This window comes from Stylophora pistillata, chromosome 4, assembly GCF_964205215.1.
Source record: "Stylophora pistillata chromosome 4, jaStyPist1.2, whole genome shotgun sequence".
In the NCBI taxonomy this organism is placed as follows: Eukaryota; Metazoa; Cnidaria; class Anthozoa; order Scleractinia; family Pocilloporidae; genus Stylophora; species Stylophora pistillata.
The window spans coordinates 6514514-6584607 of record NC_142522.1 but is presented as its reverse complement, the minus strand read 5'-3'; the positions used below and the strand labels follow the sequence as shown (position 1 = coordinate 6584607).

The 70094-nt window shown below is 39.0% G+C and overlaps 9 protein-coding genes and 1 pseudogene across 10 annotated transcripts in view; 5 read left to right on the top strand and 5 right to left on the bottom strand.

Annotated features, from left to right (window-relative positions):
* Positions 1-7811, top strand: part of LOC148732159 (uncharacterized) — a 10776-nt gene extending 2965 nt beyond the window's left edge. Inside the window, exons 1-2 of one of the 2 annotated variants that reach the window (XM_088759205.1) lie at positions 879-1035; positions 3451-7811. In XM_088759205.1, coding sequence (XP_088615331.1) covers positions 879-1035; positions 3451-6632 — 3339 coding nt within the window. In that variant the 3' untranslated portion in view covers positions 6633-7811. Of the gene's footprint in view, positions 1-878; positions 1036-3450 lie in introns of those variants that run through there. The other variant, XR_016000855.1, reaches the window with a different exon arrangement.
* LOC148732160 (uncharacterized) lies at positions 2242-2917 on the top strand (the record flags this gene model as incomplete). The annotated part of the gene is made up of 1 exon (XM_088756046.1): positions 2242-2917. A coding segment is annotated over one exon (489 nt), but the record flags the coding sequence as incomplete, so codon positions are not given.
* An 8537-nt stretch (positions 7812-16348) lies between the features above and the next one.
* LOC148732158 (uncharacterized) lies at positions 16349-17855 on the bottom strand. Its single transcript, XM_088756683.1, has 2 exons — positions 16771-17855; positions 16349-16721 (listed from the first exon to the last, which is right to left on the bottom strand). Exons 1-2 carry the CDS (start codon positions 17853-17855, stop codon positions 16349-16351), a joined length of 1458 nt encoding a protein of 485 aa, XP_088612809.1.
* A 33-nt stretch (positions 17856-17888) lies between these two features.
* Positions 17889-20956, top strand: LOC148732157 (uncharacterized; annotated as a pseudogene).
* A 4947-nt stretch (positions 20957-25903) lies between these two features.
* LOC148732156 (putative leucine-rich repeat-containing protein DDB_G0281931) lies at positions 25904-28554 on the top strand. The gene has a single exon (XM_088756650.1). It carries the CDS (start codon positions 25904-25906, stop codon positions 27854-27856), a length of 1953 nt encoding a protein of 650 aa, XP_088612776.1. The 3' UTR covers positions 27857-28554.
* A 667-nt stretch (positions 28555-29221) lies between these two features.
* LOC111343655 (coatomer subunit epsilon) lies at positions 29222-37916 on the bottom strand. The gene is made up of 12 exons (XM_088759190.1): positions 37757-37916; positions 37586-37648; positions 35718-35818; positions 32875-32971; positions 32197-32246; positions 31894-31947; positions 31756-31777; positions 31528-31587; positions 31224-31379; positions 30694-30762; positions 30465-30539; positions 29222-29596 (listed from the first exon to the last, which is right to left on the bottom strand). Exons 1-12 carry the CDS (start codon positions 37904-37906, stop codon positions 29543-29545), a joined length of 951 nt encoding a protein of 316 aa, XP_088615316.1. The 5' UTR covers positions 37907-37916; the 3' UTR covers positions 29222-29542.
* A 2402-nt stretch (positions 37917-40318) lies between these two features.
* On the top strand, positions 40319-42857 carry LOC111343656 (histamine H2 receptor-like). Its single transcript, XM_022950841.2, has one exon. It carries the CDS (start codon positions 40614-40616, stop codon positions 41823-41825), a length of 1212 nt encoding a protein of 403 aa, XP_022806576.2. The 5' UTR covers positions 40319-40613; the 3' UTR covers positions 41826-42857.
* A 1065-nt stretch (positions 42858-43922) lies between these two features.
* LOC111343652 (uncharacterized) lies at positions 43923-58527 on the bottom strand. The gene is made up of 15 exons (XM_022950836.2): positions 57761-58527; positions 55655-56062; positions 54870-55052; positions 54058-54349; positions 52789-52907; positions 51415-52256; positions 50027-50814; positions 48925-49051; positions 48189-48301; positions 47620-47821; positions 46918-47159; positions 46297-46460; positions 45616-45731; positions 45000-45130; positions 43923-44800 (listed from the first exon to the last, which is right to left on the bottom strand). The coding sequence occupies exons 1-15, from the start codon at positions 58212-58214 to the stop codon at positions 44386-44388; spliced, it is 4596 nt and encodes a 1531-aa protein (XP_022806571.2). The 5' UTR covers positions 58215-58527; the 3' UTR covers positions 43923-44385.
* Positions 58528-59171: 644 nt separating this feature from the next.
* On the bottom strand, positions 59172-61650 carry LOC111343660 (uncharacterized). The gene is made up of 4 exons (XM_022950844.2): positions 61541-61650; positions 61380-61457; positions 60969-61148; positions 59172-59553 (listed from the first exon to the last, which is right to left on the bottom strand). The coding sequence occupies exons 1-4, from the start codon at positions 61630-61632 to the stop codon at positions 59349-59351; spliced, it is 555 nt and encodes a 184-aa protein (XP_022806579.2). The 5' UTR covers positions 61633-61650; the 3' UTR covers positions 59172-59348.
* Positions 61651-65707: 4057 nt separating this feature from the next.
* The window catches only part of LOC111343658 (uncharacterized), a 17129-nt gene continuing 12742 nt past the window's right edge, over positions 65708-70094 (bottom strand). The window contains exons 14-18 of the mRNA XM_022950843.2: positions 68797-69192; positions 68590-68649; positions 67313-67396; positions 66821-66883; positions 65708-66520 (exon numbers count right to left, since the gene is read on the bottom strand). Of these exons, the coding sequence (XP_022806578.2) occupies positions 66201-66520; positions 66821-66883; positions 67313-67396; positions 68590-68649; positions 68797-69192 (923 nt within the window). The 3' untranslated portion in view covers positions 65708-66200. The remainder of the gene's footprint in view (positions 66521-66820; positions 66884-67312; positions 67397-68589; positions 68650-68796; positions 69193-70094) is intronic.

The following is a 70094-nucleotide window of genomic DNA, read 5'->3' as shown; positions in this document are numbered from 1 at the left end:
GAATTTGCATGACAACGATACGAAAGGATCCCAGAAACAAAACAAGAAACTGTTTTGAAATCTTTGAACTGGCGACAAGGAAATAGGAATTCAACGTATTAACTCTCTAATATTAAAACCAGTGTGGGTTGAAGTCCAAACGGTGTTATTTCGCGGAATTATTAGTCATTGGCAGCTTTAGTTCAAATTTAAATGGAAATTTTAGTTTTTTCTTTATCAATTGATTGATCAGAATATTTTTTGTTAGTATTTTTTGGTTTGCATTATTTTCATCTGCCATTCGCCATCCACCGGTATCTGGTCTGGTTTTACAAACACTAGCATTATAGCAAAGAAACAAAAAGGTCTGAAAGTTTTGATTGTGTCAATGAAACTCGGTGTTTTCTTTTTCCCAAGCACCTAATGACCCCTTTGCTATAAGAAGCTCCCCAAGGCTGATTTTTAACACGCTTTAATGTAGTATCGAAAGTGCATAAACTTCACAGGTAACGACAACACAATCATGCCGAAATGTCAATATCTTTTAAAACTAGTGTAATTTTCTCAGCGATGGAGTGTTTCTTAGATCTTGCTTTCCCTGTCTGGGACATAAAAGTCAGGCCGATCAACACAGGAAGTACAGAACAAAACAAATGTTCAGAAAAAGACCACTTTATTAACCCAGACAATTATGAACTTCTTTCACCATTCTTTCTGCATCAGTTCTTTCCTCATTTAGAGTATGATACAAAGCATCGAAAAAAGTAAAAAACAAAAAACCATAATAAAGCAAAGACAAAACCTGTAGATTGACCAATAACCACATGTTACTCCGGAAATAAAAGCGCCTTGCAAGTGCAGTTCCTTTAGAGTGCCTTTCCCTGGCTCACAGCATAACCATGTTTGGAACACATCAGGGAACTGTTCTTACCAATATCATCAACTTTTCACATCGGTTTGGCAAATGCAAGTTAATTCTCCTCAGCATCGTTTTTTACCGAGCAGTTATTTTGCAGGATGGAAGAGCAGAGGCACTGCAGCTGAGGGATACTTACGGTGAGCGAAAGAGACGTTGTATAGTTTCTTTAGTGGCACGAGAATCTTACACCTGGCCATCTCGTCTGATCATACAAACAATATAAGCACTTCGCCAGACTATCAGCAAGATGAACCTTTCTTAGACAAAGCTTTAGACTTAAAGGTAGTGTATCATCATTATCTTCGTTTGCTTTTATCTTGGAATGATCCGCGCAAGTGAGCTGCAACTAAAGAAAATGCAAAAATAAAGTCTAAAAAATCCAGAATTCCCAGAATCCTAGCTAGGGCCTATGCCTCCCAAATACAAGTTGGGTGTCACTCCGAACTGAGCTTTGTCGTGAAGAAACTTTGGGAGCAGAGCCTGTGTTTTTATTTTCCCAATTAAAGAATATTTGCATAATTAAGTATAGCGTTGTAGGGGAAATTTGCTGCAAGCAATTAATGATCTGGGTCAATAAACAACCAGGCTCGATAATTTACGTTACGTGCCAAGTTTTGTTTTAATGCAGCAGCAAGATTATCTGACAAATGCTGTGGGTTTCAGTTGTTAGCTTGCTAGCCTTCAGTTTAAATTTGCGTTGAAACGCTTATGTAGCCGCTGCGATGATTCTTTCGGTTGTCTTCCTTGGGATCACTTTTCTTAGCTTGAGTACAGGCATGATAATTTATTATATGTATAACATTTTGTCTTTTTTGCCATCAAATTTATTTTGGAGAACTAGGAAAACGGAGCAAAACTGACTTTTATTTCGCTAAATAGCTCCGTCTCCTTGGCTTGCAAACTTCAGAAACATTCCGTACAGATTATCAGATCACAATCGCAGTGGTAGACCAATTCTGGCCATAAAGTTCGCGTTTTCTCCGTTGAGATTGAATTGTTACTCGGTGGCACTTTGTAGTCTGTGCCTTCATGTTTCAGTTTTTTTTGATAATTTCTGCTCGGGTTTTCGCTGCCATTGCGTTCATTCATTGGGGAATTAATTTTAGTCGCCGCTCTTCTGGCAGGTAGTTCATTCAGTTTCCAGCGCTTTGACTGCATGGTTTCTTGTACTTTTCATAGTTTCATGAGAATCAGGGACTTGATCATAAAATAAGGATAGATTTATCTTTCTTTCTGACGGACTTTACCCATGCTGTCATGAAAACAATCAACAATCAACTCTTCTCCTGATTTTATAACATCATGCATGGTTTATCATGCCGGTAGACCGTTATAGAATGTGATTTACTGCTCAATTCAACGAAAATGCTGTTCACCGAGTAGTTTTGCCTTCTAAAGATCAAAAGTCTGCTGACGCAGTGAGAAGGCAATTATCAGATCTAAGCAACAAAATCGATCACATCCTTCAACCCGTGTTCAAGAGTCGCAAAATCTGTGAAGATCTCAGAATGAGTGAACCTAAACTTCCTATAGTTAGCCAACAATGCGTTGTATATAATTATAAATGTGATCTGTGCGATGCAGAGTACGTCGGGTACACCAGCCGGCATTTACATCAACGTATTGATGAGCACCGTAATTCGGCCATCGGCAAAAATCTAAAGAACGACCACGGCCTACAAACCATCGGCGACCTGACCAAGCATTTCAACGTACTTAAAAAGTGCACCGGAAAACTGGACTGTTTAGCTCATGAAATGCTTTTCATAAAGAAGATGAAGCCCTCTTTGAACAAACAATTGGATTCCAAACGCGCGAAACTATTTATTTAATAGTTTACATTTATGAACTCAACACGCGCAATTATTTATTTAAATTTTTATAAAACAAAAATTTTAACTTTTTACGTTTGTCACCTTCGTACGGTATAAATTAACTATTCATTTTTATTCTCTTCTCACTTGAGAATGATGACATGGAGTCATCGAAACGTTGTGTGTTTTTCTCGCTAATATTTATTCTTAATTCACCTGTACTCTGATTAAATTTCCCTTGAGCACTACAACCGTTTCCCATGTGTTATCTAATTGTTTAAGTGCGATAAAAGTTCAGTACTCTTTTTACACTAAAAGTAATGGTACAAAACTATTTCTCGTGTCAAACTCTCTTCAAAATTTGCTTTTCGTAACCGTTCTTTTGCGTAACAAAATTTGTATACGCATCCAGTTTACGGATTGGGGTAGATTGAATTGAACCTCTGAGGGAGAGGTTATTTTATCGTCGGGGTTGGGAGTGGTGGATTTTGGTTGATAAGACTTTCACTCTCCCCTAACTTTCTACACTTCTTCATAATGCCGTTCCTCGTTGGAAAGTACTTGGTAGTCAATTTTCCTCAATTCACGCCTTTTGAACCGCCCCTCCCCCCCTCCTTACCCCTTCCCATTCACACGTTCGCCTCAGGCTATAAGAAACAAATAGTCCTCAAGAATCCCTCCCTCACCTTTTCGTTCCTGAAATAACTAAAATACTCAGTACTTGACCTTTGCCAACAGACTTGCAGTTCTTCCTGCGTTACGAAGGAGAAGACTGTTTGGGACGTATATTCAACCACGGAACTTTTCCAATCTACACTTATGACACCTCTTTCACGCCTGAGCAAGAAAGTAAAGTTCTTTTAGACATTTACGCCTTTACAAATGGCAAGCAATGGTATAACAACAGTGGATGGAACGGTTCAACAGAACACTGTTCCTGGTATGGAATCACGTGCCACGGCAATTCATACATCAAGTCCATTGTGCTGCCCTTTAACAACTTAGATGGCCATCTCCCTTCCAATTTGTGGAAAATAAGAAACCTATTTTCTTTGTGCACGCCTGGTAACCCAAACCTTCAAGGACGACTCGGGGACTTCTTGTTTGGAAATATGAGTTCACTGCTGGCCTTTGTCATATGTGCTTCCTCAGTCTCTGGCCAGATCCCTGAGGATATTGCCAACCTGACAAATCTTCAGACCTTTATAGCCCTTCCTATGCACGGGGGTGGCCTCACAGGACAACTGCCACGAGAATTGGGAAATATGAGAGAATTACGGATGCTCCAGCTTGGCGGAAATAACTTGACTGGACAAATACCAAGAAGTATTTCCAAACTGAAAAAGCTTTATGATCTTAACTTACGAAACACCCATGGGATGATATCAGGAAACCTTTCCGACATATTTGCAATCTCTTCGTTGGCATCTGTCTACATTTCTGGGGTAAATTTAATAGGAGAGATCCCCCGAAAGTTTCCTCCATACTTAGCCTTTCTCGTATTGCCAGGAAATAATGTATCCGGTAAGCTCCCAGAAACTTTTTCAAACAACAGTGCGCTGCAAGAAGTTAATCTAGCAAACAATCATCTAACGGGAGATATTCCAGGCCATCTGCTTTTAAAATCACTTGATATTTTAGATCTATCGCAAAACCGGTTTACGTCAATCAATGAAGGCAAGCCATGGCCAAAAGATGACAAAGGAAGCATTAACTTATACCTTTCGTTGGCCGAGAATAGAGACTTGGCAATTGATTTTCAAAGTTTCCTAGGACTTTTTGAGGACACAGAGACCCTATCTTTCATAAATGTAAGCTACTGTGGTATAGAAAGTCCTATTTTGCCAAACCTGTTCTACCTCCAAAGATTGTCTACTATCGATTTAAGTGGCAATAAACTTTATGGAGAAATGCCAGATTTTTTCGAAGATAGATCAGTGCTATCCTACCTTGATATCTCTCTCAATAACTTATCAGGTTCTCTACCAGGAGGGGCACAAAGTTTCATGGCTCTTCAATACTTGGATATTTCTGGAAATCCTTACATGAAGAAAGGAACAAGCATATCGGCCGATGTCTTCCAGCCAGACTTCTCAAGAATGATCAAGCAACATCAAGAAGACAACTTTACTTGTCCCGAAGGGCGCTTTACGTTCAATAATGGCCGTATTCGGTTAGATCCTACATTTTACGAATACAAGTATTGTATCTGTGACGCTCGTTTTTACGGAGACACTGGACTTTGCAAATTATGTTTGGACGGAGGGACGTGCAACAAAGCTGTCGTCAGTACCCTGGAAGATATCCGCCCAAACATCATGAGGATAGCTCCTGGCTACTGGCCCTCACCTAGCACTAAGAACGTAACTCATTTCGTCAGGTGTCCAGTACCAGCTTCCTGCAATCCAATGGCCTCTTGCACTTGTCACCTTGATAAAATAGATAACGACCCGCTTTCAACTCACGCTAAACGTTTATTGCCAACTTTAATCACGACATGCAATCAATCCTGCATCTGTCATCCAGGAAACACTGACAGGTTCTGCTCCCGATGTAAAAAAGGATTCTATAAAATTGGTGGATTGTGCTACCAGTGTGTGAAAGGGGATCTCACCTACTACTATGTGTTCATTCCTATCTTTGCCTTTTCTTTCATTGTTCTGCTTTGGTCATTTTTTTATTTCAGCGTGCGACCTATCAAATGGTTTGTTGTAACAGCATTACATTTTCTATTAATGTTAATCTTTATGCTTTTAGAATTTTTACCCACTTGGGTTTTCAAGTTGAATTTAGTGGTTTTCGTGTTGTGCATGAGTAGTCGAGGAAAAGGCACAAAGTCTCTGATTAGCATTGCCGTGTTTTACATTCAAACCCTGGACTTCATGGTATCGAGCTCCAACGTTTGGCCTCCAAAACTCGTTGCAGCTCAAAGCTACTTGAGCAGCTACTGGAATTTGTATTTCCCTTCACTTTCATGCGATTTACCTTCCCTTTTCAATCCGGTTGGCAAGTTTGCGTTTATTCTTCTTCTTCCAATTGGTTGCTTGGCTATGGTCGGTGTCTATTTTATAATTATGCAAGGCTATGACAAGATTCGTCCTCAGGAACGACGCATGGAAGACGTTCACTTTAAATGTCGTCAAAGCGCCTTTTTCTGCTTAAATTTCACTTATTTTCCAGTTGTTAAGCAAACCCTTTCCATCTTACGCCCATGCCAGGATGACCGTAATATTCTCTATATGCCAGCTTCTCCTTGGATTGAATGCGCATCCGATACTTACAGAATACTTTCAGCTCTTGGTTTCGTCTCTTTGGCGGTCTACGTCATTGGGTTTCCCTTGCTTCTGGCCTCGCTCTTATTTTTCTTCTTTAGGAAAAGAATTGATATGAGCCCTGAGGATCGTAAAAAACTTGACACGTGGCTTGGTCCTGTATATTTACCTTACAAACCAAGGTATCAGCAGTATTTTGAGCTCGTCATGCTTCTCCGTCGCTTATTACTCGCCATTGCGTTGTCCATGATTTCGTCTTCCTCTTCTTTACAAACCTTCGTTGTCTGGGTAATTCTGGTTAGCTTTGCAATTATTCATCTGTGTTTGCATCCATATGATGATCTTTCTCATTACAGGTTTGCCTCTGAAAACTTTTTTGAGCCTCTGGTTTTGTTGGCTCTGTCCATGTCTTTCATGCTGTTGAGGTTCTCGGCCTTGGAAAGCTCAATAAGTCATACAATAGCTTATGTTTGGATCGTAATCATTGTCAATTCTTGCATCCTGTTTTCATTAATTATCACTATTTTCTACCGGCTTTTTTTAACTAGGCAGATTAGTGGAGAGTTACGCATGTGCCCTTTTGTCGACGGAAGAAATAGTAGAGGCCGTGAGTGTATGGAAAGAGACAATTTGCTTTCTGTTAATTAGACACGGCGGAGATACGTTGAAGTAGGGTACTTTTGCGTATGGTCTTATTTTAGAAAAACCTGATTATTCCATAACATAGGTGTAGTTTATATTTATGAAAAATCAACTCCTAAATGTCTTTCCCTACTTGGCCCAGAGCAAGGTAGCTTAGTACCACGCAAGGATGTTACGCAACTTAAGAACTTATCAAATGCACAGCGGTTGAGCATTTTGATATTTTGACCACTATGATGACTAATATCGTTGTTGATAAGAGTATAGACTATGCTTCGCCACTGTCGATTTGTTTTTTTGACACAATATCGACGTCACGTAAACGATTCTCAGTGATTGACTATTACCTGACACATTGATACAGCAGCGTTGTTCGTACTCTCATCGAGAAACGGCAAATTGGCTGAGCGGATTGTGACGTCGCTGCAGCCAATTGCGGTAAAAGATCTGACAGACTACTGTTTAGAACGGACTAATTAGGTAGCTCAGGATTCTTTAAAATCGTTCTGTACAAGTACTTGTATGCGTGGTCTGTTTAGTAAGAATACAGCTTACCTTCGTGTTTCACGGCCTATGTTTTGCATAATGCACATATTTTACATATTTTTGACGTAAAAGTTGGGACTTTGTAAAAGGATTAATAAATACCTGTTAAAAGGCACGCGTCTTACGTAACACACATATATAAATAGGTACGTGCCTTGCTTCAAAAGGTCAGAAGAGAAGGCAACCAGAATTGTAAGTAGTTTTAGTGATTTTCTTGCAACTTTCGTAATTCCTGTAGTTAGCTGTATCTGTAAAATATTGTAACGTATATATTTTCTTTCCTTAGCAGCTTGACAACGTAAAACAGAAAAATTAACCGTTATTAAACTTAAATTGTTCAAAAATCTGCTTGGTCGACGTCTCTTCAGAAAGCCCATCCAAGAGGTTTCACGTGTTTACGTTTGTAGTTGAGAGATTGAAATCGGCCATGGTAACTTTAAATCTAATTTCATCTTAGCTATTCTGATTTCATTCGAAACTCTGTGTTTTTTTATCTTAAGCGACGTCTTGTCGAAGGAATCTAAGCAGTCATATGATTCTTGAATAGATCGATCATGCTAAGAAATGCCATCTGATTTAGGTTGAAACGACTGAGTAACCTGATCAAATCCAAAAGATGTATTAAATTTTGATATCCATTTTATTCAGTCTTATATTGTCTGAGTTCGAAAAACCCTGATTGCTGTTATTGAGCCAATTATTCATGTAGCTTTTTCCCTTGTATCTTTGAGGCATAGGTAAGCGCGGACAGAAGGGGAAGGGGAAGGGATACAAAGGTTTATTTATGTTATCAACGAAAAGTGACTTCCCCTGTAGCTCGATAGATTTAACGTTTTTGATGTGCAAGTGTGAAGGAAAATCGTTTTCCTCTAACGTTTTATGTCCTTATTCTTGAAGAATTATGTATCATCCTTAGAAAACTAATGACAACCAGTATTTTTTTTTGCAGGGTTTCATTCCAATGTGAAGGTGGCGAATAAGCTAATTTGCATTTCTTTACTGAACTTTCTTGAGCTTTGAAAAGGCAATTGAGACACGTGAAATGAGCATGTTGTTATCTTTTTGGGTGTGTTACGTTCAGTTTTCTTTCACCAGATGTATTGTTCGCATAACCGTTATAGAAAACTTTGATTTAGATCAAGTTACATTCGAGAGTATTATCAGGCATTAAAGACAAGTTAAAGGAAGTGCTCTAAAGTTAGGTCCGAGTCCAGTTGCCGCCAGCAGACTCCTATAGACGGAATTTAGTGACAATCTTTTTCCTTCCTGTTAGTCAAGCGACTGTTCCGAGTTTATTTTACTCAGATGGTTCATTCAGGCAAGCAGTTAACTGTCCCAACCGAAAAATTATCGTCACGTAAGTTCTCCTCCTTAGCGTAGCACGGGAAAGCTGCCTTGGGTTCAAAATATGGATTATTGCCGTCCATGTTTCCGCTCTGCGAGTCTGCAAACTTTAGCTTTTAACTGAGCAATACTGAAAAGCTGTTACACACCTTATTCTTTTGTGCTTTAAGGAGGCGTGTTGTAAGCTTTTCTGAAGGAGTGGCTTGTATCAATACTGAAAGGACGATCTGAAAGGATAAGAACCGAACTGAAACGCATCTTTTAACTTCTGGCAAAATAGAAGTGGGTGAGCCAGAGTATTTCAGTCGAAAAGCTCTACAGAATCTGTACGTTGGAACGCTGTCTCTCAAAGCTGTAAAGCCAAATAACAAAAGTAGATATTTGCAAACAATCAGATCCGTCCTTCAGTTTCGTTTTATGAACAATAAATATCGTGAAACTTTGTTCTTCGATCGCAAATTATTGCACCATAAAATTACTCTTGCCTAAATCCGTTCAGCCACACATTTTCTTGTTTCTGAAGAGCGTTTAACTCTCTATGATTATAGTCGACAAGAATGTTTTCCGTTGAAATCATTTTTTTTTTCAACGTTTCCAGGGACTGCGCAGAAAAAGAGAGACTATTCGATGAGGTATATCCCCGTCCTCTGCTTTTTTGGCTGAAGCTTATGCGTTGGTGCATTAACAAAAGAGATCATCAATTGTTAGTAAGACGCTTCTGCAAGAATTCATTACTTGAAATAGCTTCCCAACTATACCACATGGGTACAAAAGAAGTCTTTCATCGTTGTCTCATGTTTAACTCAGCATTTATTTAAAAGACTTGTCTAGACGCTTGTTCTTTAGAGAAAATGTTATGCTACCCGTTTGTATTTGAAAACTCTGTTGTATTGAAATTGTTTCTGCGACGTGGAAGTTATCATTTACGACACACGAATGATTATTATATTCCGAGGTGAGGTATTACATTGCGAAATTAGTGAAAGGGGAAGCATTCAAGGCGAAGCTCGTATCTTTATCCAAATTCTCCGAAGTGTCCTATTCTCAGTTTGTTTCGACAAGCGAACCTCTGAAGGTCTGGCGCGCTAATAAAAAATTTCCTTTATCTTATTAGAATGATCCAAGGTTATCTTGCCCAACTAATTCCCTGGTTGCTCGGTTGACAAAATGGCTTTGGAACGTCATAATTTTATTTTTCGAAATTGTATAGAGAAACGTTGTCTTATTTCGGTGTAAAGGATGTATGTTGACGACTTTATTTTATATGAACGTGCGGAAATACGAGATTGCAATTCATATTTAACTTCTGTGCAATTAAAGATATACCTGTTGTTAAGTGACGCCATCTGTACGAAAATTCCCCGCGCGGGTCATTTTTTTAAGCTTGATTTCCGCCGCTCTCTCGAGTCCCGTCTTTTTCGTTCCTCCCTGAGAAGAGAAGGCTGGACGCACGAGCGGCTATCCATGTCTGTGACGTAATTTGAAAATATTAATTGATGCGTTCTCAGATGTCACCGAAAGTGAAATAGGACTCCAACATTCGAATGGATGGTGTACATATAATCGCTAATACGCCGACTAAATTCAACTTTAAAACTAGATATGTCCTCTGTGGCTGCGAAAAAAAAGATTCTAGGAAGAAATCCAAGGTGTCTGATTAGCGGAAAAGGATTTGCAGTATGCCAGAGTATTTCAGTTGAAGCACTCAACAGAATCTGTACTTTGAATCGCTGTCTCTTAAGTTCCACATGTTTACGCTCCTAGTGAGAGATTGCATTTACGTAACTTTGAGTCTGATTTCATCCTAGCTATTCTGATTTCTTTCGAAAATCTCAGAGGTTATATGATCCTTGTGCCGGTCATCTGATTTGGTTTGAATAGACTGGGCCACAGGTGTAGCCTTGATCAAATCCACAAGATGTATTCAATTTTGATATCCACTTTACTCAGTATGATATTGTCTGAGTTAAGAAATGCATGTCTGCTGTTATTTAGCTATTTCTTTGTATAATATTTTAGTTTGCATCTTTGAGGCAAAGGTAAGGCTAGACTGAATGGGGAGGGGGAATATGAAGGTGTTTTCATGTTATCAATGAGTTCCCCAGTAGCTTGATAGATATAATGTTTTTGATGGTACAAGTTTGAAGGAAATTCGTTTTCTTCACAACGTTTTATGTTACTATTCTTACTGTCAAACTAAGTGAAGCGTACCCCTCAAGATTACATTAATGAATTGATCATTTGAATATTGAACCCGCCAGTCGTTTCAAGAATGCAATAATAAATTGATTATTTGATTATTGAACCCGCTAGCCGTTTCACGAATGCAATAATGGATTGATTATTTGAATATTGAACCCGATAGCCGTATCTGTTTTGAATAGGCGCGGATCATTGTTCAAATTAGAAGTCCATTTCTGAGGTCCAATAAGATTGTTCTATTTGACGAGGAATCCTGAAAATGAACAAACTGCACTGTAAAAACACTGCGAAAACAGTCGATCTCAAATATTAACGAAATAAAAAAAGTCTTATGATGACTTCGCCCGTAAACTATTTTTTTCGACCATGAATACACAAAAGAATTTCTACAAGTTCGTCAAGATGTAAATAGGTGAAAAATGCTCTCGATAACATTCCATCTACAACATTTACATGAAGTTCTACACAACACTCGAACTCACCCTTCCCCCATGTGTAACGCCATGTTGAAATAGTTCCGATCCATCATCACGTGTTCGCATAATCCAATCAGAAATGGACTTCAAATTTGAACAATGATCCGCGCCTTTTCAAAACGAATACGGCTATCGGGTTCAATATTCGAATGATCAATCCATTATTGCATTCTTGAAACGGTTAGCGGGTTCCATTTTCAAATATTAAATTCGTTATTGCGCTACTGAAACGATTACCAATAGGGTAATCAATATTCGAGTAATCAAATCATTAATGTAATCCTGAGGGGTACGCTTCACTTAGTTTGACAGTAAAGAATTATGTATCATCCTTAGCAATTTATGAAAACTAGTAGTTTTTCTAGGTTTACTTTATTATTAAGGTGGCGATTAATCTAATGTACATTTCTATAGTGAACTTTCTCGAGCTTTGAAAAGGAAATCGAGACACGCGTAATTAGCATGTTTCTATCTGTTCTAGTGTGTTACATCATTTTTCTTCACTAGATGTATTGTTCGCATACTCACTCTATGAAACTTTGATTTACTTTGAGATACATTGGAGAGTATTCAGGAGGCATTAAAGACAAATGAAAGTGAATCCTTTAAACTCGAAACTTGGGCCAAGTCCAGTTGCCGTCAGCAGACTCCCGTAAACGGAATTTAGTGTCTTTTTCCCTCCTGCTGGTCAAGCGACTGCTTCAAGTTTAATTTACCCAGATGGTTCATTCAGGCAAGCAGTTTATTGTCCCAACCGAAAAATTATCGTCACAAACGTTCTCCTCCTCGGCTTTGCTCGTGAATGCCGCCTTGGGTTCACAATATAGATTATTACCGTCCATGTTTCCGTTCTGCGTGTAGGCTTAGCCACAAGTTGCTCGGCAACTTTTCGACAACTTTTGAGATTTTCGGCAACTTTTTAGAATTTTGGCAACTTTAGAATTTTCGGCAACTTTGGGCTTTTTGAGGTTCTTTGAAGCCACTTTCTTCACGTTTTGAGCCACATTGGTCAGTTTTCGATAGACATTTATTCAATTTATTCTAAAATACAATAATTAGCCCACCCCCCCCCCCATGGGTTGATTTTGTGATGCCTTATCACTAGGTCAGCAGTATCACCTTGCACGTTTTTCAAGGTGGCGGACAATTACAGTGATTCCAATTCATCCAACTCAGATGAATCTTGTCATTCTGATAGACTATTTGTTGATCAAGTGAAATGGAAAGAACCTCTGATATTATCATTGGACTTTGACAAATAAAGTTTTGATAAGAGGCAATGTGCGAATTTTTAATCTTTAACACCATAAAAAGGTACGAAAAGCGTAAAAATTTTGGCAACTTTTCGGCTACTTTTTGGAAATTCAGCAACTTTTCGGTAACTTTTTGAAAAAAATAGCAACTTTTTTGCAACTTTTAGACACTTTTACTGGCAACTTTTTTGGGATTCATCGGCAACTTGTGGCTAGGCCTATCTGCGAGTAGGCTAATTTTTAGCTTTTGATTGAGCTAGACTGAAATGCTGTTTATTCTATTCTACTTCAAGGTAGCGCGTAGTAAGCTGTTTCAAAAGAGTGGATCGTATTAATATTGAAAGGGCGACCTGAAAGGGTGTAAACTCAATTCTTAGGTTTCACCTACGTGACCAATTAGCTTAGCAACGGTTACTATCCGCCATCTTGGTGTCCCTCGAGCGCAAGCAAACTGTATCCAAAGAAGAGTTCAAGTGAGAAATGAGGGATTGTTTTATGCATTGTTGTTGGATGTTCGAGCAAAAGTGGAAAACATAAAGGCTTAGGATTTTTTCGTCTACCTAAGATTATTACAAATGAACGGGAAAAATAGGAGGAACTCTCGACTAGGATAAGAAACGAGTGGATTTCTGCGCTGAATCGAAGCGACGCTACAAACAAGAGAGTGCTAGAGAGTGAACGAGTTTGTAGCAAACACTTCATCTTCTGAGAGCGAGCGCTAGATTGGGATCAATTTCATGTCGATCGGGTTCCAACTGTCGCCCTTGGAAAAAAGTAATATGTAGAAAAAGACCATGAAAATGCAGCCGAAAGAGCTGTGAGAGCCAATAAAAGAATAAAACAAGCGATCGAGAGCCGAGCTCGAAGCCGCCGAGAAGAAACGAGTGCACGAAAGCGGTGTTCCAATCGCAAAAATAGATTTCAGCGAGCCAACTTTTTCAGCTTTTGATGTCGAACAGCATTCAGAGGGATTAGAAACGGCGGGTGTAGCCATAGAATTGGACGATTTTGACGAATGGGACGAAAACACAACACCAGAAAACTTTGGTTCGAACGCTGATTACGTAGAAGCAAGACAACACACAGCTAGTCCAGTTTGCAAAGAAGCTACAACCAGCGATTCTAACTGTTAAACCAATGAGTTTGAATATATGTTCTTCAGAAAAGGATATCAAGCGCCAACAAGAGGTTTCTTTGACTCTGACAATAAAGTGCTGTTTTATACGGGAATGTCATCCCTCAAACTTCTGATGGTTGTCTTTGAGCATGTCTCACCATACGTCACTCGCAAGACCCTATCGTAAGATAGTTTCCACGAATTTGCGATTGTTTTAATGAAACTTCGATTGAACATGCCACTGCTGGACCTTGTTTACTGCTTGAAAGTTGCCCATTCTACTGTAACACAGATTTTTTCTTCCTGGCTAGTGGTCATGGACACAAGGCTATTTCCCTTAATTTCATGGCCTAAGAGGGAGCAATTGTGGAGGATAATGCCACAATGTTTTATGTATTTCTATGGAAAAAAAGGTCACATGGTAATTGATTGCCTCGAGGTGTTTATTGAGAAGCCAACTAACCTTTCAGCCAGGGCACAGACATTTTCCAGTCATAAAAATCATAACACCATCAAGCTACTTATTGGTATAACACCTCAGGGGACTGGCACGGTGTCTTATGTATCAGAAGCCTGGGGGGCAGAACTTCTTATAAGTTCCTGACAGAGAACTGTGGCTTTCTCGAGAAGTTGCTTCCAGGTGATATGGTTATAGCTAACCGCGGATTTACGATTTCTTAAGGGATTGAAGCAAGCAAAATTGGAGATACCAGTACTTACAAAGGGGAAGAGACAGCTGGACCCATTAGATGTGGAAAATACAAGGGGTATAGCCAATTTACGAATCCACGTGGAAAGGGTAATTTGGACTTTTTAGAACGAAATATACAATCTTAGAAGGTACATTGCCAACAGAATATTTAGCTTGTAACCCAGATGGGCTGGTGGAGCGCCAGATCTCACTTATTGACCGTATTGTGAGAATCCGCGCAGCATTAGTTAATTTCTGTCCACCTATTCTTAGTTTTCACCTGAAGACAGAGCCCTTTCCAAATATGGGCATCCGCCATAGTTGTATCCTCCAGTGTGCTAAAGTTATGTTAATCGCAAGTCATCTTTGTCGACCTTCTCTTGGTTTTTGTGGAATGTTTCGCTTCCATCATGGATTTAGCGGAAGGTGAAACTGAAGACGACTTGAAGACCCTTCTTTTAATATTCCTGTGTTGTCAGATGACACTAAGGCTTTGGACAAGCAAGTAATGGGACGATATCTCGAAAAGATATCAGTCGTAAGAGTTGACCCTGTCAGTATTACTTATGAGCAGTTTGACTCCAAGTGTTTGCCCCAAATAGAAGCGACTGATTTGCTTGGATATTTCGTCTTAGAGACAAGCTTTTAGACAAGACAGCAGTTTAAAGCCTACAAGATGGTGGCGATTATCAAACAATTCTTAGCCCATCTGGGTGGCTTACTGGTGATATGATACAACAGGCACAAGTGCTGCTACAGAAAGAAAATTCAGCAATCGAAGGATTGCAGCTGCCCACTCTAGGCCCAGCACATAACTTTGATGTTGTTTCTGGGGAATTTTTGCAACTTCTGCATACCGGAAGTAATCACTGGGTTTGTGTAAGCTCGATCAGATGTTTGCCTGGCCATGTAAATCTCTATGGATGCCATTTCCCAAGAAGTAGAAGACCAGACAAATGACTTGCTCGGTGGGACACTGGCTAGTCTACAGTTTGTTTCTGTGCAACAGCAAATAAATGGAAGTGACTGTGGCGTTTTTGCCATTGCCTTTACCACATGCCTTACTTTGGCAATAAATCCAAGCCATATGACATTTGACATTCAAGGAATGCGTTCACATTTAGTTGCATGTTTTAAGACAGAGAAAATGAGCATTTTTCCATGTTTTTGAGTCTTACCAATTCTGTTTAATGAAGGACTGAGATATTTTTCTTTGGCATAACAATAAAACTATAAGTTTTTATAAGTTTTCCAAATTAATATTGTGTGGCTCTAGAAAATGTCCATACTCAACCTATGGAAGGTCAATGGAAATTCAAAGGGGGAGGGTTTTACAAAATCCAAAATTTATAAGTCAAGGTATGAAACTTAATTGGGAATTTCAGGGAGGGAGAGAGGGTTCAAAATGGTAAAACCTTCCATGTTGGAGGTATGGATATTATCTGTAACCACATGCACATTTTACTTCAGGGCTAATGTATGTGAACATCGCATAATTTCTAGGAATTACTACTCAACAAGGGTTAAATGGGTCTCACCAGGTGAAAAGTTCAGGTCAACAATATTTGTTTATTTTGGTCATTATTTCAAAATGCTAAATGTTCCAAACAAAGGTCTCTTCATTTCAGTCTACTAGTTTTAGTTGAGAGACATTGATGGGCTCCTGACTGTAAAGATTAGTTAAAAGTCAAAAGACAATACATATTTACTGATTATTCCCTTTGTTAATATGAACTGTCTGTTTTATTGTGATGTGCATGTAACAATGAATTATCATGTTGCAGGGCTTGGAAAAACTTGAATACCAGCTTTCCCGGCAAACAAGCAGCTCTCAAATTTCAAAAACTTTATCATCATTTAATGAGCTATAAATACCCTTTTCTTGTTGAAGAATGATATGCTAAGTATAGTAAACAGGTGTTTCAAAGAGCTTGCGACTGAAAAGATTAATCAAAACGAATTATTGGAGGGCATAAATTAACAAGGGCAGAACAAACCCTTACAATTTGGTCTATCATGGGGATCTTAGTATCTGGAGTTCTTCTGCGGTTGGAAGAGAGAAAATCTGTAGGCATTGTTCCTTCTAGAATGGTTTACTTTCGTTTCAACAAACCAATAACTCTCTCCACAGGGATTCTCACATTTGCAATGCCCCTTGTTCGCTCCACATCTACAGGATCAAACTGTGACTTTCCCTTAGTAAATGCTGGCATTATTAACTTGGCTTGTTTCAGCCCAACGCTATCACAAATAGTAAATCCCCGATCAGCCCGGACCATGTCACCGGCAAGTAGATTTTCTAAAAATCCACAATTCTCAGTCAAGTACTTGTCAGAGGTGCGGCCACCCCAAGCCTCAGACACCAAACATACAGTTCCTTGTGGAGTAATTCCAATAAGAATAATTACTATGTTATGGTGCTTATAATTGGAAAAAGTCTGTGCCCTTGCAAGTAAGTTTGTTGGCCTATCAATAAACACCTCAAAGCAGTCATTTATTACTGTGACCTGCTTACCAAAGGCATACTGAAAGGACATGGGCCTTGTCCTTCAGAGTCTTTCCCTGTCTGGCCGAAAAAACCAGGGGAGACAGTCGGGCATCCATCACCATTATCCACGATGAAAAGATCCTTGAAACTGTGGATATTGAAACCACAAACCAGCAAGCTAGGTCTTGAAAGGAAACGTTTAGCCGCAGCTTGATGAGCACCACGATAAATTCCTGAAATCTGTTCGGGGATTGTGTGCTGCGGGTAATGTACTTGGCAACATGCTCAAACGCCACCTTGAGCATTTCCCAAGAAGGCATTCCGGTGTAAAATCGAACTTTTTCGTCCGTATCAAAAAATTCTTTATCCGGTGCCTTGTACCCACTTTGCCTAGCATTCAGAAGGTAGTCAAATTCTTCGGTTTGTGTTTTGGCGTCCAGTTTTGTCACTACTGACACACAAGAAGCGGTGCTCGTTTCACTCTGTTCTTCTGTTTGTGTTTCGACATTCACTGTTATCGCAGTTGACACGAGGGAAGCAGTGTCTGTCACACTTTGTTCGCCACTCGCACAAGGCTTATCTAGCATCATTGCTTTGCTCTTTTCTTCGCTCTCTGAAGTTGACGTCCTTGATGGAGCGGTAAAGTCTGTGTCAGTTATACGCTCTCCGCTTCCATCGATAAATTTTCTCTTCTTGGCTGCCTCTTGTTCTTGCCGCTCGATCGCACTCTTCCTTCGGGCCTTCGCTCGCTCACTCCTCTGAGCAGCGGCGTCTGCATCTTTTTTCTTGTACTCTTTCTTGGTTGAATGACGTGTTGGAATCCAATCTTTACTGAACCTGTCCCAGTTTTCTGCAGGCCTGCCAGAAACGAAGTGACGATTACAAACACGCTCGTTCTGCAAAACATTCTTTGTTTTCAGGTCAGCACGACCTATCGCGGAGATCCAAAGATTTCTCTTCTCTCGGGTTAACTCTTCGCCCTCTTCGCCTTGATTAGTGATAATAGCAGGTACAGAATAAAAACCAATGCTATCTCGACCACTTTTGCCTACACAATTGCCAATAATTAATACAAAGAACCAGGAAGCTTTCTCGCATTCACTCTTTCTCATGCTACTTTTTGTTTGCACTTGAGGGACACAATCATGGCGGATAGCAACGGCTGTCAAATTAGGGGTCACGTGGGTGAGAACCAAGAATTGTACCCTTTGATTAAGGAGACCATTAAGTTATAATTACCTTTAAAGCTCGTAGATATAACGGACCGACCATTATATATGGGGAGTGCTGGGCAGGAGAAGGTACTCTCACTTTTCAGAATTTTTTTCCGCGCCCCACTTGCTGATTTTCCTATAGATTTTGGCTCAATCTTTTCATACCCCGGACGTTATTCTTTGTAATATTTTTGAGAGGTTTGAGGCATAAAACAGCATGAGGAAATCAACATTTTAGAAAATGCTCTCGAGTTTTTGCACCCCTGCATAGTTGAGCTTTCAAAAATCCTATAGTCTAAAATATTTTTCTGAAAAAGAATTTAAACCTCATGAGGTTTTTCTCCAACACAGTCATTTATTTAATCGCTTCGCCGGCCGGCAGGGACACCGCAACAGCTTGCGCCAATCACTGCGGGCCCAGTAAACCCACCCATCCTACCCCAGGGGAGGACATCCGTCACACAGTAATTTCGTGCGTGGGAAATTAACGTCTCCTGCCCCTAACCCTACAGGAGACGGGACCTCCATTTATTCGTCCCTATCCGAGAAGACTAGAATATCTAACCATTTCTTGATGTTATAGAAAGGTAACAAATTCTTCTCAATTATTTTAAGACCCTGAGTGTTGGTCCGGCCGGGGCTCGTACCCTCGACCTCCCGCACAACAGTCCAGCGCTCTATCCATTGAGCTAACCGGAAGGCTTTAATTGACCCCGGCAGGTAGTAGACCCTGTAGTTAATGACTGGTCCCTATTGGCTGGTTTTTGATAGGCCTGAGCAAGCAAATTTTGACCTAAGGACCATAAGGAGGTTCTAAATGATAGGAGTCACAATTTTTGCTTTCTATAATATGAACAATATATAATACTTTATATTTTTTGTAACAAAAGGAACTTACTGTGTGCAGATGTTAGAGGCTCATTTCTCTCTATAATTTTCTACTTGTGGCTTGAATGTGTACATTATGATACTATTGCAAAAACACAGGCAAAATGGTTAGCCTTTCATTGCAAGAAACCATTTAGCACTAACAGTTTTGACTTCCAGTAATATTTGTCAACCATTATATTTAGGATAAAAAAAAAGTGTCATCAAAGCACATTCTCCAAAAATATGTCTGATTTACTCCCACTTTTATGAATTTCAAATTATAACTAAAGGCGGTCATGTGAAATTGTTCTAAGTTGAAGGAAACAAACTGATTCTTTTATTCCTGAGACAAGTTGCCAGGTGAGGTCTCAGGGTTGAAACATCAAACCCTACATGAATTGGATCAATTCCAAAGACTAGACAAGCAGCAAAGGCGATAGCAAAAATATCACAATCACTACCGTTACTTTGCTGCTGAACTGAAGCAGGGACTGGGGACAATAATCTACCTCATGCTATCATCAGCATATAATGCAATTGAGCTGATGGTGGAACGTGTGACCAAGTTAATGTCACTACCTTACAGCAGCTTCGTTCAAACATCATAAAGATAGCACCTGGCTATTGGCCATCTCCTGGTCCTAGGAATGTTACCCATCTCGTCAAGTGTCCAGTACCTACTGCTTGCAATCCACTAGCTTCCTGCATCTGTCGCCTCAACACATCACCAAGCGAAGACTCGTACTCCTCCAATAACAAGGGTCTAGTCTCAGCACTGATCACAAACTGAAATGAATCCTGTATCTGCCATTTGGGGAACACTGACAGGCTCTGCTCTCGTTATGAAAAAGGATTTAATTTAATTGCCGGATTGTGTTACCAGTGTGTTGAAGGGAGATCTAACCTACTACTAAGTATTCATTGCTGTCTTTATCATTTCTTTCCTTGTTCTGCTTTGGTAATTTTTTTTATTTCCACTACCGACATATAAAATGGTTTTGTTATAACAGCAGTACATTTTATCTTAATGTTCATTTTTACGCTGTTGGAATTTTTGCCTACTTGGGCTTTCAAATTGAATTTGGTGATTTTCGTGTTGTGCATGACTAGTCGAGGAAAAGGCATAAAGTATCTCATTAGCATCGCAGTCTTTTATATTCAAACTCTGGACTTCGTGGTATTGAGTTCCAACGTCTGGCCTCCAAAATTCATTGCAGCTCAGAGATACTCGAGCAGCTACTGGAACTTGCATTTTCCTTCACTTCCATGTGATTTACCTTCCCTTTTCAATCCTGTTGGCAAGTTTGCGTTTATTGTTTTTCTTGCAATTGGTTGCTTGGTACTTGTGGGTGTCTACTTTATCATTATGCTGAGCTAGAAAAAGGTTCGTCCCAAGGAAGGACGCATGGACAACGTTCGCTTTAAATGCCGCCAAAGTGCCTTTTTCTGTTTAAGTTTCACTTACTTTCCAGTTGTAAAGCAAACCCTCTCCATTTTACGCTCACTTCGAAATGACCGTGATATTCTATACATGCCAACTTCTCCTTGGATAGAATACACCTCTGTTACTTACAGAACATTGTCAGCTCTTGGTTTAGTCTTCGTAGTTGTCTACGTGATTGGGTTCCTTTTGCTTCTCGCCTCACTCATGTTTTTCTTCTTTCGCAAAAGAAACAGTATGAACCCTGACGAAGTTCAGAAGGTTGACACGTGGCTTGGTCCTGCTTATTTGCCTCACAAATCAAGGTATGAGCAGTAATTTGAGATCGTAATGCTACTCCGTCGCGTATTACTGGCCATTGCGTTGTCCATAATTTGTTCTTCCTCTTCTTTACAAGCCCTAGTTGTTTGGTTAACTCTCGTGGGCTTTGCCGTAATTCATATAGGTTTGCAGCCCTATAATGATCGTCCCTTTCACAAGTTTGCATCTGAAAACGTTTTCGAGCCTTTACTTTTGTTGGTGCTTTCCATGTCTTTCACTCCGGTTGAGGTTTTTGGCCTTCGAAAGCTCCATGAGTTATACAGCAGCTTATGCGTGGATTGTAATTGTGGTCAATTCTTGCATCTTACTCCTATTAATGGGCATTATTTTCTACTGTCTTATTGTAAGTAGGAATGCCAAGTCGTGAGAGTGCTCTTCTGTGAATGGCAGAGGTGGTAGAGGTGGGTGGTGAGAATGAAGAAAGTACCAACTTGCTGTCCATGAACAGGCGACATGCGGAGGGACACCCAGTCAATAGCATTCACTGAGTTCCTGTCTATCAACTCGCATGATACTTATCGTACAAGTACAGGAACGATTACATTGTTGCGTTTCACGTTGAGCTCAGCATTTACTCAGTTGAAGGACGTATCGTGACGCTAGCTCTCTAGGAAAATATTGTCCTGCATGTTTGCTTAATTTTTTTAAGCAATCAGCTGTATACTAAGTTTGATGTATGTTAAGCTTGTATTAAAATGGTTTCTGCAATGTGGAAGTTACGGCATTCAAGGCCAAGCTCGTATCTCAAATTTTCCGAAGTGTCCTACTCTTAGTTCGTTTCGACAAGCGGCCTACCTGTGAAGGTCTGGCAGGCTAATAAAACATTTCCTCTACATTATTAAAATGATCCAAAGTAATCTTTTCCAACTTTTTCTCTGGTTGCCCGGGAATTAAGATGTCTCCGGAAGGTCGCAATTTTATTTTGCTGAATTGTATATATCAAGAAACGTTGTCCTATCAAAGGAATTTTGTCGGCAAACATATTTTGTACATGGACGTGCAGAATTATTGGTTTGCAAATCATGTTTAATTTATCTGCAATTCCTTTTTACATTTGTTTCTAAGTGACGCCATCTAGCGAAAATTCCCTCCCACGGGTCATTCTTGGTGCTCAACTATTATAGGTTTCGAAACTACAGTGATTTGACGTACGCAATGTTTGTCCTTTTATAGACTAGATAAAAAATAATCCACTCTTCAACTCTATTTATAGATCCCAGTGGACTATAAAATTAGCAAAATACCTCAAACTAAGCCATTAACCTGATAAAACCTGAAAAAAAAAAGCTATTGGGATTTGTTTACCCCCCTCAGTTCTCATTCTCAGGTTAGTGCTAGAGAAGACCAGCTTTCACAATTTTTAGTCCTCATTTCCATCTCGAACAAGATACAAGCCGCTAATTATGAAACTCCTGCCTCTTACTTTCAGTTTAAGTGTTTCTTTGCGTCTCACTTGATTTGAAACCAGATTAGTGAGGTAGAAACTAATTGACTGAAATGACTAAGGGTCAGCTAGCAAACAGTAAGGTTGACAACACTCATTTGAATAACCTATTCGGGGCCACATTATTCTCCTTTAAATAAACTTTCTTTTGTGAATCCTTCCTCCCTTTGTCTCTTTTTTTTAGTTTTAATCCTTTTCTAGAGTTAAAAAAAGAATAAAAGTAAGAGTTGAGAGAAACACTGCCCAGAGGAATAAATTCAGTTCCGCACTAGACTTCCTTTTTAACGCATTTTTTCCGTTCTGATTTTACATATGATGTCGAGCGCCCGAAATAGCACTAATTGCATTAATCTTGGCAAGCAGCCATCCGGTACGTAACTGTGTAAATAAAAGGAACACTGTGCCAAGGATACTCTTAGAAAGCTGGAAACATGGCCTGTTTCGGAACTCAGCATGAAGCCACTCTAATCGAAAGTACCAAATGTCTGCTTCAGTATGGGAAGTACATGATTGTTTTCTTGAGCATCGCTTTTTACCAAATAGTTCTTTTGCAAGGTGGACAAGCTAAAGCATTGTGGCCTCGAGATACTTATGGTGAGTACAAAGGATATTTGTAATCAGAACGCTTGGGCAAGCAGCTCGGCAAACACTCAAGTCGTCTCATTGTGAAACCAGTATCAAATATGGCGTCTGCCGTAAATGTATAATTAAGCTTACCAAGCCTATATCCACCGACTGTTGATCTGGTTTAACTTAAATTTATTTGACGACGGAGGAAAGCTATGTTAATTTGTAGTTGTCAGTGGCACAAAATGAAATGAATAAAAAAATTGAAAAAGGTCCAAGGATCTGTGAGGACAAATTTTTGCTTCGTCTGTTGCATCCACATTAAAATTTCACAGTTGTCAAATTCAGTCAGTATCTGATCTGCTTGTTAGTCGATTTTGTCCAGTTTTTATTCGGGACAACTTTTTTCCACCGGTGATCCGTCCACTTCCGCCAAAATTGGTCAAGTCGCCACAAACAATCCGCACTTGTAAAATCTTTGTCATGACAGAAAATTTGTCTCAATAAACAACTTTTTCGCTAGAGCGAAAAGGCCCTTACTGAAATGTATACAGCATTTTACACGACGTAGAAGATCTTTAGTAAACTTACCTGTTTTGGGGTAGAAACGGCTCTCTGCTACGAATTTTTTAATGAGGTAAACGCTTTAGAGATAACCACACAAAATATTTTAGGTGAGAGCAAAAGAATTCCATGGCCTTCCTTACGTCTTTTTTAGGTTACTGTCAACAAAAAAAAGGGGGTGCCCTCTGGAAAAATCGTCCTACACGCGCAACTTAAGAAGAAAGCATGGAAAATTATAAATCACTGTAGAGCTTATAAAGCATAGATTCTGAAAATAACTAACGTTTTGAGAGTTTCTATTTTGGTAGGCGCTCGCAAGCCTTTAAAGACAAAATTGACGTCGTACGTTTTGAACATCAGTCTTGGTGTTACCGTGGAATCCAAGCACACTGGATTGTGTCACTTAGCAGATAATAGGCTAAAAAACAGTGTGAGGCTTTTTCGATATTCCGAGGAGTTCCCGAGAAAGTCTATGTTGAAGTTGGACATTAGAAAATACTTCGGTTGTGATCACACGCCGGGAAGTCAAACACCATTTTGCCCCTGATATCTGACGAATATTCCGGCCAAGTTTCATCAAAATCTGAGAAAAATACATACCCTATTAATTCGTATAAGTAGAGGTATCTCGCATAAAAACGAACCTCGAGTTTTCAGCCTCCAAAGAAATTCACAGTTTTTGCACCTGTCACGCAAGAAATAATGTATATGGTAAATTCATGGCCATGACCTCTTGCGTGACAGCCGCACAACGAATCGTATTGCAATTTTTATGGCTATTGTCTCCTATGGAGGCGAAGGCATATTCTAGTCCTGTCGGAGAGAGAGTAACCGCAGTAGAATATGGACAATCTCTTAGCCCACAACGAAGTCTGCGAGTTTTACCTGGTATTCCAGTAGATCCTAAAATATAATATTTTAAATACTTGCCGTAACACCATAAAAGATGATAAACATCGGAAAATAATTTCACATTGTCGTCTCCGGCACGTAAATGAAAAGACTTTTCCTTGCAGAAATATTCTTGAAGGTTTGTTCTGCACATCGTGGCAGCATTTTACACTTTCTCAAAAGAGCCGCTAAATTTGCGAGGCAAGCAAGGACCTTGAGTTTAGTTTAACAGAATGAGCCTATTTAATGGAATGAGGGAACGGTGGAATAGTGGAAAGGTAGAATGGTGGAATGGTAGAATGGTGGAATGGTGGAATGGTGGAATGGTGGAATGTGAAATGGTGGAATGGTGGAATGTGGAATGGTGGAATGGTGGAATGGTGGAATGGTGGAATGGTGGAATGGTGGAATGGTGGAACGGTGGAACGGTGGAATGGTGGAATGGTGGAATGGTGGAATGGTGGAATGGTGGAATGGTGGAATGGTGGAATGGTGGAATGGTGGAATGGTGGAATGGTGGAATGGTGGAATGGTGGAATGGTGGAATGGTGGAATGGTGGAATGGTGGAATGGTGGAATGGTGGAATGGAGGAATATCCTACAACGCGGAATGCCCTATTGCATGAAACAAAAGTCCCACAAACATGGAATTTCGATGAGATAAGAGAGAAATTTATGATTGACATGCAAAATTAGAATTAAAATTAAAAGAAGCTTAGTTTAATCATTATGGGAGCTAATAGGGTAGACCGATAGAGGAACGGCGAGGTTCTTGAGCTAGCCCCTTTAAGCTATCATTATTGATACTACTGATACGTTATTACTATAATTATCATATTTTTATTGTTGAAAAATTATTTGTTACCATTTAATTATTGGTTGAGTGTTCACGGTATTCCTGCACTTTTATCAAAATCTTCTGTCTTCGATTTCTTTGGCCCGGGTTTTCTGGTAGATTTATTTCAAAGTGACCTCTCACTTTGACCGTGACAATTTCACTTATGTGCGGTGCAATACGAACCAAAACGCAATGCAAACGAAATAGGAAAATCGAGATCCCGGAAAAAAGACCATGAAAAGCGTCGACACTCCGCTAGAGACTTCCGTAGTATATAAATAAATAAATAAATAAATAATGGACTTATATAGCGCCATATCCCACTTCTCTATGGCGCTTTACAATACAGAGTTAAAAAGATAATAACTACAATTGATTAAAGACAAAACAATTAAGAAAATTAATCACGTAAAATCGAAAAATATTTGAAAAGAAAGCTTTTTTAAAAAGGTAAGTTTTCAGACATTTCTTAAAAGCAGCCAAAGAAAAACCAGGCTGTCTCATATGAATGGGCAGAGCATTATTATTTATTTATTATATTTATTATTATTGTTCGAGATGGAAATGAGGACTAAAAATTGTGAAAGCTAGTCTTCTCTAACACTAAACTGAGAATGAGAAAGGGAAGTAAACAAATCACAATAGCTTTTGTTTTCAGGTTTTATTAGAGTAATGGCTTAGTTAGAGGTATTTTGACAATTTTATAGTCCACTGGGATCTATAAATAAAGTTGAAGAGTGGGTTATTTTTATCTAGTCTGTAAAAGGACAAACATTACATAAGTCAAATCACTGCAGTTTTCATTGTTGCTGTGCACTTTTCACTATTTAGTGCCAATTAGGCTAAAAGACCTTTTTCATTCGTATCTAGTATTCTTTTTAAGATTTTGTATTTTTTTATTTGGACTAATTAAAGTTAAATACTTTCCCTAACCAAAAATACGAAATTTTGAAATTTGAAACCAGGTTTTGTTGATAGTAATTCCATTGTCTTTCTTGTGTCCTTTTAACATGTCTTGTGGTATTCGGAATTTAATCACTCTCCAGTATTTGGATATTTCTGGAAATCCCTCCATGCGTGAAGGAAACAGCGTATCGATCACTGCCTTTCGTCCTGACTTTTTAAGGATGGTCAGACCACCTGAAGGCGACAATTTTTCATGTCCCGAAGGACACCTAACGTTTAACAATGGTCGCATTCGCTTGGATCCTACATTTTACAAGTACAGATATTGCATTTGTGATCCAAATTTTTACGGAGACAACGGACTATGCAAATCTTGTATGGATGGTGGAACGTGTGACCAAGTCACTGCTACAGTCCAAGGGGACCTTCGTCCAAACGTTATGAAAATAGCTCTTGGCTATTGGCCATCTCCTGATCCTAGGAATGTTACACATCTCGTCAAGTGCCCAGTACCTGCTGCGTGTAATCCAATGGCTTCCTGCACCTGTCGGCTTAACACATCCCTTAGCGACGACTCGTACTCCTCCAATAACAAACGTTTAGTGTCAACTCTGATAACAAAATGCAATGAATCCTGTATCTGCCATTCGGGTAACACTGACAGGTTCTGCTCTCGTTGTGAGGAAGGATTTTATAAGATTTCCGGAATGTGCTACCAGTGCGTGAAGAGAGATCTCACCTACTATTACGTGTTTATTCCTATCTTTGCCATTACTTTCCTTGTTCTGCTTTGGTCATTTTTTTATTTCAACTTGCGGCCCATCAAATGGTTTGCTGTAACAGCAATACATTTCCTATTACTGTTGATCTTTATGCTTTTAGAATTTTTGCCTACTTGGGTTTTCAAATTAACCCTGGTGGTCTTTGTGTTGTGTTTGACTAGTCGAGGGAAAGATACAAAGTCTCTCATCAGCATTGCAGTTTTCTATATACAAACCATGGATTTCATGGTATCGAGCTCCAACATGTGGCCTCGAAAAATCGTCGCAGCTCAAAACTACTTGAGCAGTTACTGGAATTTGTATTTTCCATCACTTTCGTGCGATTTCCCTTCTCTTTTCAATCCTATTGGCAAGTTTGCTTTTATTCTTCTTCTTCCAATTGGCTGCATGGCAACTGTGGGTGTCTACTTTAGCATCATGTTGGTCTACAATAAGTTGCGTCCGACAGAACGACGCATGGAAAACGTTCACTTTAAATGCCGCCAAAGTGCCTTTTTCTGTTTAAGTTTCAGCTACTTCCCTATTGTAAAGCAAACTCTCTCCATTTTACGCCCATGCCGAAATGACCGTGACATTCTATACATGCCAATTTCTCCTTGGATTGAATGTACATCCGATACCTACAGAACACTATCAGCTCTTGGTGTCGTCTCCGTGGCGATCTACGTGATTGGGTTTCCTTTGCTTCTCAACTCACTCATGTTTATCTTCCTTGGAAAAAGAAACAAAATGAGCCCTGACGATCGTAAGAAACTTGACACGTGGCTTGGTCCTGCATATTTGCCTTACAAACCAAGGTATCAGCGGTATTTTGAGCTCGTCATGTTTCTCCGTCGCGTATTGCTTGCCATTGCGTTGTCCGCGATTTCGTCATCCTCTACTCTACAAACCTTTGTTGTCTGGGTAATTCTCGTGTGTTTCGCTATTATTCATCTATGTTTGCACCCTTATAACGATTCTCATTCTAAGTTTGCTTCTGAAAACTTTTGCGAGCCTCTCGTCTTGTTGGCGCTGTCCATGTCTTTCATCCTGTTGAGGTTCTCGTTTGTGGAAAGCTCCATGACGTATTCAGCAGCTTATGTCTGGGTTGTAATGATTGTCAATTCTTGTGTACTACTGTTTCTTGTGGGCACAATTTTTTTCCGTCTGGCTACAAGTGGGAATGGAGACAAAAATCGAAGGAATGATAGAAGCAGTGATGATGAAGAAAGAAGAAATTTGTTGTCCATTAACAGTTCAAGGAGGAGATACGTTGAAGTCGATAATTTTGCTTAGACATTTGTCCAGACAACCTGCTTGAGTACATACCGTACCATACATACCATACTATACTGACAAATAGTGCTTTTCGCGTGCGCCGATTGGCCAGTTCGGATGTGACTGGCAAACACTATCTTGAGGCCAACTAGGACAGTTTAGTGCCACAACGAGGACTAACATAAAACTTGACGCTTACGTTAAAAAGTTTTACTTTCAAGTTGTTTTAGATTCTAATACTACAACTACTACGACTAATGATAATCGTTAACCTTATTTGCATGATAAGCAGGCCAAGGGTGGTGTAATGGATGAGCGGAAACCTCAAGTAGTGAACAATACTATTAGCTGAAGGCTCCACCGAATTTCTTTAGCTTAGTAAAATAATGTAGACAACCACGCGTAACTTTCGAGGAAATTTCCCTCCATCTTTTACCTTGAGTAAACACCAACCACATATGGACTTAAGTCATGGTGATATACTGCGGCAAAGTACTAGAACGCACTAATATTCGTGCTGTGGCTAGCTCAAACACCAACCACATATGGACTTAGGTCATGGTGATATACTGCGGCAAAGTACTAGAACGCACTAATATTCGTGTTGTGGCTCAAATGCGTTTTTAAAAGCAGGTTCGGAAAGTTGTTTCCCATATTTAGTAACTGCCAAGTTCATTGTAAATACTACTCGAAATTTCAAAGGTTGTAAAATTTAATCTTTTGCTTTGATTAATTACTCTTATCAATGCACATTACATCTTTGGTTGTGGAGCACCTATAAACTAGCGAAAGCTAAGCGTGTTTCTCCACGCCAGATAAAGTATGTATGTACGTAGGACATTCTGCCAATGTAGGAAATTCTGCACGCATGTACTACAGCTTAAAGCTTTGTCCCAGTATTGTAAACTTCTAGAGGTTGTGAAGTTGGATATTAAAACTCAGGTCTGTCCTAAGTTGGTTCTCTATTCTTTAAGTTAAGTTGAAACGTACTCTACATTCAGGATCCTTCACAATTTACACCTCTAATCCGTATTCGTGAACTCTTCATTTTCTTTTCGCAGGCCCCTCTGGAGCTAACGTAAAACCCGTTTGTTTCTGTAGCCTTTCGTCTGGCTGGGGCTAAAGCGATATTTTTCCTTTTCCCGCCTGAAAACACTCTAGCCCAATAGTACGCAATTTACCGTCAGTTTCTCTACACAGCCAGAGAAAGGTTTTGGCCACAGTTATCAAAAGCCCAAAATAGGACCGACCACCTAAGAGAGCCTGAGTAGAGATTGCTTTTTAATGTTTGGAGTGACACTCAGAAAATGAAGCAGTCACACCCCCCCCCCCCCCCTCTCCATTGTGGAGGATGCGTTGAATTCACGTAGATCACACGTTACAAGGAGTAATGGTTGCTTTAATAAATTCAAGATTCAGCACTTAAACTTTAAGACCTACAACCATGAAATTTCTTGTTCTTCACAAAACAAAGACCAAAATTAATGCAGAAGTTAAAACAACATAACAATTATACCACCTTAAGATATAAAACATAATGGTGAAAGATACACAGAGTTACAAGTTAATTTTGTAAGAACGTGCACCGTATAAACTGGAGCTTGTACGGAGATGCTATTAATAGGGTTTGAGAGGCCTCTTTTTTATTTTATTGTCTACAAATATGCCTGAATACTTTGCGGGATTCTTCTCTTGTCATCATCCTCAGGACTGTACACTGACTGCATATTGTTCAGCAAGCTGATCAAAATCTTTCTCCTGAATAAGCACAGACAGAAAAAAGAATTTGAGTAAAGGCTGATAGTTTCCAAAGAAACTGTTTGGGGCTGCGTCGGTGGGAGTAACAAAATAATTTGGATATATCAACAAAGTTGAAATGGTAAATTGGCCACCGTAACGATCACAAAAGCTGACGTTTCGAGCGCTACCCTACGTCGGAGCGAATAGAGGAATCGTGGGTTGTGCGTGCTTTTAAAGACAGAAAATGAAGCTACGTTATTGGTGGAAAGACGTCGTTCCATTTTCTGCCTTTAAAAGCACACACAACCCACAATTCCTCTATTCGCTCCGACGAAGGGCTAACGCTCGAAACGTCGGCTCTTGAAATCGTTACTGTGGCCAATTTACCATTTCAACTTTGTTCGTATATCCACAAGAATTTGAGGTTAATCATTCACTTGGATCCACACTGACCATGAATCAATTTGTGAAAATGAAAAATCTTCCTCTAACAAATTGGTCACTATTCAGGGCTCGACACTAACTTTTCAACTTACTAGCCGAGTGGCTGGTGACAACTTGGATGTTACAACAATTTCAGTTTGTTTTCTAGCCAAACTAGCCAGAGGAAATCGAAAACCACTGGCCAAAACTGAATTTCTACTAGTCTGTGGCTAGTTGGCAACCGTTAAGTGTCGAGTCCTGCTATTCCTTCCTTTGTGGCAGCCAAAGAGCCTGTTCAACTTGTGATAGTGCAACGTCTTTACTTTCTTTCTTTGCCACATCCAATTAAATACAAAAAAAACAATAATAATAATAACAATGTTATGATAATAGAAATAAAAAAAACAAACAAAACAACAAAAAAAAAAACAAACCAAAAAGGGAAAAAGAGTACGAAAAGTACCTTTTTCAGGAGGTCTTTTGTAAAAGGATGACTGGGATGCCCATCCTTTAACTGCGAAATATATCTTGTTGTTACCTAGAAGAGGCACAGAAAAAGTAAAAAAGGTAGAAGGAAAAAAAAAAAATGTAATATCAACAACACTTGTGCAATATTCAAATATCTCCAGTAGTTTTTACTTCCTCTGCTCATTCCAAACATAATAACCAGCACAGAATGACGTGATGCATACCTCAGGAGCTTTTCCAAGGTGCTGAGATAAAACCACCAAGTTGATGAGTGTTTCTGGACTACTGCTATCCTGTACAGCGAGAGAGGAACCAACACGTAAAAATGTGCTTTTCAAATGCAGAAATTGTTCGTTTTGCTCGTGAGGTGGAAATGGAGAGGGGGGAGTGTACATGGATTCCCACAACTTTTAACTGTTGCTTAAAGAAACTACATTCTAAACTGGCTTCAATTTTGCCTAAAGCTCTATCTACATGTTGATTTTTAATAATTAAAAATAATGGCTTAAAGATACATGTTTATGTAACACTGAAGTAAAAAAGTGTATTTCATTCAAACAGCCCACTCATGAAAATGTTTGATTTCCATTAATACCCAACTGAGGCCTAAATAGAGTATGTTAAACTTTGTAACATATATTTAACCTGCAACAGAACTGGCCCTGGAAGGTTATCAAATTTATTGTATTTTCTATTCATATGTAATAAACTTGGAGCATCATTCATTGCCCACAATACATTAAGTGTGACTTACTTTGTCTAGTGCATCTTGCAGACAACTCTCTGCATCTTCAAATTTCCCCATGTGCATGTATGCAGTAGCCTGACCATTAAGTAACATGACTGTTGGGGTGTATTTGTCCGAAAGCTCTTGGAAAATGTAGTAGGCATCTTGATATTTCTCCCCTCCCTATGTAAGAGAAAAACACCTTCACTGCAAAAATATATATAAGTTTATTGCTGACTCAAAAGAGTGAATTTGACTGTTGAGGGCAGATATGAAGATTCAGGTCACACAGCCTGACATAAAGCAAGAACAAACTCTTTCATTCACCTACCACAGCAAGATTGAACCACGCAAGGGAAAGCTGTGTGAGAGTAGCATCGTCATCTTGGTCCTGCAGAAGAGTAATTTGATAATAACAAACCCAAGACAACACTCCAAGCTCCTCCAAATCAGAAAATTATGACAATGCAACTTAGGGTTAAATACTGCCCCCAAGAAAAAAACTAACAGACAAAGTACAACAACCAACAAAACAAAAATAACCAAAAAGAAAACTCACCTGCATTCTTTTAAGTTCTTTCCTTTGAAACAAAATAACCAAAAGAATGATTAATACTCTTTTGCTAGAATTTTCATTTTCAATTATACCGATTTATTCTAAACCTCAAAGATGATCTAAATTAAAATGTACACGTACTTGGCCAGATCAACTCTATCCATGCTGATGAAAATTTGTACTGACAGAGCTGAGCTGAAATAGAAAAAAAAAAAAAAACAAAACAAAACCATTATGCAAACATTTGAAGCTGCACACATTTGATATGTTATCAAAGAGCAAACATACAAATAAAATTGGTTCAATTAATTTTGACCACGAATTCATTTTGAGTTGTGAAATATGTACAGCTGTACACACATTTGGGGAGTCTTGGGAACTTGCCCAAACACAATGAAGCTTCCAAGACAAAAATGCAAACAGAGAGTAGAGGTTTCTCCTTACCATTCCAATGACTCAGACTGATGAAGGCATCGTAATGCTGATTCAAAATTCTAATTATGAAAAACAAAAGTATTCCTGAGTAGAACCAATACATCTGGACATGTAGATGTGCATGTACACATGTAGTCCTTGAAAAAACATGGATTGATGTATGGTTATCTCTTTTAAGGTTGTAAGAATAACAGAAATACTGCAATCACAACTTAAAGAAGCTTGATTGTTACAAAACTTCTCCTCATAAGAACCATGGGGCATGAATAGAAATTATTACACGACTCGGGCAGTCAGAGGGCCAATAACTAAAATCAACCAATCAAAATGCTCTATTGCCGGTCAATATTCTCTCAGTATTGGACCGGGCACTGTCCCAAATGGTCCCGAATGATACACACTTGCGTCCCCTTGAACTTCAGTCGTATAATAAATCTCTTATTAACTAAGCTTGTTCGGGACCTTATTGGAAGAATATCGGCCCTCGGTCTTTTTTGTACGGACCTCGCTGCGCTCAGTCCATACTGTCAAGACCTCGGGCCGATATTCTCCCAGTGCGGCCCTCGCGCTTGGTTAATAAGATATATACAATATGGAGAACTACAATACTGATGTTCCACTGCCAAAGGTCAAAAGCATGAGAAAATCTATGAGATCAATAAGGAGAATTTGAAGGTGGATCTGTACCTGTTCATTGTAATAAATTGTTGCTGCCATTAACAGATCATAGTCGTTGAGATCACTAGAGTTTAACTTCTTTTCTATGGACTTGAGAATGGATTCTCTAAATTGAACCAAAGCAAATTGGAAAATAACACTTAGTTAATTTCTACCATTGTAATATCCACTAATCTGCAGCAGTAACTATTCTTCTAGAGCAGAAACTAGTCTTTGATTTAAATCTAATCAAAAGCATGTATAAGTAACAGTTTCTAGATACAATACAGCATACAGTCTAAACACACATACATGTATACTTCTAAATAAGCGAGTTTTAGGTCCACACTGTATGTCACAGACTGGAAAAATGAAGTTATGTAACTTACAGTATGAACCAAGAAAACAAAGTTTATAAAATATTTCTTACATCTCTGGGTTAAAACAGGAAGGGGGGATTTTCAATTCAAACAGACTGTTGACATTAGCAGGCCATAGAGTAAAATATGCCCCACTAAATTGGCCAATCCTAATGCATGAACTAACTGAGAGATAAAATAAATATGATTCATGTACTTGCACCTCATGTAGAGGAGAACTTATGACAATGATTGAAAAAATAATGAGAAAGAAGACCAGAAAAGATTGTTGAAGTACATGTATGCTTGTATTCTGAGGTTTACAGAACTCAGCTACACTTTAGATCTTACACACTTCTAGAGTCCACATTAGTTTTAAAGAATTTTCTCTTATCATGAGATTTGTTTTGATTGTGCAAAAAAATCAAATGAATTCTGAACCAATTGTGTGAATTTTCACTGTCACATCACCACAGAAACCCTGACACATGTGTTATGGGAGTTAGGGGAAGGAGACATAAAATAAATAGAGAATTTAATTCCCCGAAGAAATTAACGCGTACTGTAACTTCTCCCTATCCTACCCATACGTGATCCAGCAAACAGGTAATGAGAAAATGCAGACTTATCAGGTAAAAGGTGTTAACTTGATCAAACCACCTCCCAGTTGGCTCAATAGGTTACAGCCCCAGACTGTTGTGTGGGAGGTCGAGGGTTTGAGCTCCAGCTGGACCAACACTTAAGGTCTTAAAATAACTGAGGAGAATGTGCTACCTTTCTATAATATCAAGAAATGGATAGAAATTCTAAGGACAAATAAACCGTAGGTCCCGTCTCCTGCTTCTATTAATTAGTTAATTTGGTTAGGCAGGGGACGTTAAAGAACCCACTCACGAGATTACTGTGAAGTGGTCTGGCCTGTTTACTGGGAATTAGGGGGGTCTGGCCTCGTCATTGTTGACGCGGGTTCCACTGTAATTGTCTAAGGCTGTAGTGGTCTCCCTGCCCAAGATAACTAGGCAAAGCTTAATAAATAAAATAAACAACAACAAATAGAGTCTGTTCACGTGACGTCACAGAAATGTTCAAAAACAAGGCGCCACCGTGTTGGAGGAGTGATTCTTGAGATGGCGGTCAGTGAATTGGGAAAATATGCGTCTTCGGACAAAGCGATTGTGGATTCCAAGCTTATATTTTCCGCTTATGCCAATTCACTGGAAGGCAGTATTAAGAAAAGGTATGTCGAGAAGATCTCAGTGATCGGCATGAATCATTTGCTCGTTTCGGTGCAGAAATGAACTTCGGAATGCCTTCCTCCTGTCGAAGCTTGTGATATTTTGTTATATCTTGTGCTCGAGACCAGCTTCTACACTAAGGATCAATTCAAGGATTTCCGAAGCCTATTTGCCTACAATCAAATGGTTTCTGGTTTTGTTACAAGTGTTCTTGGCAAAATAATCCAAGATAAATTTGTTGTTCTCGCTAAAGTAAGGCATTGGCAAAGGATGAATGACCCCCACCTGCAGCTCTGGATCATAAAAACCACAGAAGGAACTGTTGTTTCAGTGCATTGTGCGGGATGTATGGCTGGGCTGGGAGAAAGCTGTTCTCATATCGCGAGTGTTCTTTTTTATTTGGAGGTCTGGACAAGATTGAATGGAAAACTTGCCTGCACACAGGTAAAATGAACGTGGCTTTTACCTTCTGCAGTAAAACAAGTAGAGTATGCGAGGGTGAAGAATATTAATTTTGCGTCGGCCAAGAAAATAAAAAGTGAACTTGAGAAGTCAATAGAATCTGTCAATTTCTCGAGCACTGAATCAAGTTCTGCAGCTCTTATTCGCTCTCCAGGCTCATTCACCGTTACAGCTTTCCTTTGCATAGCTTCCTGCTCCTCACGTTCTCTTTCGCATTTTCTCCTCTTGGTAATCCTTTGTGCTCTTTCTTGTTCTTGTTGTTCTTTCCTCTCGTTGGATTCCTTTAGTCTGTTATGCTCCAGATGTAATCTAGGAACCCAGTCTGGGTTTAATCAATCCCATAATCGTGCTGCTTTTCCCGAATGAAAGTGGATACCGCAAACCCGGTCATTTTCTAGAATTTTCTACGTCAAGTCAGCTTGACTAATGGCAGCTAACCACCGAGTTTGCCTTTGGGTGGACAAAATCTCGGTTTCTTCCCCTTGATTGGTAACAATGTTTGGCACCTGACAAAAGCAAAGCCCTGGATTCTTCTTTTTGTGGTTAGAACAGCCAACAACGGGGCAAAACGATGGCATCCCTCGAGAAATTACGCTTTCAAATAAAAAAACTTGCCACAAGTGCTATATATTTTCACTCCTCCAACACGGCAGCCATAAAATTTCTCTGACGTCATAGTCATGTGACCGCAAACACTCTATTCTTGTAACTTATTTACAATGAAAAGTGTAGCAACTTGAGAGGAGAATTAAAACTTTGATCTTAGGAAGTAACGGGTTAAATATTACGTGTAGCAGCAAAGTCAAAGTAATTGTACCTTTTGCTTGGATTCTGATGATAATCAGCCAACATTCTGACAGGTTGTACTTCTGCAGGAGAAGCTGATGTCACTTCATCTAAGACAACTCTATGCTTACCCTGAGTCAGAGAAATGTATGCAAGGCTGAGTCATTACATGCCCATGAAAAAATTAACAAAAGAGTTACATTGAGAAATGGTTGTTAAAGTGAGTGGAGCTTATCTGGGTGTCAGTAACATGAAGCAAGAAGGAATGTGGCAACTTCCCAATAGTTGGGATGCCACATCTTTCCTGGGTTACAAATGTATCTTAAGTACTGTGTATCATTGATTGATTTATTGATCTATTCGCCACTTGAAGAGGGATGGTATCATAAACATTAACATATATAATTGTAATTGAACTGAGTGGAGTGCAATTTGTATGGGTAATTACATGATTTCGAGTGCAATTTGGAATAAATAAGCATGAGTAAATTTTTTCAAAGACTAACAAAATTGCATGAGCCCGTAGGGTGTGTGCAATTTGTGATCTTTGAAAAAATTTACAAGTGATTATTTATTCCAAATTGCACAAGAAAACCATGTGATTATGTATTAATAATATACATGAAAAAATATGAGGTAGCTTCTCATAACTACGCAGAAGAAAAGCGCACGCATCAGGTGCAAAAATAATTTATTCAAATCCTGCAAGTGACATTGACCTTGACATTGACCTTGACCTTGACCAATCATTATGACCATTCAGATTGTCTGGTTTGTTTCTTTCTTTGCACTGAACTAACCCTCTTCTGCACTGAATTAACTGAAAACTGCATTCATCTTAACCAATCAGAACTGAGAAATTGTTTCATGTATATTATTAGGGCTGAAATCATACACATGACTTCAAAATCGAACGAGCATACAGCGCAAGTTTGATTTGAAATCGCAAGTACGATTTCAGACCAAAATTGCACAACACAAGGTTCAATTACCACTTTGTTACATCCATTTTGAAATCGCCCAAATACAGGACTCAATTCAAATATATTACTGATACAGTACTGAGCCAGTTTTTAAATAAAAGCGGAGCCGAAAAAATTTTACATCTTATTTTGTATGCAAAACAGGAAGACTTTGATGTCATGTGTCAAAAACTCAGTCAAGTGTAAAATGATGCGATTTAGAGCAAAAAATGGTATGATTCGTGAATAAATTGCACCAATTAGACCCAATCAGATTACAGGGACCACCAGTGATTTCAAAATGGATGCAATAAAGTTCTTAATCCTTGGTGATTAACATCATTACATATAAGTTAATAATACATTTTGGATAACAATATTATAACAGATGGCAAGGGGGCCCTGCAAACCACCAGCTTAACTGAGGGAGGCCTCACTGACTATGGTAACAAACCCAGTTCATTTGGCATACAGAAACATTGCCATTAAATGTTCAGTATGAACATGCATGTTTCAAAGAGGTGGACTGTCTGTTGATTTGAACATGATCTGATAAACAGTTTGTTTTCCGTCTGCTAATATTGATGTATTTTGCTAAATTTTATTGAAAGTCATGCAATCCGCCTCGATTAGCGTTGCCACATGCGGGTTGTATAAATTTATAAATCTGTTAAATTTGCTCGTTACAATAAAAAGGTGTGTGTGCGTGCTATATCAATATGTGGAAAGAAAAAGTTGGAATGATAGCTCACAATGAGAGGAAACACATAGAGAACTGAATGACTCATTGAACTAAAGATAATATCCAACAGGTTCGATAACAGCGATTTTATTCATGTGTATGTAGTACATGTGTTTCACTCTAGAGCTGTATCAGGTCTATATATCCCGAAAACGTTGCAACATTATGTATCTAATGATAGGAAGAGTCACTTACCTGAGCTGTATAAGCTCTGTACATATAAATATCTTTTTCAATGGCCAGTTCACGGGAAGAAGGCTGTTAAAGACAAATCAAATGAGTTTACGTGCGTTACATTTCACCTCTCAAAAGATGACAATTTCAACAGAAAAGACTCAAAGCGAAGCAACCGAAGTGAACACGTACGTGTAACTTCTGAGCTTCATTTACACAAAACTGATAGTTGCCGATGTAAAAGGAATTCTTGATTTCGAAGAGTTCATCCACGTCACCACTAGCCGCCATGTTGTTCTTCTCCTTCAACGTTCTGACTTGTGCCCAGGAGCACCGTGTCATACTTAACCCGCAGGTTCACATGGGAGTATTCTTTCGAGAGCAGAGACATTTCAAAGAAAGCCAGAAAAGATCGCCAAAGGAAAGCGAGCAACGATAACAGATGACGCCTCGAATCAATAACACCTCTTTGATAGGGAAACTCAAAATCAAAATTTACGGTCATACAACGTTCAGTTCCTCCAAATCCCAAGTTATTTCTCGCTGGCTACGAGAAGCTGGCACGAGATTGGCGACGTCCCGGTCGGGGGGGGGGGGGGGGTTCTCGATTTATTCCTGGGTGGGGAGGTGCGGCGCAGCCCCTCATACCCTGATCCTGTTTAAGACAAATATCGCTGATTTTCCTACCCTGTTTAAGACAGAATTCCGATTTTTGATACCCTGTTTAAGACATTTAATGATTATGTGCCTGGTATCAAAGCCAAAATCAACAGAATTCAATATTAATTAAAATTAGAGCTTGTAAAAATTTTGCTGTTTATCTTCCAAGAAAAGATATCCTGTTTAAGACAAAAATTGATAAATCGATGCTCTGATTAAGACAAAAAATGATAAGTTCGATACCCTGTTTAAGACAAAAATCTCGAAAAACATACCCTTGCTGGCCGCACGTCCCCATTAAGCCCTTATAAGAGAGTACTCCCCCACCCCCCCCGGGGCGACGTCCTCTAGGTGTGAACGCAAATGCCATTCACTCAGACCTCTCCTTTTCCTTTTTAATTTGTTGAAAACGTTCAAAAAAATAATCTTAGTCATTCACTTAGCTAAATAATAATTCATTACAGGATGTTTTCAAACACGCACTTTCATGTCAAATCAGACTTTGGATTAGCGGCAAATTGATTGGAGCAATTGAGTGAACTCACACTTCCTACCTATCGGATGTTACTCAAGAGTACTTTTTCACTTTAAAATAGCGGTGATTAATAACTGTTGCTATAACGGAAAAAAGGCGCACCTGCACGGAAAAATGTGGCGTGACATGCAAGAAAATTATAACCTCATACTAGCGTGGTTGGCTGAAATGTAAATCTAATGGACGCAAACTATGCGTCATCGTGAGCCTTGTGGCCTGTGCGAGTGTAGTCTTCCATTATGAAAGATTTCAGACCCCGGTTTGCAAGCTGAAGCGATTATGGCGAAAAGAGCGTGTCCGCTTACTAACGCACGTGTTCATAAGCTTGTATTACGAGAAAACGGCGCGATCTTTTAAGTTTTATCCCGATTGCAGGTTATCGAGATTACAGTCACCAAAAGAGCCTTTCCAACCAGCAAAAGGTAACTTTCACGAAAGAAAGAGTGGTGAGGCGGATATCAAAACCAATCGAGGCAGTAGGTTGATCGTGGCCTTACAAGCAGCGCTGTTTTCATAGCGCTTTTAAAAGAGATTGGATGAACGGGCGAAGTGAGCGGATAGCACAAGTCACGAGCGAAAGGAAGAGCGCTAAATTAAAAGAGATGTCTTCTACACGCCCGCGCGTTACTCACGTAGACCCCAGCTGCATTTAGGGACTTTTCAATGGAAACCTTCTAAAAGCTATTAGTGATAATGCATTGTAAATTGATTCAGTACAAAATATCATATGGTCGCCAAATCCGTGTATTGCTCAGTTTTTGGTATCCTTGGGCACTGGAAATCCAGATATCCGATTTCAGATTTTTGCAACGAGACGCAACTTCAGTAATTTATACTGAAAGGGTCTGAGTTAAGAATCAAACATTATTAAGTGAAAGTAAGACGAGAAATGAATATTTATACAATTTGTATAATTCGGAAATGGACAAACTTAGGAAGTACGGCAAAGCACAAAAATAAGTATGTCTTAAATAAAGGACCAGAGGGAATATACACATTCATTCCAAAAAAGTATTCTTGAACAAATTCTAAAATTCGGATCTCAGCTCAGTATCCACCATCTTCGAGATTCATGTCAATAATCAGAGGTTTTAAAAGTAATTCTATTTGAGATGTTTCGTCAGCATCACAGAACTCTCAGGCGGTCATATTCTAACTCCTATAAACTTAAATGTTAAATATTCATTTCGCAAATTTGAGGTATTTATGTCCTAAAGAAACTTAGTCCCAATCTTAAAAATTATAAGATGGTTATCTGGTGAAATTCATTTTTTCGTATCATCAAAAGCGAGCTCATTAATAAGTTATTCGAATTTTCTTTTTTAAATCAGAGTTAAATTACATTTTAACTCTTATACCTTGCCCGTTGCCCCCGAAATAGAGAACAAAAAAAAAGAAAAATGTGTAAACGAAGACTATATTCGCGAGCTTTTGAGTTCAATTTAATTGAATAACAGTGCACGCACCTACCAAAGTTGAATTACAATAATTACATGGAAATGCTTTCAAGTTTCCTGTTTATTTACATATTTTTCAAGATCCGCTGGCTAATTCCTATTGTCGGCATATTCAATTCATAACTCGCTTTTTTTTTCTCGCACGAAAAATTTCTAAAGATTGCTTTGGGGAAAAAGTTTTCAGTGCTCATGTCTAGTCTTTTATTGAAGATGTACTTCGCTCATCAGAGTTCATTTCTTTTTGAGGAAGATAAAGACAACCACAACATGTACAGCGGATATTAGCGAGCCATAACTTTCATTGAACACGTCTGAGGAAAGGAAATTTCCTGGCCTTGGTTGTGTATGCTAAGGAGGTTAAATTCTGAAGGGAACACTGAGTTTTTTTCCTACTAAAATGACAAATGAATTGCATTTCCACAATCTCTCCAACCGCTCACTACACGGACAGGAGAAATACCTGCTACAAGAGTTTGACATTGGAAGATGTATCGTATCTGTTTGTTTGATCTTTTTCTCGATATCAACTAACTGCATTATCGTTATTTCCTACTATCTGAACCACAAGATGCGAACCACAACGAACACGATGGTTTTGAATCACTGCTTAGTGGACATCCTCCTTGCCCTATCGGATATGGCTTTTTATATCACACCAGCTTATATTCCAAGGCTTACGCATAGCGATCTCTTTTGCGAGTTGTCGATTTCTTTCGATAGCCTTCTCAAAGCAGCTTCGATCTTGAGCATGTGTGGGATCGCCTTCGATAGATATATAAACCTAGTGAGGCCTTCTCGAAGAAAAATGACAAAAAGACAAGCCATAGCGTCTTTGTTGTGGTGCTGGGTTCAATCTGCGATTGTTGCAATTCCATACCACGCAAGCTTTCGAAAGTATCAATCTGAAACTTCTCTCAGCCAGGTGGCTCAAGTTTGCCACACTCTTCCTCGCCTATTTGAGGCAGGAACACCATCGATGGCCCTGTCCATTTTCTTAAAGACAGGGTGCGTACTGATTCCTCAAATGTGTATCTACTATGTTTCCTATCGCGTTTTAAGCGCTCTGAGGCGAAGACGTAGGGTGAAAATGGGAGACAGTTTACTTAGAATTCCAACGTGGCCTATTTCGGCGGACAGTTTTGTCGCACGTGTTCAGACTAGATCGCCAATCACTGCTGTAGTCCTATTTTTACTCTACTTACTTTGTACAGCACCATTTGTTGTGGCAATAGTTTGGACGATGCGACCTGAAAATCGGGTCCTTTCTCCAAGGGTGGCTTTCACTGTATACCTCTCCTTTCGTTTAAAGGGATCTTTATTTCCGATGCTATATATTCTAAGAAACCGCGTCGTTTTGAATTCGCTGCAGAAACTTACGTGCTGCTCGAATTTTTTAAGACTTCTAAGCTGTAGAATCTCATTCGATAAGAGTAATTCAGGTACGAACTTCGCTGAGTGGAATTGGGTCACACCTAAACAAGGAGCAACAAATGGTTTTCGACGGCGGGGAGCCATGCGGAAAGAAACGGCGTATGCTTTCTACATAAGCAAAAGTGCAAACGTAAAATTGGAGTTTACTGATCTTAAAACTGCAACAGAAGATTCTTAATGGGAAAATGACGCTACAACTATAGTAATCACAGAAATAACGCTCTAAAATATTTTCTAATGAGATTTGTTTTCGTGATTCTGACTGCAGATTTTAATAACATTTGTGTGTGTTGCGTGTGTGCGTTGTGCGACTGCGTTTTAGGCAGCAACGTTAACCTCAAACATCTTCCTGCCCTGTAGCGATATCCTAACTGGATTTTCGTTTTGATGTTTACTGAAAATTGTCTTTACATAAGAACGAAAACCTCTTGGCAAGTGAATGCGCAATGGAGATTTATGGCAATTCCGTTTACTGACCACGATTTCAGCTTTCATTTGATAGTGTTTGCCAAGTTTAAGCGATTTAAGCGCTTTCTGTAAATTTTAACAAGGATTCCATGAAAGCTGTAATTTAAACTGAGGCAAAGTTAAAAACAAATTTGGCTAGTAGTGTACCACTAGGAAACAAAATAGCTGTACATCGTTTGAATACGTTCTCGGCTCGACATTGCTGTCTTGATTTTGCGGCTTTTGTCGTAGTGCGGACTAATAACGTTATTCATGAATTTAAGTTCAGCCCCCGCAATGGAAATAAATTTCACTAGTTAATAATAATAATTTAATATTTATATTGCGCAAATTAACATGTGGATATGATCAAATGCGCATCACAACACTTCGGGGGACTTTGGCCGGACTGCATCAGCAGTTTACAAACAATCGAAGGAAACGTATTTGAAGATGCCCCCTCCCCCAAGTTCCCAGTAAACAGGCCAGACCACATCACAGTAATCTCGTGAGTGGGTTCTTTAACGTCCCCTGCCTAACCAAATTAACTAATTAATAGATGCAGGAGACAGGACCTACGGTTTATTCGTCCTTATCCGAGAAGACTAGAATGTCTATCCATTTCTTGATATTATAGAAAGGTAGCACATTCTCCTCAGTTATTTTAAGACCTTGAGTGTTGGTCCGGCCGGGGCTCGAACCATCGACCTCGACCTCCCGCACAACAATCCAGCGCTCTAACCGATTGAGCTAACCGGGAGGCGGTTAAAGATAAAGTTGTTCAACTGACCTTTATATCGCTGAAAGGCTCCTGAAAATAAAAACACTACTTAGGCTTGCAAACTTTAAAAACTTTCCGTACAGATTATCAGATCGCAGTAGCAGTGGTACGCCAATCCTGGCCAAAAATTTGCGTTTTCTCCGTCCAAATTGAAGTATTCATCCGTAGGTAAGCACGTTATCGTTTTTGTCATAGTTCAGAGGTACATTGCATATCTACCTGACCTGAAAAAATGACTTCTCGCTGAATATACTCGAGCTGATGCAAAAGTCTTCCCCTGGGCACCCATCTTGTTCACAACATACTGAAGCGCATTTTTACACAACCCCTTCCCAAAAAGGATATTTTTTCGACTGCTGATCATTGACGAATATTTCTTCGACTACTTTCGATGAAATTCTCGTAAAGCAGTTGTCCGCAGTAGTCCAATGCTACATGGGCATGGTAAGGAATTTGTTCAGGAACATTGGCCCATTTCTCCGGTCTCTCTGGTAAGTCTCATGGATGAATTTCATCTCGTCACTCTGACCGAAAAAAAAATTATTTCTATAATTCATATTGGAATTTCAAAGCAGCAAATTGTTGGCAACCATCTGTGAGTTATCTCCAGTCTGCATTATAGTAAATTCCTTAGCTAAAAGAAGCATTAAAAAAAAAAAAAAAAAAAAAAACATCTCAACAAGATAGATGAAAGGGAAATCCTCATTTCCAGCACCCACATTGTGCTGGGGAGAATCCAGTCCTTACAAGAAACCGTAGAAAAGTGGCGATAGTGCAAATCCATCACCCCCAACCTGTCGGATCATCGTAAATGGTAGCAGTCCTTCATTTTCGGTGGAGTCTGTCGTGCGAGTAACAAGATATCAGCGAAAAGAAAACAGTTGATGTTAGCGCACTGCACTGAAGTCTTGGAGTGACGCTCACGAAAAGTAAGGTGTGCGTGCTAATGTCACTTTTTCGCTGTTCTTAGTCGACAGACACGACGGAGTTCAAAGAAAAATGAAGGAATGTTCGTAGTCTACTGCCGATATTGAAGTTAACCTAATATAGTGGCGAGCGATTATTATATTTTCATATCGAATAATAGGTACTTCTGACACAAAATGCAGCTGGAAAAACGAAAGGTTTGTTTGATTATTCCAATTACTATCTGTACTAATTCCCTAAAAATAGGAGCAGAGCTTTACTGTAACAATATAACATTCTAAGGTGAGCTAGCAGAAAAAATAACTGAAACATGAAAATGACTGTTGAACATCACCCAGTTTTTTGTGAAAAATGTTGATCCTATTTAAACTGCACTCAATTGAATCTTCTGTTGACGCAGTATTTTCAGCCGTCTAACGGTAAATTGTTACAGCACTGGATGTTTCTTTTTAAACAACACTTAATCATAGCAACTAAAGATGGAAATTCCTATTTCACCTCCATAAAACCCTGAACAAGAACAAACATAATGGACTCATCGTCACAATGGCGTCGCCTTCAGACTTATACAAACTGTTTGCAGTTAAAAATAGTCATCTAAGTAGTTCCTTTCAAACATGCCCGGAAACAAGCCATGGGCAACGAAAGCTGGGAGAAAGCTAGGGTTTGACCGAAACAGACCCACTTCACGTTCATCCGACGAATAAACCTCCTTGTCCGCCAACACGTAATCCACCAGAGGCTGCAAAATGGGATACAGTCTTGAAACCTCTTCTGTCAAGCCGTTTATCTTGGCTCCACTGGGATCCAAGATATTGAGAGCTCTCTTAGAAGTTCTCAGTAAGACTGTCATATTTGTATTCATAACCTTGGAGCGCTTTAGTTGAAACAGTACTTCCGAAGGTTCAAGTCGGCGTCGGTCGCAGCGATGGGCAACCTCCTCGACGGCGGTTACCATCTTGGGGCCAATTAAAAGTTTAGAAAATTCATCAACGGCTCTAAGTTGAGAAGAAAAGAAAATGATGACTTGACAAAGTTATGATTATTAAAGGATGATTTTTTTCCTTTCAATCCCACAAGCATGAACCCATGATTGCCCTTTTTGTACAAGGAGACCCTCAAGCAATTGGACTTCGAAGAACTCAAAACGAAGCCGGGCCATATGCTGTTCTTAAATGCGGACCAAAGGTTCTTTACCTTTCAAGAAGAATCTTTACTGAAGCATGAATTTGACAAGCTTCCTTGATCTGTGCGTCTTGTCTTTCGTGCCTTTCAAGCCTTGATGACGAGCTATTACGTGCACTTTCATTGCTCAGGTGTTCCCCAAGCTGTGAAGAAAAAGTTATGATCAGAGAGCAGACAAAGTAACACCACAAACTCTGATGCATGTAGCATAGCAAACACGTGATGCGCAAACCCAAGACAACTTGCTGCAAAAGGACATAATGCATGAAGAATTTTAAACCCAGATCTTTCTCTGCCCAAAAAAATGTCAATAATAAAAAACCAATGATAACAAAAAGCAATGAGAAAGCAAGAAAGAGAGGGAAAGCAAAATGCCTTTTTTTTTCAACCTGTGATTCCGACTCCCGTCCTTCGAGCCTTTCACCCGGCCAGTCACTCAACAGAGTACTCGTGAAACGCCAAAGGAGGCTACACAAATATAAGTTCTATTTTTTGTTTTGTTTTTGCAACTGATACAAAATTTTGACTCAAGAAGGCGCAGCCTTAGTTTTAAGCTTTGGCCCATGGACACCCTATCATCCCTCAATTGGTTGAAAATTTCTCAGTTTCCTTCTACTGTAAGTGTTACCTCTTTGACTACCTCGAAGAGCAACATGGGATCCTCGACGTTACTAATCAAGGAACAAACGAACTTGTGCAGGTAGGAATCCTCGGAAGACTTCTGCGAGACACTCTGTGATCGTGCTGCAGATCAAATGAGTTCAAGATGCAGGTTCAAATGGAAGATAAATCTTCTCAAAACTCGGTTAAATGTATCACAAGACCGAAAATATCTCAGCTAAAACTGAGGAATCTCTGGTGATATTCCCAAAGTGATATTCCCCAATTCTGAAACCTTCATTTCAAGGTGTATCTATTCTAGCCAAGCCTAATCAGGGAGCTCCAGGAGTCTTAAATCAACAATAGTAATAGTCGATCGTAGGGTGTAAAGTGCTCTTGTCGGTAACAATTGTTGACCTTTCGATAACATGAGGAGAATCTAATGACATTTTCAGATTCATTTAATGTTGATGGTGACCTAGACTTTGATGGTTTCTCCCTGAAGTTTTTGAAGCGTTACGGGATATAGCATTTGTTTTAGTCAACATATACTCTAGAGGCACTAGAGCATGGCTTCGAACACAACACAGTGAGTTTCCCAACGTCAGCGTTGGCACATTCCGCTCCAGAATTAATCGAGCCAAGCACAGTCTACACCCATTGTCTCCCACTCCTTCAACAAAAACAAAACAATCTAATAAAAGCGTACCATCTTCCCAATGACTACATCCTGGTTTGTCATCGGAAATTGCACGTGTTTTGTCGGCCTTCTTTCGAGATTTGTCCCAAATTCGAATCATTTTTCTGGAAATTTTGTGATGAATTTCTGGACTTTCAGTGAGCCATGTTTTCTCTACCAGATAGCACACAACCCTGTCAGTATCAAATAAGACAATACACCTCGTAACCAATTTGTGCTTTTCAACACAACAATATACGATACACTGATTTTTTATAGTTTCATAATAATAATAATAATAATAATAATAATAAAGACGTTGACGAGATACAACCGTTATTTCTCATTTTCGAAAACACTATGTCTTCTCCGCGCGTAGAGCCATTTTTTTACTTTCCATGTGAAGATGGTTCGTCATTGTTACTGCTGGGTTTATCAACATGGACCTGATGGTGGATTTCCTTTACACGAAGGACTTTTTCGGAAACAAGCTTATCTTTTCGAGTCCATACATGATGATGATAACGATAACAATATAATGATACTGATATGATGATCATAATGATGATGAACATAATGAAAATGACAGTAAACGAGAAAGTGATAACGATGATGTTGAGAATGGTGATGATAAGACATAGACAGGAATACCTGCAGAATAAGGAGAGGTTCTCCTTGACTGGACAGCGGCGATAATGGGAATACCGGTCATTTTCCCATTCATAGGGTCTTTCTTTGAGTTTCTCCAATCCCATCATTCCCAAATCAAACGCCATTTGCATGTAAGGGTGTGGCTCTAAAGTCTTGTATGGATTCCTATTGTTTATAAAACCGTCACTGTCTTCATTGTCCGAGTCGTCTTCCATTTGTTCTTCATCTCTGAATAGCCTTCTCTGGGGTTTCAAAACAATCCACATTTTCGAATTTACATTTAATATTTTAGTGACACTTTCAAAGTGCTGTAAAAACTTTCCCTGCTCCTTATTTTTTCAGCGTATTGGCAGTCGATCACTCCACCCTGCTACTCCCAAGATTTGCTGTCAGTTGCCCCATGTTCAGTTTCTAAGTCGCACGTGTAAGATAAGTCTGTTTGTTGGCTCCCTAACAACTGAGATCTTTAATGCAGACTGTACGTTTTCCTTTTTCAGTTGATCTGGTTTATCAATTTTTTTTTTTTAACTTGTCTTCAACCAGCGACAAATGTCGCAGGATTTTTGAAGTAGGAGGCAGGCTCCACATAGAGTGTAGACTACACTAGGAAAAGCAGATGTCCATTAATTCCACGCAAATGAAACTATTAGCCAAATCAATAACATCTTAAGTGCCTTCTACTCAAACAAAAAAGGTCCTTACCAGCCCTAACTTTCCCTTTGGACTCCATATGCGCCGGTTGAGGTTCTCTTGCGTTGAAAGTTTTTCTTTGTAGTGCTCAAACATACCTTGGCTCGCCTCCATGAGAACTTCAAAAGGTAAAAAGGCTTCGCCTTCTGTTAGGGATTTCAGTCTTTGGCAGATCCAAGGTAAAAGATCTACTTGTGCAGCATACTGCTTATCTCTACAAAAAATGAGCAGAATTGTTTAGTAAAAGGCTTTTTATAATAGCTTACGCATATTTAACTGGCATACAGCCAAATGCGTTAGCCAAAAAGCTCTGTGCATCTTTCGAATCCTCAGACAGTGCACCATTTCGTGACAAATGCGCGTTATTGACTCTGCGTGGCCCCTGGGTGACTTAAACACAATGAAAACGACACGTCACCAACTTGGATTCAAATTCTGCCATCCAATAAGCCAATTTAGTTAGTGTTGCACGAAATGCTAATGTTTTGACTGATCAAGCTGCCTCTACGACTAATCAAAATTAGGTATGTTTACTTAATAAATGGATTCAAACATAATGCGGTGATGAATATTCATATCACCTGCAAAACGACACAATTTTCTTCATGTCATCTTGTTTTTGAGAGTCGCTGGCCTTTTCCAACAGGGATAGGAGAATGGATTGGACGATATCTCTACTTGAATGGTTAAACTTCTAAAGAAAGACAAGCAAACACACAATGGTCAATTTAGAATGGCAAAAAGCCCGTACCAAGAAAAAAAAAAAAAACAAAGTAAAGTCATGAGCATCTGACACCTAAAGAGAGTAGGTTCCGGCAGGTATTTAACAATTATTGGCTATAATCTTCTCATATCCAACAAGTGCGAGTGGAATAATTGTTTTATTAAAAAAAAAAAAAAAAAGAAAAAAAAAAAAAAAAAAAAAAACGCCCCCCAAGATATTAGACAAATCTTTAATTTGTAAGAAAAAACCGGATGTTGCAATGTACAGATATTAGATTATGGTATATTGGCTCATATACCATAATGGCTAAGCCAATCGAAAGTCTTGAATTGCATTATACAATGATCCAGTTTTAAATAATAAACATTCTTTACTATGGGTTGTAACACCTTGACACTTATCTACAGGAGGTGAACATAGTAATTCAAAAAGTGAAGTCTGCAAACTATTCTCCTGATCGTATACAGCCCTAACGCTGCTTACTGAAAAATGCTATACCTCGCGAATTTTCTTTTTCATGTTAAACATTCAATTTGCACGGTAAAGTTACAAATTGTTTTTAAACCAGAAGTTTAAATGTTTGTTTTGTTTACCTGGAGGACTTTTTCACAAAGAGTCAACAGCTCGCTCTGAGCAAGGAAAAGGGTAACTCCACCTTTACAATTCACAAGACCCTTTACTGTATCCATTCCCGAACTCACAACAAAGTCCGCCAGCCATCTAAAAAAATAGTATTGTCTATTATTCATAACTTGATGGGGAAATAAATCAAAATAAAACTATCAACAGCAGAAAAATGTATCTGCAGATTTCCGGTACCCCAAAATTTAGGCATTGTTGTCGACACGATGAAGAACACATTAAGTGCTTGTAACCATTTTTTCATTTCCCAGGTACCGTCACTGTAGTGCTTTTGACAAAGAGACCAAAATTTGCTTTTTTAGGCAAGCGTCATGTAGCGATTTATAACACTTTTGTTACAATCGCCGTATGTAGCGAGTGCATCTTGGTGCTAAAAAAGGCAAATACGAGAACGGGAGTGAAGAAGTGCAACAGCAACAACAACAACACAACACAAATGCGGACGTTTCGTTTCTTGAGTGTTGGTTTACATAAAAATAAATAAATTAAATAAATAAAAAATTGAGGCCTGTACGGGATCCGAACAACAAACCTCTGCGATACTAGTGCAGCGCTCTACATATTGAGCTAACAAGCCAACTGGGAGCAGGTCATCAAATTAATTCGACATAAACCCGTAAGATGACAAATCAAACACAACGAATATATGAAATCATTATATCTGAACTGCGGTTATGAAACGTATATGTGCCCGATCCTCGCAGTACAGCACTATTTAAGCAACAGTGAAAATCAGACCTGAAAAAATTCAGGCCTGTACGGGTTTCTGTCGAATTAATTTGATGGCCTGCTCCCAGTTGGCTTGTTCGCTCAGTTGGTAGAGCGCTGCACTAGTATCGCAAAGGTCAGTGGTTCGAATCCCGTACAGGCCTGAATTTTTTCAGGTCTGATTTTCACTATGCCTGAATAGTGCTTTACTGCGAGGATCGTGCACATGTACAAGTCAATCTTCTGTCGCATTAGTGACCAACTTATTGCAATTTCGAACCTTGCGATAAATGATAATGCGGTTGGGTTCAATCGTGGTGTTCCACACAAGTCTGTAACACCTACCTGACTAAATCACTGTGTACGCGAGTTCTGTCAGAAAGCTTCTCCAAATAAAGAGCGTGAGCACCAATCTGAACCGCACATAACTTTAGCGCATTCCCCACACTCGCCTTCAGGATCTTTCTGGGCATTTCCATCTCAAGACTCTCTCTTCTCAATTGTCGACCACCAGTCTCAGCTTTGTACTCCATCATCTTTATGGTGTTGCCCTGTTTGGAACTGAGCGCCTTTGCCAGGCAGTAAGCTACGCGACACTTCGCCGTAACGTCCTCCACGTTGCGCAAGCGTGACATCACTTCAAATGGAATGGTTTCATTTGACGTACCCTCCAGAATTCGTGCACCCAGCATTCCACTAGGCCGAAGGATGTAGGTCATAGCTTTCTCAAGAAGCTCGGAAGAGTCCGACAACGACCGTAACACCACGTCAGCCAGTTTGGCCCAGAGTCTACAGTTTGCGTACTGGAACAGCATCCAAGACGGAAATCTGTCTTTCAACGTGTACTCGTTAACATGCCCAAGGACGTGAAACGCTGTGCAGAGGCCTACGTTCTGGTGCTCTGTGAGACACTTGCTGAGAGCTGCGGGAGCACCTTTGAAGAGATGATGGAATATCACGCGGGTCAAAGATGAAGGCGGCGTAAGTGTGGTCGTGGGTGTGGCCGTGGTTGTGGCAGTGGCTGCACCAATCAGTTGTTGTCCAAGATGTGCTAAGAAATTCAGATCTGTGAGAGTTGGGGAACTGCAAATCAGCTGGTAGGTGAGCCAGCATTCATAATTGTACTCCTCCACCTGTCAAGGGCCAGAAAACAAAACTGAGCATCATCGCATTTTCTTTCTTTTTCATTTCTTCTTGTTTATTTTCTGTTCTTCCTTTCCTTCTTACCAAGTTCTTGGCGACTACCAGGTATGTGAAGTGTCTCAAAGAATAAGACATATTCATGGCAGTCTTAGAAGTATACCTGGGTCAGTACATCGCCCTCTGAATATCACGACTTGTGGGCTGACGTACTTCTGGCGAACAAGGTCTTATTTCTATTCGGTGAATTATGTAGCCACAAGTCTCGCATACAGGAAATCTTGAACCATGTTTGGGTATATGATTCTACTTACCATATACCGAGGTCTGCAACCTCAACCTTTGGCTTCACAGTCCACCTTATCTTTAATTAACAACGCAAAAGCGTGGCAAGTACCCTAAAGCTTAAGCCTACACCTACAATTATACCTTACCATGACAAAATTATGAAATGGAAAATGAATTAAAAGTTCGAACCGTTAGAATAGTCCACCATACAAAAACAACCTCGGATGAATCAAAATAGAATTCTACACGTTACGGATAGACAGCAAACAAAATAAAAGAAACAATGTGAAAAAGAAAACCCATACCTCATGGTGAAGGGATGGTGCTGGAAGTCTCTGCAGCAACAATCCAATTACTCCTATATGGAACCTGAGCGACTGTGCGCTATCCAAGGCATGAAGTCTAATCTCATCAGAGAGTGTACGCTTCATTTTTGCAAGGCACTCCTGGGCCAAATCAGGCTTTCGAGAGAGAAGGTCGAAAAGGAAAGCAAAGGTAGTTATGGACAAAATGGTGTTTTCTGGCCAGACACCATCAAAGTTTGGCTTCTCACTAGGCGCATCCACGTTCATCGGCGATTCTCCATTGATTTTCAGAAGCGGGTCCATCTCCTGTTCAGCCTTGCTCCCAGCTTGATGATCTCCCCTTTTCACATCTCCTGGTAAAGTGTCTACCCCCAAGTGGCATCTAGCAGATACTGGCAATGTGGCAGCATCAAACAGTTTAAGGAGATGACCTTTGTAGAATAGCACAAGCGTGCTGCACAGTGTAACAGTTAAACGCATAGCCTCATCATGTCTTCCGCTGACATTCAAGGCTTCGATCATGGAGCACACTGAGTGGATATCGACAACGTAATGTGGGCCAAATGAGATACAGTGAGGATTTAGAAATGATAATGTCCTACTAGCTCTGCACTGCTCCTCGTTATTCTGCCTTTCGCCTACTTCCTGCCAATTCATATGTTGATCCTTCAATTGGCAGGAGACTTGGATAGCCATACAGCTGGTTACAACAGGAAATTGGATCCATTCTCCCCTTAAGACCGTCTGGAAGACATCTGAACCCCAATCGATGGACTCCAATCGGACGGCGACTTGTAAGCCATGCCAAGGACGTAATGGACCATTCATAAATGCTACAGAAACTGAACGTAATAATTTGGTTACAATATATCACAAAACAACAGACCTGCATTACGCCACAACAACAAAATGAGTTGCAAGCTCTAATTTTGCCGACGGATATTGAAACAAAGAAGCCACAAAGAACTTGTTGACAACTTTTACCATGCTTATAGAGGTGTAAATGTATAACAGGTTCTCAGCCTCCTTTGTGTTGCACACTCAAATGACTTTTGAGAGAACAACAATGCTCGTGACCAAAAAGTACATGTATTCTAGCCTTCTACCACTGTACAAAAATAATGCAGCTTACATGTACAGTAACGGTGATGGATATACAGTGAAACCTGTATTAGGCAGAATCCCACAAGAACCTTGCAACTGTCTGCCTAATGCAAGGTATCTACATGATATTGGGTGCATCCTTGTAAAATTTTTTTTCAAGGTATTCACATTGTCTAATGATGTAGCAATGTGCTCTATTTAGTGAATGAATCAAATTCTCTTAGATAAAGCTACACATTTCGAAACAAAACAAAAAAATCGACATTGTACCTCTTTGATCTAATGTCCTCAGCTGATCAAGCATTCCCTCTCGTTTTTTAGGAGGGACACCAGGTCTAAGTACAGCTAACCGCCACAGTCGTGAAACCTCATCACTCAGCGTGGAGCATCTTAGAAAACAAGTTGAACGGAGTACCGATGTCACACTTAGTGATTATGCAGAGTGATATTTGTCATGCAGTAATGAGCCAGACTGCTAAAGTGATCACAATGATTCCCCATATTTTACAAGTTAATCAAAAAATCTTATTTAACCCATTCACTCCCAAAATCTGATTGTGAATCCTCCCCTACAGCTGCTACACATTTCCTCGTAAACCAGTCAGGAGAATATGGTGTTAGACCAAGATTACTTCTGCCTGTACAGCTGTGCTGATAAGTTTGATTATTCTCATTACCTGTTTGCTGGGTAATGTTAAGGACAAAAGTTATAATTATAGAAAGAAGTGACATGTTAATCACCACTGAGAATTAAAGGATTAATTACATCCATTTTGAAATCACTGGTGGTCCCTGTAATCTGATTGGCTCTAATTAGTGTGATTTATTCATGAAACGCACCATTTTTTGCTCTGAATCGCATCATTTTACGCTTGACTGAGTTTTTGACATATGACGTCAAAGTCTTTCTGTTTTGCAAACAAAATAAGATGTAAAAGCCTTTCTGGTTCTGCTTTTTATTTAAAAACTGGCTCAGTTCTGCATCAATAAAATATTTGAATTGACCAAGTCCTGTATTTAGGCAATTTCAAAATGGATGTAATAAAGTGGTAATTGAACCTCATGTCGTACAATTTTGGTCTAAAATCACACTTGTGATTTCAAATCAAACTCACGCTGCGTGCTCGTTCGATTTTGAAATCACGTGTATGATTTCAGCCCAAATTGCACTCCACTCAGTTCAATTACCATTATTAATCCCTTAAATTTAAGAGTGACTAGCATTTAGTTTCTTCTTTCAGAATACTGCTGAATCATTCATTAAAATCATGAAAATGAAGGAATGATTGCAGTTCAAAGAAGCTTAGATTGTTAAATGAAATTCTTAATGGAACTGTATTGAGAAGAATACAGAGAAAATTGATTCTGATGTCAGAGTGTGAGGGATTAAAATTAGAGGTTTGAGTTCTTTATTCCAAATAGAAATTTCACTCTAGTGCAGCCTGCTCCCCGGATAAACAGACAGAAGCAAGAGGTCTAATAAACGGTGATAGACCACAGTAACAAGCTCTTATTGAAAACTCCTGCTTAAACTCTTACCTTGATATTCTTGGTGTGAAGCCCCCAGCCAATGATCCAAAAAAAGTCCCAGTGTTTCCTTTTGGTTGCTGTTTCACACCATGCCTCCTTATAAATGGATCAGAAGGAGATTCTACATGGCAGATCTTGTTCAATCTCTCTGTTAACTGCTCGGTGCACATGGTCAAAGCTGACACAGCACTCATAAAATCATCCTCAAGCAGATCAGCAACTGTTTCCAGGACTTTAAGAACATTGAAGCGATGGGGAGAGGAGAAAGTGCAATAGTCGTTGAGTTGTTGGTCCATTTCATCTAAAGTGGATGGAAAAAGGGTAAGTTTCTAAAACTGTGGTGCTGCATTGGTGGGGGTAACAAGGTAATTTGGTGATATCAACTAAGTTGAAATTGTAAATTGGCCACTATAAAGAGTTAAAAAGGTGATGTTTCAAGCGTTAGCCCTTCATCAGAGCAAATCACAAAGGGCTAATGTTAAAAAAAGTCACCTTTTCAACTCTTTACAGGGGCTAGTTTACAATTTCAACTTAGTTGATATAACCAAATTACCCTAAAGTGGATGAAAGTTGACAAAAATAGTGACAAGCACATTAGTTGAGTTGTGAATGGTGATGGTTATGTTTACAAGGTACAACTTAAGGATCTATAAGTCAGGAAAGGTTTTCTCACTTTTTCTGAATGCAAAAAAAAAAATCTGCAAATCATGATTTCCTTTAAGACCAAACACTCAACAAGCAATGAGTTCCACTTCAAAAAATATTTAATTTTAGCTGTTAACTGTGGGGTCTCCACACACAAGCATTGTACTGTATTGTACCTTGAACAAGTGCTTGTTGAAAGCAATTCTTTGTCCATAACTCAGTTACTGAACTCCCTCTGTCATTATCCCTATCATTGTAGGATACAAATCCTAGATCTGCTTGAGACTCATACATCAAGCTATCGCAGCGAGACTGAAATCCACTCTTGGACACAAACCAGTGAGCTTCTTCATCTAGACCTGAAAAAAATTTATATAAAAAATTTAATGCCTTTCTACAAATTTTGGTTTTCTTTATAAACCTTACTATTTATGTGTATGTATACATACAGCAACGTTCTAGAAAGCACATCAAACCAGGTACTGTATTATGTACGTGTATATTTTTAAATGCACCCCATACGTTCAATTCTTGAAAGTTTGAATCAGTCATACAGGAATAGCTAAAGTTGAAAAGGCCAAAACAGTATACAGGGAATGAATTTCACAGACTCCATAGAACATCCAATAGTGAAAGACTGTTGGTAATTGAAAGTTAAGGGTTCCTCTAACTACCTGTACAATGGTCTTAATTGAACTGTATGATGTTTAGAGGGAGATCTGGGAATTTGTGTTAGGGGGAGGGAGGGGGTCCACAAATTGATCAGGAAGGCTTATAAATTCTTTTGGGGGGTCCAAACAAGTCAATGGATATAGTTGAGAAGCCATAACCAATTCTGTCATCAAGCTTGGACACAAGTATGATAAGAAGGGGAGGGTCTGAACTTGCCTGGATCTGCCACTCAAGTGTCTACAGCTATAACATTCATTTTACATTTTACTTATAAATTATTATACATTACCTGGTCCAGCAGTTGGATCAGGTGCCCCAGGTATTTTATTAATGTCATCTTGCTGATCCTGTTGTTGCCGAGAGAGAAGTCTGTTAAGCAGTTGCTGGGCTGTTTCTACAACACGTTCATGTTGGTGTTCACTTAGCAGGTACTGTGCAAACTTCAACAACTGTTCTCTGTCCAACAAATCGAGTGAGTCTGAGACTGGCATGTGAATAGCTATTGTGTCTTTCTTCTTGATTCTTGCCAAACATGTTGCAACCACATGGACACACCAGTTTGTGGACAACTCACAAGAACAGTGAGCAGAGGTAATCTTGCCACGGTCAAAGTGAATAGTAACATAGCTCGTATTGTTATTATTACCTCTGCAACGATATTGTCTTCGTTCACCAACAGATGCACTTAGACGAAAGCCTATGACAATTAAAAGTTGATTGAATCACTTTGTAAATGACATACAGTAATAGTTTACTTGTGGAGGCGCGGGGGCCTCATGGTCAGTGCACTTGACTCCAGATTGAGTGGTCCGGGTTCGAGTCCTGGCCGGGATATTGTGTTGTGTTCTTAGGCAAGACACTTTACTCTCACAGTGCCTCTCTTCACCCAGGTGTATAAATGGGTACCGGCAATTTAATGCTGGGGGTAACCCTGCAATGGACTGGCATCCCATCCAGGGGGGAGTAGAAATATTCCTAGTCGCTTCATGCTACAGAAACCGGAGTTAAGCACCGGCCTAATGGGCCACTAGGCTCATAAACAGACTTTACTTTACAATAGTTTACCTAGCGAAGAAAAAAAACACAAGACAATTTGCTATCCCTATGTTTAAACCCTTTATTAGTCCCTTGATTTCAGTAGTAATTCTCCTTAGCCCTTTAACTCCCAGAAGTGATTAATGATTAACCCGTAACTTCTTCCTATAATATCCATACATATCCAGTTAACAGGTAAGGAGAATACTCAAACTTGTCAGGTAGAAGTTGTTACCCTGATTGAACACCAAATTCTCGTAACCAATTTATAAGGAAATGTGTAGTGGCTAGAAGGGAGAATTCATAAGTAGATCTTGGGAGTTAAAGGGTTAATGTCTGCCATTCAATTCTTATCATGTTAGTGCAGAGAATTTAGCATTGGTTAAACTTATAATCCCCCAATTGATTTTTCTCTTTATTCTCATTACTTTTTGGCTTGATATTGTATTGATATTGTAAGGAGAAATTCTGTCTTGGTCACTCGTGAGAGTTGAAGGATGAAGGGGTCTTCTTACAGAGAAGTTGGCAAAGTGTTCGTTCATTAAGACCAGAATGTAGATCTTATAAATGTATGTGAATTTTACAGAAAGGCGGCATGATTCATGAATAGCCCATTTCTGAATTACCCTTGGCCTCATTTTCAATACAAGTCCTGGTGCCCATCCTTTCATATGATAATAAGTTTTCATTCACATGTAAATTAAACTCATTTTCACAAGAGTGGCTGAGCACCAGGCCTCGATTTGAAAAAGAAGCCAAGGGTAATTTGGAAATGAACCAGAATGATGTGTGATTTGCCTCCTGAAGTATACTCGACCCATGAACTTTTTCTTTCATTTTGTGAAAATGTCAAGACTTCCCTGAAAACTTGCACGCATGAAGAGTCTAAGTTCTTAAAAAGTTTTCCCCTTTTAAACTTAGGCCGCATATAATTATGTTTAAAGCATATGTGAAGTGCGAATTTTTCTACAATTTGTGCCTGAAACGGGATCAATCCTAACTAACTGAAGACTATTAGGCCTAAATAGGCTTCAGGATAGGAATCTTATGGGAAAAGAAAGCTTCTTGATGGTGGTGGCTCAATAAAAACTTACAACATGTCAAAATGTGGATCATTGAATTTCTGTTCCAAATGAACCACCCCCAGTTGATGAGTGAGATATCAAGCATGCATTTCTTTTGTTGAAAGAACCATATCTATGATATATACTAATACAAGAGGGGTTTTGTTTGAAGAGGCGGGGGAGCTCATTAGAAAAAGGGGGCTTTGTTGTAAAGTTCACACACACAATAGGGTATGGTATCAATGGCCGGTGGACGTGATGTATACATAATACCTACTAGTAAACATTTCACCTACCTATCTGATTCAAATCTTTCACGATTCCATTCGCGACCAGCCTTCTTGCCGCGACGAAGTCAACACTGGTGCGGCTAAACTCGGCATACTTCCGTATCATCTCCTCGTCTTCGGGGAATGAAAACTGGATGATTTTCAGCTGAAGCTGGTCCGGAATCGGGGGCGATCGATGCTCGATGAAAGCGAACGGAAATCTCCGTGAAATAAAGCGACAACACAAGTCTTGCAGAGGAGAAACTTGGTAACTCGACGTGGAGGCTTCAGTTTCTGTGATATCCTCTGCGTCATCGCTTTTTGACCTTATCCGTCGAGAAATAACATCGGAATAATCTTCGCCGCTACTGTAATAATAATCGTCTTCAAAGGTGTAATGATCATCGCTGTCGTCGTCCATATCATCATTTGAACCGAAGTAGTAAGGTATGGAATAATAATCGTCATCATCCGACCACATTGCCGTCTATGTGAGACTCTATCGACAAATCATATATAACCACTGCAGCAATTTCCAAGAATCGCCGACCCAGCTGAATTTCCTCGAAACTTCTCAGCCAAGAAGAGGGTCACGTGTCCAAATAACACGCTCTGGAGTTTCTGCTCGACAATTTACATTGATTAGTCTATCAGGAAAGGTTGCGTTATTCTTGAGAAGGTATGGTTGTCTTTGTAAGAACAAGTAGAAACTATTATCTACAACATGTACAGTACAATCACGAATGTTTAGGGGTCAGTTCGGGTCAGTTAGTACGAGATTCTCGGTAATGACGCAGCGGTTTCCTCTCCTGACTAACAACCACGTTATGTGCGATGTAGATGTCATCCCCAGGCTCTTCTATGAGCTCAAAGTTGTGTCTTTCGTGACCTTTGTCCTCAACGCCGTGTCCCCCAGTGCTTAACAGCAGGCTTAGGCACATCAAGGCACATACAATCGAGAAATCTTGGGACTAATAAGTACTTGAAGAAGTCAGTAAAATCTCTGTTCGAAGCACTAAAAAACGTCTTTTGTCTATCCGAGGTTTTTGTCTTTTTTTTTTTTTTATTCGTTTATAGAAAAATCCTGGTGGAAGAGCATGATGTAATCTTCTTCGAGACTCCCTCCCTCCTCCTTCCTTCTCCCCCCGCCCCTGGTCCCCGCTTCAGTCGGTATGCCCATTTGCCAAGTTTGGAGTTTCTTCTCGTACTTTATTTGCACTGATTAAAATCTTTGATTAATTGCAGCTGTTAATTTGGTTTTGTATCTGAACAGATGAAAAGGAAATAAAATAAGAAAGTATACATTATGGAGTTTTGATGGAAAGTACCTTGAACGATAAAGCCCTTACACATATTTTATTCATAATATGTCTAATATGAAATTCCGGTACAGAATATCAATAACTTCAGAACATCAGTTAAAAATCAATAAATAGTGTAGGTTTGACTATATTTTTATTTCGGATATAATGGAAAAGTACATTCCTTTCAGAAAGTTTTAAAGCACTCACAGTAATATCTTTATTACCTGTTTTGTTTTCAGTTGTATGTAGATAAAAATATATATATATATTTTTTTAGATTTCAGAAATCTCAATTTATTTACCCCAATAAATCATAGACCACTAAAAAAGAGGATGTTTTTATATTGTGCATTTCTTGGTATGTCGCTTTGTGAACGCGTACGGCGCAGGTTTTCCCGCCATTCTTGTTTCTCTTTGTGCTGGTCATGGCATGCTTTCATGTCCAAAAACATTACGCTTTTCCGCTCAATGGCTGTTTTCTTCTTCGTTAGTTGTAGAACTCGCCATGTCACCTGGCTGTAAAAAAAGCTTTATTTTCTTATTAAGTTTAACTAAGAATCTTCTCAGAAATTTTAATGAATGCATGATTACTTACTACATTGGGAACATTATACTGTAGTCTTGTCAGACCACTGCTCGAGTATTCATGTGAGCTCGAGACCTGGAATCCTCATACACAACGTATTGTTAATAAAATAGAGGCAATACAGAGGAGGGCAACTAAGTTTATTCTTAAGGAAATTGAAATTACAAAGTTTATTTCATAGAAGATACATCAGGGATGTTGTTTTTTTTTATTCAATTTAATGAAAGGGAATCATGATATGGATATTTCTGATAAGTTGTTGTTCTGTAAAGATCGTAGTGTGGATTATGATTTAAGGAAGAATGATTCTCTTGACCTGGTCAGCATGTATAGTAGAAAAAATATTTTTAAATATAGCTTTTTAATCCGTATTATTAATGAATGGAATAGTCTTCCTGATAATTTAAAGGATTCTGTCCGTATTTCTAGCCTTAAATATAAAGTCACTTCATTTTTTGGTAATACTTAGAATTTCAGATTTAATTCAATTTAATATTTTCATATTAAATTTTATACTCTGATAATTTTTACTTAATACCATAGATATATTTTGTTAGCTTAATGAGGAGCACCCCTCGTATGGTGTCTAGGACGCTTTTGGATGCTGCCTCTCCCGGCATAATCATCATCATTATTATTATTTATTTATTTATTTGTTATTTATAATTATTTATTTATTTGTTATTTATTATTATTTATTTATTTAGTAATTTAGATTCGGAGAAACTATAATAAATAAAAAAATGAAATAAAATACTCAGTGGTTTAAACTTTGTACTTATTGCCGAGATTAAAGTCTTTTTGCCATGGACCTTAATTTTTTTTTTTCTAGCCCAGAAAAAGTACATGGCTGTGCAGTGCGGGTCGTGTACCGTCTTTCGACGAACTCGAAGGAATAAAAGTAAAAAGTGGACCAAAGCTTCTCGCTGGTATTCTGAGGTTCCCCCGATCTTGATTTCCCAAAAAGATTTCAAACCTAGCCATTACACTAGTAAAAAGAAGCAGCTGATTGCTGATGTTACCATTCAGCCATCCAAGATTCTTGCTAACCCTAACCCGAATTAATAACACCTGTCTTGAGGAAGGCATTTTGTAACCCGCAGGGAAGGAGCGCTATTATCATAGAGACGCGGGCGAACATAAATAGAAGTTCGGCTAAATCGCTTAAGCCGCACTCAACCTCATTTTGTCGCTTTTAAAATAGCAATAATCAACAACTATTAATTGTCTTCCTTCACACGAGTGCAATCAAACATAACCAGGGGGCTGTAATGAAACTAGCATTTAATACCAACGGCTTGCAATTCGACCTAAAACAAATAATAATTTTTATCATATTACTCACATCCGTTCGCTTAAGGATTTCATCCGCTTTACCAGTGCTCTTCTAAGTTCAATCTCTAAACGTTTGATTTCATCCATCAATATTTGCCTATCTCTTGCAGCTTTATCATGGCGCTCTTTAACTTCTATCCATAGCTGGATTTTTCTTTCATGTATTGAGTCAAATTCCTCCAAAGTATCCCTAGGGTGGCAAAAATTTGAAATCAAAATCATGTGACCAAACATTCACTGCCTGTTTGCTGGCTTCTTTGTTTCCGTTTATCTGAATACCAATTTCTTGGAATGCGCAGTATCTTAGTCAAAAGGTTTGCGGGTACATCTAAGAAATCCTTGGTTTTATAATAATTTAAGGAAAATACACAGATGGTTGATTATAAAATCATCTATTTAGACTATTTAGATATTTACTAACCAGTCTTGCAACAATTCCTCTTCATATTTATTTATGGTCTTGATTCTTTTACAAAGCTCGTGTTCTAAATCACCTTTCCTGTGAAGACAAAGTATATCAGAGATTCTGCAGGAATTTACATTTAAAGGTAGTTTCTTATATGAATGATCATTTTAACAGACCTTTTCCTTCCTCCGCTATTTAAATTTTTCCTTGAAAGGAGAGTTCTCACACGATGCCACTTCATGGTAAAGCCGGTTGGCAAGGAAAACATCGGTGCACGACGAAACAAATAAATTGTTACGCATTTAGCCGTACCAACAGAAAACGCGCGCGCACTATGCTTGATAAAACACCGTAAAAGTTTCGTGCTCTAGACTTTCCCGTTGAACAAGTTATCGATATCCCTCAGTATCATATAATCACAGCTCTCGTTGATACATGTCATATCCAATTTGATTGCTACTTCTTGTCCGCATAAAAATTTGTCCAAAACTACATAAATCTCGTTTTATTTACTGGCAGGATGACCTATCCTTCCTAAGTTTTGTCAAATGGAAAGTATTCTTAAAAATAAGACCCTAAACATGGATATACAATAACAAAGAGTTCCCATGATCTCTGAGCAAGACGACAGTCATATTTGTTGGAAGCACGAGTATGTGCAAATTTACTGTAATTCCTTCAATTTCAAAAACATTTACCGGTGTTTATTTACCAAGCACAATTATTGAGTAACGAAAAACCATATTTGATAGTATTCATCCTAAATTTGTCCCCTCAAGTTCGAACCTCTTTCACTTAAACGACATTGAAGGCTTTCTGTAGTCTTTGTGTTATTGAAGCAGAGTTTAGGTCAACTTTTGTTTCCTAATTTTGATTTATTTTGTTAAGTTTTTAGCTTTCCCTTTCTCTATTTATTTGAATTTTTAGTTCAAGAAAGTTTCTTGGTATTACTTTCTGCGTTGCTTGTTTGCGCAAGTAGTTGTTCCTAGGTGCCTTCCGGATTGAATTAAGGTGGTAAGTTTCTATAGAAACTGTGGTGCTACGTTGAAGAAGTGGGGGGGGGGGGGGGGGGAGTATTAAAAGATGATTTGCTTTTATGAACTAAGTTAATAATGTAAATTGACCACGGCAGAAAATCTTTACGGTGGCCAATTTACGCTATAAACTCAGTTAGTAAAATCACATTTATCTTGCTTTTCCGGATTACCTGGTTATCTGCTAACTGCTCACTTAATAGCTTGCTTGAAGCAAAGGAGTAGAAATTGAAATCCTGCCATCTTAACCTGCTAATACCAACTTATTACATTACACAACATCTCAGCAACTTCTGGCAATATTTCCTGCCAAAAAGTCAGTGTGCTATTGTTATCTTAAAGAACAGCTGAAAAATCCCTTAGATGAAATTGTTTCCATTTCACGCTTTCGAGCAACTAAATAAATTTTCGACAACGAAGTCCGCATATCACCTTTAGGCACACACAAGTTCATTGGAAAGAGAGACTATGGCCAATTTGTCGCTGTTTAGGGTCGTATTATGGTTCTTTCGGGTAGGTATAACCGGTAATAAAAAACTCACAATTCAATTTCCTTGCTCTCAAAAACTTTAAATCAAAGGGTACATCAGTACACAAACGAAAAACGAAAGGGAATGTGATGTACGTATGTTGTATTTACACAAGAAAATGTCATAAAAGTGCGTTGTAATCGAGAATTTGTTGGATTTGCTTCTACCTTTAATACGAAGAATATCTGCAAAGATCCACAATTTTATTTTCACAAACTTGTGAACTTTCCACGAAGTTGAAAGAGAAACAGCTCCTTGTATGAAGAAAGTTTAGGGTGCACGAGAGATCATCCCAAGCCTGCGTCGTGCTGATCACATGACCTCGAAGTCCGATATACGATTTTTACATATACGATTTTGCCGGCGTTGGGAGGTCTAACAAAAGAAGTATCAATTGGACCAAAGAAAACGGTGGATTTTGTGCCCTCTTGTAATACAACGATTTCACGATATTCGTTCCCAAAGAAATCGAAACATCGATTTTGGAATTCTCAGAAAGCATAATGATTCCGTCATAAATCAAAAAGCGCTGAGGCTTCGAAGCCAGTTTATAAACTTACAGTCAATAATGATATTCAATGCGGTTGCTTTCAATTAATAATGACCACAGTAATTTCCCTTACTGTTTGCAGAAGAAGCGAGATGCCTAAATCAAATCAAACAAGCCTAAAAAAAGTGTGAAAACCAATCTATTCAATTTGTTTCGATGTAGCCTCAACGGTATACGCTAGCAAAGTGAAAATTAACAAAGTCTAAGTATTCCTATCTGCCTTTTAAGGATACCAAGTTTGCCATAGACTAAACCCCATGCGGGAAAATTTTTAAGTTCTTCTCTGTATTTCACTGCAAATATTATAGGATATGATAGATTTTTGAAGAAAAACATATGACTTACACTGTCTTCCAAAAAAAAAAACTGAATACGCCCCAGTGACTAATTGCCCCAACCATAATTTAGATTTTGCTTCAATCGTCAACAAATCAAGCAATAATTAACTTTGATCATGGGGAATACTTTCGTTATTTCATATTTGAATAAACACCATTTTTGCAGAGAAGATCATGTCGAAGTTATGGCTCTTTTGGGTCTTCAAGGTAAATTGAACTTACAATTTTTGCGAACTCGAACTCAGTCTTTGAAACTTTCCAAAACTACAATATTTCAAGAACAAAGCTTAACTCATCATCAGGTTTGACATTGGCGGATCCAGGGGGAGGGTCCGGGGGGTCCGGACCCCCCCCCAACAGACCTGACGCTTACAACTTTGAAATTGAAATTCTTACATCGACAGGATCATATATCACTTTTTAACTGGCTGATCTTTTTAATGAATCCAAGTAAACGATAAGCGGCCAAGGAATTATAACGTGCAACCGCGACTGGTGGGAGGGGATGTGGGGGTGTGGGGGAGAAGTAATTTGCCTCAAAAGAGTCCAACAGTCCTTTCTGAACCAAAGTTTGGATCCCCCAATAAAAAATTACTGGATCCGCCCCTGTTTGACATTATCATGTTATTAACAACATATATTTTGAGAGCCATGTTAGCCATGAGAAAATCATGCTCATGACAGCGCAAATGAAAAGCTGTTGACTGAGCTTAGGACAATTCCTTTTTTGGATTTTGTTCGTTTTGGGTCCACGACTGACAATGAAAGAAAAGGTTCAGAGATTAACATTCTTAATATACGAAATATAGATTCGAGTTCAGTGATTGCTTACTGTAGATGTACTTTTTCTGGAAAACAAGCGAATGACAACAGAAGCCAACTCAACAAATCAACAAATTAACAAAGAATAAGATTTTTCTTTTAAGGAACAAATCAGCGGAAACAAAAGCTATTGCTGAGAGGAACTCATTCCATCTTTTTCAGTGGAGGAGGGGGGAGGGGGGGTGGGTCGGGGTTCAAGTAGTTAGAGACAAACACTAGCCATCGATCGGCCCTCAATGGACCATGCATTCTATAGCTCAAACTTGATTATTCTTTTCCGATTCTGCACGACAAAGGTGTCGATGTCTACTTTGAAATTTTAATTTTTTGTGTACGGATACCATTTTTTGCGTTAAAGGTTGTCTTTCTTGTAAGGTCAGAAGTATACGAAGAGGAATTCGAATCTATTATAGGCGTGACTCGGAAATATCTACGGACTGCTATTCTGTTCCGAGGAAAAAAGGACACAAAAACTATAAACAGCAACGGTACTGATAATGTTGTGGTTTTGAGATTTGCATGCATGTCTTGTTTTCTCACAATAACTTTCGGGTACTTTCTTTTCACGATAGTGTGAACTAATCGCTCATTGAAGAGCTCGTTTCAGTTCCGTAAAATTTATTTTAAGCAACGTTTAGTTGCTAGAAATCATTCTTCACCAGAATGCCCCACTGCCCTGGACGTCATCTTCATGATTGACACGTCGATGAATATCGATAATTCAGAGCTCGAGGACACCAAGGAGTTTATCAAAAACGTCACACCCTACATCAATCCCTCCACTGAACGTACTTTAAACAACTGGATGCCTCATCTAAATGAAGCAAGTGTAGTTCATAAAAGAAGTTTTTGAGTGTAGAACTAGATCTGGAATTTGCTTTCCTTCTTACTGTGATTAACTCAGAGAACTCGTGCGACCCTTGCGGCCAGTCAGATGCAAAACTGATACTAACCGCGTCTTGTTCTCTTGCGTTTTCGTGCGCTTCAGGCTGAATTCTTATTGGCTCCTTGTAATATCATCCTAAACTGTAATTGGATGTTGTGATTAGCAGATTATACTTTTGATCTCTACATATTGAAATTGTATTTATTTACTGCTACTACCTGCGCTGTATGCTGTTACACTGTTTAGTTGTGATCTGTGTCATATATTTGTGATAAAAAAACAACAGAAAATAATAGTGATAAAAAATCACTATAATAAAACTTTTTATTAAATAATGAACGAAGTTATCCTTGCTGCTCTTTTTCTGTAACTTAGCTCTATGGGGTTTCAATTATTTATTACAAACTATAATGACTTGGGCTGACAGCCAATGGTTCTACGTTGCTGTATAGAGCTACATGGGTGCTATATGAAAACAAAGGGATGACTTTTTATTACACATACAAGACATAAACAGGCAATTATTGAAAATAGGTTTCTTAAGCAAATGGCTCCGAAAAGCACGGGACACTCACAGTAAATGATGTATTGCTGCAACTTCATATTTGACCTTTTGGCTTTGCTTGTTTGAATGTTAAGGAAGTCTTAAGCTTTAAATACAACTTGATCAATTTATTTAACTGTCGCAGATGTCTCTAATGGATTTGAGTCCTGCAGTCATTCTTGATCTCCACTTCCAAACAAATGGTCTTGGAGGAATCACTAATTGAGAGTTTGCGCCAAGGTCTTCTAGTCCCGTGTTCCTCTCTTTTCCCATTATTACATACTGCTCTCTTATTTGGAGTTTAGGACAGTGACAGTAGTCATTGAAAACAAAAATATCATCTCTGCCTTGCAGTTTCCTTTTGCTTTTGAAAACTGTCATGATCCTTACTCGATATCTTCTTTCTTTAAGAACTTCGTTGTACGATTCTTTCAAAACTTTAGCTCGGATAACTGGAATTCAAAGAAGATAAAGAAACTGTCAAATTCAACCAAGGAATTTGGTCATTTTGTTGGATGAGGCCGCTGAAAACTTTTACACATAGTTGAGGTGAAAATGGAACCTCATGCATATTGAACTTATTAATAGGAATGAGCACTAGTTGAGCACAAGACCTAAATTAATTAATTGAAAGTTGGTAATGGCACCATTCTTCCAGCAGCTCCATGATGTATGCTTGAATAAGTAAAATTTTGGGCTGCAAATTTGTCGTAAGTTGTAACATATGAACACAAAAATCAGAGGGTGTTTACCATAGTCGCTGTCACAGTAGTATTTATTCCGTTTCCTTGATGTTTGACATACTCGGCATTTTGCTATGAAATGAAACGACAAGAAAACAGAAGTTAGTCAAACTATGAGACTAGAAGCTGTTGTCAAACAATTAAATTAGAATTGTGATATAATCGCAAGAGTTCCTTCAGTATCCAACAAAACTTTCGATTCAATCGCGTTGTGCCTTAGTAGAAAATAGACTCAACTACGCAGTCACAGAATGTAAGATGCAGTAAAACACGCTCAAAAATTTCTCAGCATAGCGGGGCAATAACGTGGGGGGGGCCCTCGGTCAATGAAAGGCAGAAAAAAAATCGTCGAATCGTAAGAGTTATTTCGTTTTCAAACTGATAACTTCGTGAAAGACGCTAGATTAATAAGGGAGAGAAAGAAAGTGATTCACTCAAGATATTTCTTCTACAGTTTAGAAATACATTTTCCTCCTTGGGAAAATCTTTGATCTTTCTCACCACTCGGTTGGTCTGTTGATGGTAGTGTGACAGGCGGCGGTAGGGTCGTAGTTTCTTCTATTGTTGCTGTCGACAGAATTGTGGCTGTACAGTCAGTTTTATAGATAAAAAAATCAACAAATTATAAAGTGTTTACCAGAAAAGAATCATCTCCTAGAATGATTACAGTTTCATGGGAAAGGTGTGATCGGAACCCATAGGAATCAAAATAGGCATCATGAACGCTTAAGGGCAACAGTGTGGTAATCCGTTCCAATTTTCCAAGCACTCTTTATTTAAATGGGCCAATGGTTAGAAAAAAAGTTAAAAATACAACACCTTTAAAATATAACCAAGCAATCATGTTTTTGAAAGAACTTACGAATCGCATAAGATGTTAATAGACGACAAAATATATGAAAATCTGAGTCCACTTCATCTTCCATTTCTTTCCACTATCTACTACTATCATTCTCATCATCATCATCATCAGCATCATCATCATCATTATTATCGTTCCCATAATCACTATCAGGATTGTTATTGTTATAATTATTATCTTTATTAGATATAGTGAAATATAAGAAGTTCATATATTTTGAACTGCGGTATTAGATACGTATGATGCACGATCCTCGCAGTAGATAGCGCTATTTAAGCAATAGCGAAAATCAGACCTGAAAAAAATCAGGCCTGTACGGGATTCGAACCACGGACCTCTGCGATACTAGTGCAGCGCTCTACCAATTGAGCTAACAAGCCAACTGGGAGCAGGCCGTTAAGTTGATTCGTAAGTTGATTTTTTCAGGTCTGATTTTCGCTATTGCTTAAATAGCGCTATTTACTGCGAGGATCGTGCATCATACGTATCTAATACCGCAGTTCAAAATATATGAACTTCATATATTTCACTATATCTGATTTATCACTTTCACGGGTTTATTACGAATCAACTTAACGGCCTGCTCCCAGTTGGCTTGTTAGCTCAATTTGAAATTATCTATTAGCAATAATAAAGAGCCGAGGTTGGCCTTAATGCCTAGGTCTTACTCCGGTCACTAATAGTGAGCTTTAAGGCCAATGAAAACTCAAAATAAAACCGAGAAAATAGCCAAAAGAGCGGGAAAGCGTGAGCAACCACGTCCTGATTGATTTTATTCTTCCAATGGACTAGTTGACAAAGTGGTGCGAGTTTTCTGGACCAATCACAGAGCGAGGTTAAAGATTACTTTCGAACCTCAGTTCAAGATTGCTCTATTAAACAATAAAAATGGACTTAAAGATTTTTTTCTACTTACCTTCAATTGTCACTCGGGAAGTAGGTGTTTCTATTCCAGTACTAGGAGTCGATAATAACGCTGTGTTTTTAAACAAATTAAGTTAATGCAAAGACAACGTTATGCTATTTTCTTTACTTGAGAAAAAAAAAAACCTAGCCAGTCTTGATTCTAAATGCATGAAGAGTTCGAACGCGATTATGATTTAGAGTAAATCAGGCAACGTACCTCCAGTGGCTGATTTTCTTTCGAGATGCAAAGATGGGGTGGTGACCTGGGAGACAGTCGGTGAAATTCTTGGCGTAGGAATTATGGAAAGTCTTGTACATCTTTCTTCCAAAATATTTATTTCTTTTTCCAATGTCTCCTTCCATTCAACCACGAAACTATCTTGATTAACTTCCAAGAACGATGTCGTTCTGTTCCATGACACATGATTCCCAAAAACAAAATAATATTTCCTCAGCAAGAAATCAGGTTTGCAGTTACAATATCCATTGGTAAATCTTATCTCTAGCCTCTTTTTCACTGGTTTATTCGTCTTGAATATTCTTTTTATTTTGGTGAGATGAGAGGATTCGCTCCCGTTCGTGATTGCCCCAGTGCGAATACGAACTAGTATAGCTGTTGATATGGAAACGAGAGGTTAATGATATTGTCCGAAATGGTAATAGTAACAACGTGCCTTGATCTTTTAGGCCTCCTTTGGTCATCCAGAGGCGCATCCAGGAATTTTTGATTGGGGGGGGGGGGGTCCAAACTTTGGTTCAGAAAGGACTGTTGGTCTCTTTGAGGTGAATTACTTCTCCCCCACACCCCCTCCCACCAGTCGCGGTTGCACGTTATAATTCCTTGGCCGCTTACCGTTTATTTGGATTCATTAAAAAATCAGCCAGTTAAAAGTGATATACGATCCTGTCTCAAAGTTGTAAGCGTCAGGTTTGATGGGAGGGCTCCAGATCCCCCGGACTCTCCCCCTGGATCCGCCACTAGTCATCGATGTGAGTTGATTTTGATCAGCATCTTAATTTTAATGACGTTTTCTTTCATTGTGTATGTTTTGATGAGTATCATTCCGTTGTGTGGTTCCAGTGAAGACCGAATTATGTATAACACCTTCCATTCACAATTTGATCCTTAGGTATATATAACTTTAACGGGTCCTTGTCCACTAGAATCTGTACGCCAGCAAAATTTATCATTTGAATTCATTATAATATATTTCTGTGACTCCAAAATTGAACGAGGCGTCAAGGCTGAAAAACGAGAGTATGCATATAGTGGGACGTTGAGGATAACTGACTCCAACAGTACGTAAACTGAACCTAAGCTCTCGTCTTAATTACTATAGTGATTATTGTAATTTATTTTTTAATTGCAAATATTGTACTTTAACAGTTAGGAGTCACCCCGTGGACCTGTTAGAGAGACCTTTACCATTGCTATTATTATTATTACTGCTAGAGAGGAGAGAATGTTATATACGTGTGTTGTTTTTTTCTACCGTAATTGACCCGTACGCATTA

Bases quoted from the DNA above. Each gene is read 5' to 3' on its own strand.
- LOC111343652 (XM_022950836.2), bottom strand. From the start codon at position 58,214: ATGTGGTCGGATGATGACGATTATTATTCCATACCTTACTACTTCGGT. The intron at 46,461-46,917 runs GTATTCCTGTCT...TGATACTGACAG, and splicing joins AACCTCTCCTTATTCTGCAG to GGTTGTGTGCTATCTGGTAG. The intron at 45,732-46,296 runs GTACGCTTTTAT...TTTGATCTGCAG, and splicing joins ATGTAGTCATTGGGAAGATG to CACGATCACAGAGTGTCTCG.
- LOC111343655 (XM_088759190.1), bottom strand. From the start codon at position 37,906: ATGACACGGTGCTCCTGGGCACAAGTCAGAACGTTGAAGGAGAAGAAC. The intron at 31,778-31,893 runs GTACGTGTACAT...TTTGTTTCAAAG, and splicing joins GATAGAGTTGATCTGGCCAA to GAAAGAACTTAAAAGAATGC. The intron at 30,763-31,223 runs GTAAGTCACACT...CTCGCTGTACAG, and splicing joins TGCAAGATGCACTAGACAAA to GATAGCAGTAGTCCAGAAAC.
- LOC111343656 (XM_022950841.2), top strand. From the start codon at position 40,614: ATGACAAATGAATTGCATTTCCACAATCTCTCCAACCGCTCACTACAC.
- LOC148732158 (XM_088756683.1), bottom strand. From the start codon at position 17,855: ATGAGAAAGAGTGAATGCGAGAAAGCTTCCTGGTTCTTTGTATTAATT. The intron at 16,722-16,770 runs GTAAGCAGGTCA...GTTTATTGATAG, and splicing joins GTCCTTTCAGTATGCCTTTG to GCCAACAAACTTACTTGCAA.
- LOC111343660 (XM_022950844.2), bottom strand. From the start codon at position 61,632: ATGTTTTCCTTGCCAACCGGCTTTACCATGAAGTGGCATCGTGTGAGA. The intron at 61,149-61,379 runs GTTAGTAAATAT...TTGCCACCCTAG, and splicing joins GAGGAATTGTTGCAAGACTG to GGATACTTTGGAGGAATTTG. The intron at 59,554-60,968 runs GTGAGTAATATG...CTTTTTTTACAG, and splicing joins AAATCCTTAAGCGAACGGAT to CCAGGTGACATGGCGAGTTC.
- LOC148732156 (XM_088756650.1), top strand. From the start codon at position 25,904: ATGTCTTGTGGTATTCGGAATTTAATCACTCTCCAGTATTTGGATATT.